The sequence below is a fragment of the Ursus maritimus genome, unplaced genomic scaffold (assembly GCF_017311325.1).
Source record: "Ursus maritimus isolate PB19 unplaced genomic scaffold, ASM1731132v1 scaffold_27, whole genome shotgun sequence".
Taxonomy (NCBI): domain Eukaryota; kingdom Metazoa; phylum Chordata; class Mammalia; order Carnivora; family Ursidae; genus Ursus; species Ursus maritimus.
In genome coordinates this window covers 7,945,942-8,014,006 of record NW_024425230.1, presented here as the reverse complement: position 1 = coordinate 8,014,006, position 68,065 = coordinate 7,945,942, and the positions used below count along the sequence as shown (strand labels likewise).

Below are 68,065 nucleotides of genomic sequence, written 5' to 3'. Positions count from 1 at the left end.
GCTGCCCGCTTCGTACCACGGCTCAGCGCTGGAGATGTTCATTTGTAGAGATCCAGATGCATCTTCCTGCGTCTCAGGCTGATTCCGTGGATGTTCAGGATGGTCTGGTACCTATCCAGCTCGACTCAGGGGACCGGCTGAAAAAGGGGTCCCCTACTCCTCCGCCATCTTAACTCCTTCCAATGGGATTATTTTCTTAATTTCTCTTTTCGCTACTTCATTATTAGTGTATAAAAATGCAACTGATTTCTGTATATTAATTTTGTATCCTGCAACCTTACTGAGTCATTTATCAGTTCTAGTAGTTTTTTTTTGGTGGAGTCCAGGGTTTTCTATATATGGTATCATGTCATCTGCAAATAGTGGAAGTTTTACTTCTCTCTTACCAATTTGGATGCCTTTTATTTCTTTTCCTGTCTGATTGCTGCAGCTAGGACTTCCAGTACTATGTTGAATAAAAGTGGTGAGAGTGGACCTGTCTTGTTCCTGACCTTAGAGGAAAAGCTCAGCTTTTCCCCATTAAGGATGATATTAGCTGTGGGTTTTTCATATATTGCCTTTATTATGTTCAGGTATGTTCCCTCTAAACCTACTTTGTTGAGAGTTTTTATCATGAATGGATGTTGTACTTTGTCAAATGCTTTTTCTGCATTCATTGAGATGATCATATGGTTTTTATCCTTTCTATTATCAATGTGATGTATCATATTGATTGATTTTTGACTATTGAACAACTTGTAGGAGTGCTGACAATGCTGATTCTGTCTTCAGCCCTCCATCTTGTTCATACCCACACAATGACCTCCCTTGGGGCTATGTCCTCCAGGTCCCTTAAAGATTAATGTATGCCCTGACCAAAAGGAGGGAAGGCTTGTTCTGATCTTGCTTAAAGTAGCACACAGAAGGCGCCACCTTAGATCACTACCCTTTGACCTCACCACCATGATCCCCTCCCTCTATAAAACTGGTGGATAAGGGTCCAGATGGGGGTGGAGCATAGCTATGTAGCATCTGGAACATCATCTACCAGGTCACCCCCTGTCAATGGGTTACCCTGAATAAAATTCTGTGCGAACAGTGTGGAGTGATTTACTTCAGTCTGCAGTATCAGAGGGTTCTCAGTCTTAAGGATCCTTTACTGTCCCCCCTCTACCTTCTAATAATTAGTGAGCTGGCAGACCAAAAATGAACCAAACATGGGTAAAGGGACTGGGCAGGAGGAGAAAGCTCAGCATCCATGAGAGAAATTCCAGGGTGGCCAACCACCTCTATGTGGGGACCGAGGTTTTTTGAGCATTTTGGACCAGTGTGAGTACAGGGATGCCTCCAAAACGCCCATGGGATTGTTTTATATCCTATCCAACATGGCGAGGAGAAGGAAACAGAGAAGGGAAAGTGAACGAACTATTGCAGCCACAGCTTGGCCACTGATCTATGCAGTAGGAGACACTACAAAAGGGAATTCCCAGTAAGGAGAGAATTGGAACAGACCAGAGAAGCATTGGCTTTAGAAAAGGATGTATGAGCTGCATGTTCCTCTGACATGGACAGTATAATGGAGGAGAGTCGGAAGAAAGGCAGGCAGGGGCAAGGGGCCCACCATCCTAAGAGGAAACTACCCATAAAAGGAAGAAGCCCCCATCCTGCTATTCTACACCACCCTGGAAGGAGGCCTCCACCCTTTCCCATGTGAACAACTACCCGATAGGTAGATGAGTGCATGGACAAAAACCTGATTGGGTTAATTAACCCATGAAGGGTTAATCAGATTAAAACAGCCCATCAGCAATCTCATAAAAACCCCTAGACTTAGAAACTCCAAGGGCAACCTTCTCGGGTCCCCTCCCTCTTTAGGAGCTTTGTACTATTGCTCGATAAATTTTGCTTTGCTGCCCACCACTCTTCGTCTGGTCTACCTCTTCATTCTTCAAAGCAGCGTGACCAAGAACACTGGGAAAAGAAATCCTGAAACAATTATGTCCAAAAGAATCTAACAGCAGGAGGAACACTTAGGAATTGCAGCATGTAAGATGCTAAAGATGCATGGATAATGGGCACAGACCACCATGCACTAAAGTGAGAACTACTATATCTCAAGAGAATTGGGACCCTAAAGCATGGGATCTCTAGGATAATGACTCCTCTGATGAGGAGGATATTATCATAGAAGAGGAAAATGGATTTATAGGCATGACCTTCAATTCAAAGACCCAGGCCACTCATGAGCCTGGGGATGGCCGAGAAAAAATTCCCACTCATCAGGAAATGACTATGAGGGAATATTTGACCGCTGAATTAATGGCGCTAACCAGCCTCTTTAAGCAAAAGGGCCAAGAAGGGTGGCAGCTTGGGTGTTACAATTGTGGAATACTGGAGGAGATTGCATAATATTAAATGCGTTTGAAATGTCAAAAATGGCCTCCATCGCTGCTTAACCTGCCTTGCGCCAAAGATATATGCTGCAGGCATGGGTGAGAATCGCAGGCACTTAGCTAATTTGATGGATTGGATAAACGCTAGCATTAAGATAACCTGGCATAACAAAGGAAATGTTCTCTTCCCCCTACCCCTGCCCCTATTACACTGGACCTCTATGGGAGAACTACAAGAAATTATATGTGAACTGGGAATAAAATATGCTATTTACGCCCAGCATTTTAGAGGCCCAAATGAAGAATTATTTTCCTCTGGTATGAAAGACTGTGTCTTGGGGCACCTGGGTGGCTCAGTCGTTAAGCGTCTGCCTTTGGCTCAGGGTGTGATCCCGGTGTTCTGGGATCGAGCCCCGCATCAGGCTCCTCTGCTATGAGCCTGCTTCTTCCTCTCCCACTCCCCCTGCTTGTGTTCCCTCTCTTACTGGCTGTCTCTCTCTGTCAAATAAATAAATAAAATCTTTAAAAAAAAAGAAAGAAAGACTGTGTCTTACAGTCAGCCCTGGGGGCATGGTATGGGACTTTAGTATCTGTCCTTGCACCTGTGGTTAAATCAACCCATAGCTACCGTAGCCGCTATGGTGGCTGATTTAAAGAAATTGAAAGAATTGTTTGAAGGGAAATAGGTTGAAAAACAGAGAAAAACAAAGGATCCTGCTGATGATAGAATAGCAGAAAGGGGGTCCAACAAGGTCTCTTGTAAACAATTGTGGCAAAATCTAGTATTATCTGGGATGCCAAGAGAAAATATAGACAAACGATGCAACCGGTTCTTGCTAAGCCTATTGAAGGCGTCACCCCAAGGGCATCTCCATAGTCCCACAACTCGTCATGGGATGGTAGACTGGAAAAATGGATATTGCCAGAGGACACGATATGTTATCATTATATAGATGATGTGATGTTAACTTGTAATGATTTATCCTCCCTGCCTCAAGCAGCAGCATCATTATAGGCATTCTTCAAGTCACGAGGATGGCAGGTAAGTACCAACAAGATCCAAGGCTGGGTCAATCAGTAAAGTTCTGGGGGTGTCATCTGAGCAGGTAAGACAAAAGTGATGCCAGAGGTGGTCATTGATAAAATACAAGCCTTCCCAATCCCTAAAATGGTAAAGGAATCACAGGCGTTTTTTGGTTTATTGGGTTACTGGAGACCTTTTATTCCCCATTTGCACAGATATTAAGACTTTTACATGTCTTGGTTTAGAAGGCAAGCAGATGGGATTGGGGTGCTGACCAAAAGGAAGCTTTCTTGGAGGGAAAGATGGTAGTTAAACAAGTAGAGGCCCTGGGGGTATTGATACCAGATGTGAGTTGTGAATTAGACATAAATTCATATCCAGAACGGTTTGACTGGGACTAGTGGCAATGACAAAATGGGAAACAAATCCCATTAGGATTCTGGTCTCAATTATGGAAGGGAACAGAAACCAGGTACAGGCCCATCAAGAAACAATTAGGAGCTGTGTATCTTGCATGGCAACAGACAGAGAGACTGACTGACTTGCCCGTGATGATATGAACCTCCCCGCCAGTAGGAGGATAGAAGCAGGAGATGTTCAGCAAACCTGAGAGTACCCGTGCCCAGGGAAGCACCTTACAGAAAAGGCATGCTTACCTACAGCAGAGGAGTGCTTACAACACGAACTGCACTTATTTCTAAGGCCAGTCATTTCACATTGACCCAGCCCAGCCTCCAGAAGTTGCTGACATGATGCCTGCCCCCTCCCCAAGTAAAGGAAGGAGTAGGCTTGCCTCCAGGGGATACGTGGTACACGGATGGCAGTTACTGGGGAAACCCCCTATTTGGCATCCCTCTGCTATCAGACTGAATTCTTGTAACTGGGGCCCAAGAGTGCAAGAGCTTCTGGCTCTGGGGGTCTAACAGACCAGGTTTGGCCGCCTGCTGCTGAGAAAGTCGAAGGCAGAGAGATGGTGCGAGAAGAAAGGAAGTTATTTCAGTGAGGCCAACAGTGGGAGGACAGAGGACCAGCATCTCAAAGACTGTCTCCCAAGTACTGAAAATACTTCTAGGTTCACAGAAGGAGAATGTGGAACAAGAGTTGGTGGGTATGTGCAAGAGGGAAGTGAAGATCAGATCATTGTCTTGGGGTCAATCATGCTGGGTCTTTCTGGCATCAGGGCAGTGACTGATGTTCCCATCATGGGATACTTTGCCCACCAGGTCTTTGAGTTAAAGATAGGCTGGAAAGAACTGAATCAGTTAGAAAGTACAGACTCAGGTCAAAATGGAGGTAGTTGACCTCCTCTTTCTTTCTGATGTACTTTGGTTCAAAGAAGGAACTAAACGAAGTAGTCAGTGGGCAAGATTGAGAGCAGTATGCATTGCCTTTGTCGGTAGAAGAGCCAATCAGGATGATATTATAAAGGGATTAACGAAACTAGAGAGCAAGTACAGAATACCAACTCAAATAGTGATCATGGGACACGTTTTACTGGCTATGATGTCCAAGAATGGGCAGAGGGCTGGGATATATTATTGACTTTCCACCTGTCATACAATCCTACTGCTACAGGTCTAATCAAAAGGATGGACAGACTAATAAAAAACACATTAAAGACGTTGTCACCAGACAGCTGTCTCAAAGATGGTCTCCACGACTAACAGAGGTAATTTGACTCCTTGATGTCACACCCACAGCAGGACACACATTGGCATCTGAACACCTAGGCAACCACAGCCCCACAGCTCAGGTGCAATGGGTATAGATACTGTCATGAGGTTTGAGGCCTATCTGGTGGGAAAAGGGACTCCTCTTGTGATTGTCATAAGGCCTTCCACCTGGTAAGACTTTAACTCATTGGAAATTGACTTGGAGTAGTACCCTTCCTCCCTTAGGTGGCTCAGTGTCCTAATCCCTGAGCTCACATCCAGTACTATTCTTAACCCCTTGTTCTACATTGATCAGGATACAACACCCTTGCAATTAACTGCTTCTGAACCTCTGACCCTTGGTACTGCGGTAGGATTGTTAGTATGGGTGCCAACTGAAATACCTACATACAATATGGAAGCACCTTCTGATGATGTTAATGGGGCAAAATATATGGTATCATCCCCAAGGGAAAATACCTAAGCCAAGGGTGATATTGACTCAGGGGGACCAAACTTCTACTGTGTAGTTCCTAAATGAAATTTTGCCATATTTATTGCCTGTAAAACATTTGTCTTTTGCCCCATCCTCGCACTGCTAATGTTCCTGTTGCATCAGGAAACGTCTTCCCGTCATGGGCCATCACTTATGTTGAAGTTCACAGTCGCTCCAACTGTTGGGTCTGCAGAGAGGACCTCTTTATAGGGTTGTTGAGGAACCATAGTTTTAAGTATTTTCTTTGTCTTATAGGTATATTAATATTGCCATTTGTAGCATAGGGATGCGAGTCCCCGCCTGATATCTGGCTCTATAATTGTCATGAAAGAATGGCATGTACATCAGGGAAATTCAAATCAAAACCACACTGAGATACCACCTTACGCCAGTTAGAATGGCAAAAATAGACAAGGCAAGAAACAACAATTGTTGGAGAGGATGTGGAGAAAGGGGATCCCTTGGACATTGTTGGTGGGAATGCAAGTTGGTACAGCCACTCTGGAAAACAGTGTGGCGGTCCCTTAAAAAGTTAAAAATTGAGCTACCCTATGACCCAGCCATTGCACTACTGGGTGTTTACCCCAAAGATACAGACGTAGTGAAGAGAAGGGCCACATGCACCCCAATGTTCATAGCAGCTTTGTCCACAATAGCTAAATCATGGAAGGAGCCAAGATGTCCTTCAACAGATGACTGGATTATGAAGTTGTGGTCCATATATACAATGGAATATTACTCAGCTATCAGAAAGAACGAATTCTCAACATTTGCTGCAACATGGACGGGACTGGAGGAGATAATGCTAAGTGAAATAAGTCAAGCAGAGAAAGACAATTATCATATGGTTTCTCTCATCTATGGAACATAAGAACTAGGATGATCGGTAGGGGAAGAAAGGGATAAAGAAAGGGGGGTAATCAGAAGGGGGAATGAAACATGAGAGACTATGGACTCTGAGAAACAAACTGAGGGCCTCAGAGGGGAGGGGGGTGGGGGAATGGGATAGGCTGGTGATGGGTAGTAAGGAGGGCATGTATTGCATGGTGCACTGGGTGTTATACGCAACTAATGAATCATCGAACTTTATATCGGAAACCGGGGATGTACTGTATGGTGACTAACATAATATAATAAAAATCATTTAAAAAGAAAAAAAAGAAATTTTTAAAAAGAAAAGAAAAGAAAAGAAAAGAAAGAATGGCATGTAAAGTTTTACAAGCCATAAAGATGGCGGGGGTAGAGTGCAGGAGTGCTAACAACACTAACTCCGTCTTTGGCCCTTCATCTTGTTCATGGCCACACAATAACCTCCCTTGGGGAACATGTTCCAGGCCCTGTGAAGGTTAATGTATGCCCTGACCAGAATGTGAGGAGGCTTGTTCTGATCGTCCCTAAGGTGGTACACTGAAGATATCACTTTAGATTAACTACCCTTTGATCTCAGCACCATAATCTCCCCACCCTATAAAAGCTGTGGTTAGGGTTGAGATGGAGCTGGCAGAGAATAGCTGTGTAGCCCCTGGACTGTCACCCACCTGATTCCCTGTATCAGTAAGTTACCCTGAATAAAATTCTGTGTAAATGGTATGAAGTGACTTATTTGGTTTTTCTGTCTCAAAGTACCTTCTTGGTCTGGTGGATATTTTACTGTCCCTCCCCCACTTAACAACAATCCTGGCATCCCTAGAATAAATCCCACTTGATTGTGGTGAATGATTTTTTAATGTATTGTTGGATTCTGTTTATTAATATTCGAGGATTTTTACGTGTATGTTCATAGACCTATGAACTATAGACCTATAGTTCTCTTTTTCTGTGGTGTCTTTATCTGGTTTTGGTATCAGGGTAATGCTGACCTCATAGAGTGAATTTGGAAGCTTTCCTTCCTATTCTATGTTTTAGAATAGTTTGAGAAGAATAGGTATTGACTCTTCTTTAAATGTTTGGTAGAATCCCCCTGGTCCTGGACTTTTGTTTGTTGAGAGTTCTTTGATCACGGATTCCATCTCATTGTGAGTAGTAGTCTGTTCAAATTTTCTATTTCCTCCTGATTCAGTTTTGGAAGATTGTATGTTTCTAGGAGCTTAGCCATTTCTTCTAGGTTATCCAATTTACTGGCATATAATTTTTCATAATATTCTTATAATCCCTTGTATTCCTGTGGTGTCGGTATCATTTCTCCTTCATTTCTGATTCTATCTATTTAGGTCTTCTTTTTTTCTTGATGAATCTGAAGGTTTATCAATTTTGTTTATCTTTTCAAAGAACCAACTCCTGGTTTCATTGATCTGTTCTATTGTTTTTTAGTCTCTATTTTATTTATTTCTGCTCTAAAATTTGTTTTTGCCTTCCTTCTACTAGCTTTGGGATTTGTTTTGTCTTCTTTTTCTAGCTCCTTTAAGTGTAAGGTTAGGCATTTTGAGATTTTTCTTGTTTCTTGAGAGAGGACTGTATTGCTATAAACTTCCATCTCAGAACAGCTTTTGCTGCATTCCAAAGATTTTGTATCATTGTGTTTTCATTAGTCTCCATCTATTTTTTTAATTTCTCCTTTGATTTCTTTCTTTTTTTAAAAGATTTTATTTATTTATTTGACAGAGAGAGAGACAGCCAGCAAGAGAGGGAACACAAGCAGGGGGAGTGGGAGAGGAAGAAACAGGCTTCCCAGCAGAGCAGGGAGCCCGATGCGGGGCTCCATCCCAGGACCCTTATATCACACCCTGAAGCGAAGACAGATGCTTAACGACTGAGCCACCCAGGTGCCCCTCTCCTTTGATTTCTTGACTGACTCATTCATTGTTTAGTAGCATGTTATTTAGCCTCCGTGTATTTGTGTTCTTTCCAGACTTTTTCTTGTGATTGATTTCTAATTCCATACTGTTGTGGCTGATTTCAAACTTTTTGAATTTGAGACTTGTCTTGTTGCCTAACATGTGATCTATCCTGCAGGGTGTTCCATATGCATTCGGAAAGAATGCGTATTCTGTTTTGGGACAGAATGTTCTGTAAGCATGTGTTAGGTCCATCTGGTCTAATGTGTCATTCAAAGCCACTGTTTCCTTATTAATTTACTGTCTGGATAGTCTATCCATTGATTTAATTGTGGTGTACAAGTCCCCTACTACTGATGTACTGCTGTCCATTTCTTCCTTTATGTCTGTTGATAGTTGTGTCACGTATTTAAAATGTTAAATGCCATCTTAGGTGCACAGATATTTACAACTGTTAGATTCTCTTGCTTGATTAGTCCCTTTATTATTATGTGATGTCCTTCTTTGCCTCTTGTCACTGTCTTTGCTTTAAAGTCTATTTTGTCCAATAAAAGTATTGCTACCTCAGCTTTCTTTTCACTTGCATTTGCATGGTAAATATTTTTCCATCCCTTCACTTTCAAGCTGCATGTGTCTTTAGGTTTAAGGTGAGTCTCTTGTAGATGGGTCATGCTTTTTAATCTATTTGGTGTATTTTGATTCAAGCATTTAGTTCATTTACATTTAAGGTAATTATTGATAGGTATGTACTTATTGCCATTTTGTTACTTGTTTTACAGATGTTTTTGTAGTTCTTTTTTCCTTTCTTATCTTGTTCTCTTCCCTTCTGGTTCAATGGCTCTCTTTAGTGTTATGCTTGGATTCTTTTTTCTTCATTTGTCGTGTATTATAGGTTTTGATTTATGGTTACCATTGGGCTCCTATATAACATCTTACGTGTAGAGCATCTATATTAAGTTGATGGTTGCTTAAGTTTGAACCCATTCTAAAAGCACTAAGTTTGGGGGCACCTGGGTAGCTCAGTTAAGCATCTGCCTTTGGCTCAGGTCATGATCCTGGGGTCCTGGCTCAGGTCATGATCAGGGACTCTGCTTCCCTCTCCCTTTGCCCTCCCCCCACCTCGCTCATGCTCTGTCTCTCTCTCAAATAAATAAATAAATAAAAATAAAAAAATAAAAGCACTAAATTTTGACTCCCCCCCAAGTTTTATGTATATGATGTCATACTTTACACCTTTTTATTTGTGAATCCCTTGACTGATTTTTGTAGATATCATTGACTCTACTACTTTTGTGGTTTAACCTCCATACTGGTTTTATAAATGATTCATCTCTTTTTATTATATGTTTGCATTTGCCTGTAAAATGCTTCCCTTTCATAATTTTCTTCCTCCTAATTATGCCCTTTTCTTCCCAAAGAATTCCTTTTAACATTTCTCATAAGGCTGGTTTATTGGTGATGAAATCTTTTACCCTTTGTCTGGGAAACTCTATTTCTCCTTCTATTCTGAATAGAACCTGGCTGGATAGGATATTCTTGATTGCAGGTTTCTTTTTCCTTTCATCACTTCGAATGTATCATGCCACTATCTTCCGGCCTGCAAAGTTTCTGCTGACAAAAATCAGTCTTATGGGGTTTCCCTTGTATGTAACTGTTTTCTTCCCTCTTGCTGCTTTTCAAAAATCTTTACCACTACTTTTTGTGCCTTTTTTTTTTTTTTTTTTTTTTAGTTTTTGCCGTTTTACTTACATTGTTTCTTGGTGTGAACCTCCTTGGGTTAATTGTGTTGGGGACTCTCTATGCTTCCTGGATCTGGATGCGTTTCCTTCTCCCACATTAGGGAAGTTTTTGGCTAATATTCCTTCAAATAAATTTTCTGCTCCCTTTTCTCTCTGTTTTCCTTTGAGATCCTTATTATGCAAATGTTATCATGCTGATGATGTTACTGAATTCCCTTAACCTATTCTCATTTTTAATTCTTTTTTCTTTTTGTGTTTCAACTTGGTTGCTTTCCTTTTATTTTTTTTTTTAAGATTTTATTTTTTTATTTGACAGAAAGAGAGATAGCCAGCAAGAGAGGGAACACAAGCAGGGGAAGCATGAGAGGAAGAAGCAGGCTCCCAGCAGAGGAGCCTGATGTGGGGCTTGATCCCAGGACCCTGGGATCACGCCCTGAGCCGAAGGCAGATGCTGAACGACTGAGCCAGCCAGGCACCCCATCAACTTGGTTGCTTTTCATTACTCTGTCTTCCAGATCGCTGATCCATTCTTCTGCACCCTCTAATCTGCTATTGATGCCCTCCAGTGTATTTTTTATTTTAGTTATTGAGTTCATCTCTGATTTGTTCTTTTTAAGATTTTCTGTCTCAGTTGACAATTCACTGATACCCTCCACTCTTTTCTCAAGCCCAGTGAGTATCTTGGTGAGCATTACTTTGAATTCTTTATTAGGCATATTGCTTATCCCCATTTCATTTAGCTCTTTTCCTATTGTTTTGTCTTGTTCTTTCACTTGGGACATAGTCCTCTGCCTCATTTTATCTGACTTTCTGTGTGTGTTTCTATGTATTAGAAAGGTCAACTGTGTCTCCTGATCTTGGAAGTAGTTGCCTATGAAGAAGAGGTTCTGTGGTGCCCTGTAGCACACTGCCCCTCTCTGGGGCTGTCACAGGCTTGTAGTCAGACTAGGTGCCTGCCCTCAGTCCATCTGTTATGGCTGAGGTCACAGCAACTGCAGGGCACTCTCCCTGGGCTGCCCACAGAGGTTTTTAATGGTGGGCAGAGCCAGCAGTCAGACCAGATGCCTACACCCCCACACTAGTCTGTCTATTGGAACTGCAGTCACACAGATCAGGGTGTTCTCCCTGTGCTGTCCGCAGATAGATATTTGTTATAGACAGGGATGGTAGTCAGACCAGATGTCTGTCCCCAGTCCATCTGCCAGGGCTGCAGTACTGATGGGCAGGGCACCTCTCTGTGCTGTTGGTCCCTTATGGGGTTGCTCGTAGGGTGTTTTGGGGCAAGAACTGCTTTGGAGGAATGCCTGTCAAGTGGGGCAGGCTGTATGGGATGGATCCACCCATACAAGAGTGGGGGCAGAGTGCACGGTGCTAGCAAGATAGGTGCAGTTTTCTGAGTGGTTCCTGTAATTGTCCAGCTGTCTAGACCTGGGGAGGTTAGAGGGAGAGAAATGGCACTCACTCTAGCACTTTTGTTCTTGAAGAAGTCCTGTAGATCCCTGCCCCTTCACTGCACATTCTGAGATTAGTAAATAAGTCTCCCATATGTATATCACAGGTACTTTTCAAGCTGCTGCTTCTATGCTGTCTCAACTGGGTTATTTATTATGCTGGCTCTTTAAGGGTGGGGACTCTCTGAGCTAGACCTGCTGATTTTTAAAGTGTCCAGAGTTAAGCACCCCTGATTGTGAAAACTCACAAAGTTAAGCCCTACTAGATTTCAAAGCCAAATGTTACGGGGATTCAACTTTCCAGTGTGGGTACCCCATGCCTGGGGTACCTGGTATAGGATCTAATCTTCTCACTTCTCCATGCTTCTGGTATCCCTCTGTCTGTGATTAATCTTGCCAGGGGTCTGGCTCTCAGCTGCATTTCTGCCCCCCTACCCTTTTTGTTGTGGCCTCCCCTCTACAATTAACTGTGGAAAGTCTGTTCTGCTAGTCTTCCAGGTCATTTTCAGAGTTATTTGTACATATATAGCTATTATCTCAGGGTATCCATGGGATGGAGATATATATTTATCTCCATATATATATATCTCATATATGTAAAATCTTCCATGTCTCTACCTAACTTTTTCAATATATAAAATACAGTTATAATAACCATTTTAATGTTCTTCCCTGTTAGTCCTAACATCTCTGTCAATTATGGGTCAGTTTCAACGGTTTTTTCCTCATTATGGGTCATGTTTCCCTGTCTCTTCGCATGCCTGGTAATCTTTGGATGACAGAGATCTGAAATTTGCCTCATTGGGTATTGAATATTTTTGTATTCCTGTAAATCTTTAGTTTTGGCCTGGGAAGCAGTTAAGTGCCTTGGAAGCAATTTGATCCTTTTGGGTCTTGCTTTTATGGTTTGTTAGGCAGGTCTAGGGCAGTGCTCAGCCCAGACTAATTATTTTCTGTCACTGAGGCAAGACTTTCCTGAGTACTTTATCCAATGTCCTATTAATTATTACATTTTCCACTCTGGCTGGTAGGAACAGGCGCTTTTCCTGGCCTTCTGTTAATATTTGAGGGGGATCCTTTGCAGATTTTAAGAGTTCTGTCTATAGTAATCTTTTTTCTGGTACTCTGTCTTGCAAACTCCAGTCACCTGCCCCCCCCCCCCAACGTCAGTTCAGTCTATTCAACTCTGGGAGTCACCTCGGTCCCACTTGGCTCACTGTTCTTTTTTTTCTTTTAAAGATTCTATTTTAAGTAATCTCTTCACCCAATGCGAAGCTCAAACTTACAACCCCGAGATCAAAAGTTGCACGATCTGCTGACTGAGCTAGCCGGGTACCTCTTGGGCTTGCTCTTCTATATTGTATCTCAGAAACTCTCTGAACGCAGTAGCTGGAGCAGCCATATGATCGTTTGCATGATCTCATGTATCTAGGATCACTGTCTTTCATTACCTGATGACTAGTCTGTTGACACTATTATCTATTTGATTTGGTTGTTTCAGGTGAGTGGGTAAAAGTAGACACTGCTATCCCATCTGGACTGGAAGTAGAAATCCAAAAAGAGAGAACTTAATATAAAGAATTGTACACTGGGCACAAAGTTGTTAACTTGTTAACCAAAGGGTGAGGGCAAACACTAAGATATCGTGGAAGTGGCAGCTATGGAAGCAGCTACTATTCCTAGGACCGAGGGAACAATGGGAAGAGGTTGGGATTCTTAAGACTTAGAATCTTAGCGGTGGGGCCTCACAGAGCTGAAACGCAGACAAAACTCAGGGAAAACTGAATCCCATGAGCTGCTGCTATAGGAAGGAACTGCCTCTGTTGGAATGAAGAAGCATGGCTGGGGTAATGCTCATAGGAGAAAGAGGCAGGTAGGAGAGAAAAATCCCTTCGCACACACCCCCACTGCCACTTCAGCCTTGCATCCTCCTTCTAGCACCCCCCCCGCCGCCATCGGCAGTGACTGACAAGGAGCTGCTGGGTAAGCAGAGATGTGTTTTGCCAAGTCCCGATCCACATATCACAACCACCACCCACAGCAGAGTGGGACTAAAGCTAAAAGAGAATTAATAACCAGCAAGCCAACCAAGGCAATAGTGAACAGACCTCTCAATTAGGTGGAGAACGCCAACGCTTCTGCATACTTGTTTGTTTCCAGAGTATGAATCAGCCCTTAATGTTAACAAACGGCACTGCAGGCATTATCAGAATATGTAATCAAATTATCCACAAGCCATGGCTGGCAAAAGCTTGGCTAGATTTACTGCAAAGATATATCACGGCCTGATTATAACTGTAAGAAGTTGGCAACAACCTAGATATCCAATAATAGGGAAATGGTTAAATTATGGTATAGACAAACAATGGGATACTGTAATATTATTTTGTAGGATATATTATGTGGTGATGTTTTTACAGTCATGTAAAAACATGAATTTGCTCACATTTTACCTCTTTTGTTGTTCTTCATTCCATCCTGCTGCTTCAACTCCCAACCAGGTGTATTGAAGAACGACTCTTAGAATTTCCCTTGGTACAGGTCTGCTGATTGTAAACTTCCCCAATTTTTGTCTAAAAATGTCTTTATTTTGCCTTAATCGTTAAAAAATAGTTTTCCTGGGTAGAGAATTCTGGGATGGCATTAATTTCCTTTCAAGTCACTGTAGATATCATTCCAATGTCTCCTGGTTTCCAGTAGTTTTTCTGACAGAAGCCAGCTATCAGTCTAACTGCTCATCAAGGATAAGCTCCTATAAGGATGTCTTTTTCCTATGGCTGATTTTTAAGTTCTTTCTTTGTCTTTGGTTTTCAGTAGTTTTACATATTATGTCTACGTGTCTTCTTTGTATTGATTCTATTTGGGATCTGTTGGGTTTTTGAGTCTGTGGATTGATGTCTTTTATCAGGTCTGGAAAAAATGTCTACCATTATTCCTTCGAATAACACTTCTGATTTTTTTTCTCTCCTCTTCTACTGTGATGACAATTCCAAATATGTTAGATCTTCTCTCTATATCTACTATGTATCAACTACAATCTTTACCTTGTTTTCTGTATTATTCGGCAATTTTATTTCTCTTTGCTTCATTCCAGATTGTTTATTTTGACCTATCTTTCAAATAATTCTTTTAGTTTTGACTAATTAGCTATAAACCTGTCCATGAACTATTATTTTCAGCTACCAACTTGTTTTCACCCTAAAATTTACTTCTTTTATTTATTTATTTTTTATTTTAATCCTATGTCATTTTACTTCCTTGGCAAACATTTCAATCTTGCTTTTTTTTTTTTTATCTCCTTGTACAAGAGAAACATCTCTGTTTACGACATGTTTCATGGTTGTTACACTGGGAGTTTTAATGTCTTGGGTCCCTGAGAGTCCAATGCTCGTTGTTTTTCCAGTTCTCCCTTATATGGTCTTGTCCCCTCATGTGTCTAATTATCTTTGATTATGTGCTGGAAAGTACTTAAAAAATTATGTGTGGAAATAATTTGAAGTGTAGGATGGGCTTACCCTCCCTCAAAGAAGATTGTGATTGTTTCTGTCAGGCATCTGGGAACAGTTACAGTCCACAACTCCCTTCATTCTGGTGCCAGGCTGAGATTTCTCTGAGCCACCAAGATGACAGGAAGCCAGGTTGCAAACTCTGCTCAGGCCTTTAAGTCAGGGTAAGGGACTTCCAAGGTTCTCACCCTTGGCAGGCCCCAGATTCAGACAGTGTTTTCTAGTCTTGAGAGGCCAGAAAAGAATGCAGCTCAACCTCTCAGATATCTCTTATAGGCTGACAAATGGCCCAGGACAAAAATGGGTATCATTCTCTTGGTACACCTTTCTGTGTTACCACACCTTATGCCCAGATCTTGGCCTAATAATTGCATGATTAAAAAAAAAAGTTAAACTTATCTTGTACAGTTTTTTTTTTTAATTTCTTTTAGAAGGAAGCTTGGCCCGAATCATCCAGTCTACCATTGCAAGAATACATTTGAGAAAAGGGAGAGGGTGCCATTGGAAGGGGCTAGTTGAAGCTCTCTATTCTCTACTTGAGGGTCACAGTAGCCAATGCCAATTGTAAGGCATGTACAATGTAATTTTTTTTTTTTAATTCAAGTGGCTCTGCCACTTATTAGCAAGTCACTTTGCTTTTCTGAGTCTCAGTTTCTTCATGGATCAAATGATAGGAATAATCTATATAGCACAGGGTTAGAGCAAACGATGGATGTGAAATGGCTTTGTGACAAAGCAAATATTATCATTATTATTTCGGCATTTTCCAAATGTAATTTTGCTTTTTACTAATAAGAGTCAAGCTCTAGAAGTTTGTAAGTGGCTGAAATATATTTTTCAAATAAATAAAATGATTACTGATAATAGTCAAGCTCTTGAAGTTTGCGAATGGGTTAGAACTATGTTTAAAATAGTTTGGGATTCTTGGCTATTTGGATGTGATCAGCTTCTAAACATTTATTGAGCCGTACATCCACAGTGTGCATCTTTATGTATATGATTTCATATTTCAATAAAATGTTTAAAAACCAAAAATTTATATCGTATTTGAATGAGTAATGTATGCATATGGGATAACATTTAAAAGGTAGAAAGGGCTAAAAATAGTTTTTCTTTTTATCCTGACCTGCAGCCTTTCAGTTTCAGTCCTCAGCAGCCACCACTGTTGGTTTCTTCTGTATTGTTCCAGGGATTACACGATGCATGTCAAAGCACAGGTGTGTATACAGGTGTGTGTACCTACGTGATCTGCCTTTTTATACTCAATGTCAGCATCCTCTACATGTTGTTCTGCAACCCACTTTTTTCACTTAATATAAATCATTCCTCAGCCCTACTTACAGACCCATTTACAGTTACAGCTACTTAGTATTCTGTTGTATGGATGTTCCATAATTTGTGTACTAATATTAGATACACCACTCTTTTGTACTATGTACCCAAGAACATTATTTACACACTGTTTGTGTGAATGTATTTTAGGGCACATTTCTAGAAGAGGAAATGCTGATTTAAAGAGTATGTCCAGGGGTGCCTGGGTGGCTCAGTTGGTGAAGCGTCCAACTCCTGATATTGGCTCAGGTCATGATCTCATGGGTTATAAGATTGAGTCCTGTGTGGGGCTCCGTGCTCAGTGGGGAGTCTGCTTGAGATTCTCTCCCTCTGCCCCTCCCCCCACTTGTGCTCTCTCATTCACTCTCTCTCTAAAATAAAAAAATCTTTAAAAAAAATAGTGTGTCCATTTAAAATTCTGATATATCCAGATTGCTTTCTGTAGAGGTTGTACTGAAATACACCCCCATCAGCAATGTATGAGATTTGAGAGTGTCTGGTTCCCCATAGCCTTGCCAATATATATAAAGCTTCTTTAAGTTATTTTCTTTCCATTTGCCAGTTTGATAGGAGGAAAAAAAGGAAAACAAAGATATCTCCTTGTATTCCTTTTATATGGGTGACATCTTTTCATATGTTTAGAAACAATTCTAATTTTCTATGAAGCTTACCATTTGTGTTCTTAGTGCATTTTTCTATTGATCTGTTAGCTTTCTTTTTATTGGTTTGTGGTTTGCAAATATTCTTTGCTAATTTGTCCTTTCACTTTGTGGTTGTTTTAGTCACAGAAATGTTTTATTCTTATGTGGCCATATTTAGTAATGTCGCCCTTAGACATGAAGATTTTATAGTATAAAGATGTTGATTTTCACAAAATTACTTTAAAAAGATGAATACAAACCCAATAAAAATACCAGTGAGTCTTTCTTCTTCCTTCCTCCTTTCTTCTTTCCTCCTTCCTTCTTTTGCTTTCTTTCTCTTTTCTTTTCTTCCTCCCTCCCTCCCTTCCTTCCTTCCTTTGAAAGTAGACAAGCTGTTTCTAAAATTTGCATGGAAAAACTAAAAACACCTAAATAATCGGAAAAAAACTCCAAAAAGATTAATGAGGGGTGACTGTGCCCATTACACATTTTAAACTATTACAAAGCTACATTAATTAAATCTGTAATAAAGTACCCCAAACTGGGTGACTTAAAACAAGAGAAATTTATTCTCTCTCGGTTCTAGAGGCAAGAAGTCTGAAATCAAGGTGTCAGCAGGCCATGCTCCCTCTGAGACTCTGGACTGAATCCTTTCTTGTCTCCTCCCACCTTCTGGTGGTGGCTGTCAATCATTGGTGTTCCTTAGCCTGTAGCTACATGGTTCCAAACTCCACCCCTGTCATCACGTGGCACTCTATCTGTGTGTCTGTGTGTGTATCCAAATTTCCCTCTTATGAAGACACCTGTCTATTGGGTTAGGGACCCACCCTACTCCAGTATGATCTCATCTTAACCAATTACATCCGCAATGATCCTATGTAAAAATAAGGTCATATTCTGAAGTACTGGGGGTTATAACTCTAACATATCTTTTGGTGCAGTGGAAGGAAATGGACACAATTCAACCTATAATTTGAATGTATAGATGTCCACAGAACAGAATGGAGACCAAAATAAACCTAAAGACATTTGGGGATTTGGTATATTATAAAAATGAAGGGAAGGTGGAACAACTGTAGAGCAATTTGGAAGAAAGAAAAGTTGGATCGCATTCTTCCTCTTTATACCAAAGTAAATTCCAAATAACAAACCTTTGATCAAAGGTTTAAAAGAAGTGCTGGTAGAATGAGGGAATCTTAGAGTAGAAAAAGCCTTTCTAAACATGACCTAAAACCCAGAATCTGCAAATTTACTTGTAAAAATAGAAATTAAAATCGGTATATTGTCCCTACTGTGAAAGCTCTTCCACTCACTACTGGTTTCTGGGGTGAGTGGTGAAGGCATACAGTTACGGCTGCTCTGTCGGGGACTCTGGGTGACCCTGGGCATGCTCATGGGTGCTGCAGGTGAGCAATGCTGAGGTGAAGGCAGTGGAAGACTGACAATCTCAGATACAAAAGGAGAAGCTCTCCATCACTCGGCTGGGTACTGTAGATTCCGAGACTGAATTTGACCAGTGGCCCATATCGACTTAGGCCGAGGCTGGCAGATTTCCTCTGCTCATACCTCCATTCTCCGCTCCCCTGCCTGTGGGAGGGTCTAATCCATCACAGGCCTCTGAGCCAGGTGCTTCTCAACACAAAAAACTCCGGGTAGCTACCACCTAGCAACAACAGATGAAGCCTACTGGCCATCCTGGGATTGACCTATTATAAATACTGCCCGCACTGAATTATGCATTAATGTGATACCCTTAACTTTTCCTGTTTGTCCTTATAAGAAAGACCAGCATTCCTGGTTTGTTTTTGAAAATCACATTTGAATTTACTATACACCTGTCCTTAGGCACATTTATTATGTCTTCTAGCATTTGTTTCTCTTCTGTTAAAGTCCTTTGTCCGAAATTTGTCTCACACTTTAGTGCCAGGATAAACTCTCTCTCCGCAAATGTCTGGCATCTTTCTTTTTTCTAATAATGAGAAGCAAACAACTTGTAGTTCCCTGTTTGCCTTGGCTACTGAGCAACCCAGAACAAGTTTAAATGCTCAATAACAGGAACTATATGAGGTCTTTTTCCTTCTTTCTTTGTCCTCATTTTATAAGGCTCTTTTACCAGCCTCACTGTCCACAGTACCCTTTACTGTAAACCACCTTGGAGCCAGAGCATTTGCAGCACATAGTACAGGCGTCACCATCTGGGTCCCCTGCCAAGGCATCATGGGGCAGCCCCTTACCCCTATGCAAGGCTCCAGCTCTCTACTCTCCCTTGCTGCCTCAAGCCTGGTGGTGTCAATGACCTCTGGAGTGTTGCCAGCCCTGGGCCACCAAACCTTCCCTTCTTCATCTCCCTAAACCCTGCCCATGCTTTTGTATGCAGTCCCTTTATTAGGGTCTTCTTGATTACCCAGTTCATGCAGGCCATCTGTTTCTAGCCAAGACCCTGTCTGCTACCTACAGTGAATGTCCTGGGAGTGGGTCTGAGAAACAGACCCTCAAAATGGGACTGGGGACAATGCTGCATTGCTCACATATTTAAGGAGTGAGCAATGGGACACTGGTAAGCCATGGCATATAGTGGCACCTCAGGCATTCAAGGTGTCACTGGTGAGGTCATAGGAGAGGAGAGCAAAGCAATAGGAGATCCAAGGGCTGAGAAAGAGTCCCTGTGGCAAAAAAAGGGACTGGAAAGACAGTGAGGTCACCTGGCCACTTTTTTTTTTTTTTAAGATTTTATTTATTTATTTAACAGAGAAAGAGACAGCCAGTGAGAGAGGGAACACAAGCAGGGGGAGTGGGAGAGGAAGAAGCAGGCTCCCAGTGGAGCATGGAGCCGGATGTGGGGCTCGATCCCAGGACCCCGGGATCACACCCTGAGCCGAAGGCAGACGCTTGATGACTGAGCCACCCAGGTGCCCCCTGGCCACTTCTGATGGCCCCTGAGTATATAGGGAGGACAGGGAGAAGGACAAACTAAAGGTAGCTATTTATGGTCAATGCAGAACCCAAGTGGGAAATCAGAAAGCCCTGATGGAATTCCTGCATTGTCTGTGGTTGCGGGAGAGATTGGCTGGGGCCTGACTGCAAGGGTTGCAGAGCTGCATTGCCAGTTAAATGCTCAGCCCTGTCTGGTCTCTCACACTAAGGGCACTGATGGGAAAGAGTGCACCCTGAGCTATGTGTTGACACAGAGGAGACTGAAAACTTTGACCTCTAAATCCCTTTGCCTCAGCCCCAGCCAGTCTCCCCCTACAGGAACATCTTTCCATGAACACACCTGGGGCAGCTGCCTCTCCTGCTAATGCTGATTACAACCTCAGGACTCACCCCTTCCCCTCCTTAGGGCCTCCAGGCCACAGGAAAAGTTTGATCCCAGCATATCCCAGATGGAAGTTACCAGGCCTGCCATGGGAGGGCAGAGCTATACACTGAAATGCGTGGCAGGACCTCATCCATCTGTCCTGGCAGGAGTCTGGGAAGAATCAAAATAATGGACTCCAACGGTGTCAGACAATGAATTATAAAAGGATCGCTGGAGCCAAACTTCTCAAAATGGAATCCAGGGTTTAATGTGTTGGCTGGAGCCCTCTGGAATGGTGTTCAAATCTGCTAGACTCCTTACCTGATGCCTGTGGTCAAAGTGGCTTAGATTCAGCACCCCCAGATGCTGGCCTGAATGGACTGTTTAAGGATCCCTGCAGCTCATACAGGTCAGCCTCTTCCGGCAAGAAGGGTGGAGAGTGGGTATGGAGAGGTAAACAGAAATTACCCAGCACTCTCACGATCGCTATCCTTGTTAGTGATAAACACTGATGCCTCCTCATGACCGCCATCTTTAATGTGTTGATGAAGGGGTGTCCGCAGGGCCACTCCTAGAGGGCATCATTGAGGAGTGTGCTGTAGGCCACTGTACTAGCTTCCTTTGACTGCCATAACAAATTGCCACTAACTGGGTTTTCTTCTCTTACAGTTCTAAAGGGTAGAGTCTAAAACTGAAGTGTTGGCATGGCCATGCTCTCTCCAAAGCCCCTAGGGGAGGATCCTTCCTTGTCCTTTAAAGGCATTCCTTGGCTTGGGGCTGTTTCACTCCAACCTCTGCCTCTATCTTCACATGGTTGTCTTCTGTGTGTCCTTTCTTCTTCTAAGGACATCAATTGTTATGAGCTGAATTGTGTTCCCCAGAAGTCACATGTTGGAGCCTTAACCTCCAGTACCTCAGAATGTGACGGCATTTGGTCTTTATTTTTTTTTTATTTTTTTTTAAAGATTTTATTTATTTATCCATTTGACAGAGATAGAGACAGCCAGCGAGAGAGGGAACACAAGCAGGGGGAGTGGGAGAGGAAGAAGCAGGCTCCCAGCAGAGGAGCCTGATGTGGGGCTCGATCCCATAACACCGGGATCATGCCCTGAGCTGAAGGCAGACACTTAACACGCTGTGCCAACCCAGGCGCCCCGGCATTTGGTCTTTAAAGACATAAGGTCTTTAAAGACATAATTACATTAAAATGAGGCCTTAGGGTGGGCCCTAATCCAACCCGACTGGTCTCTTTAAAAGAGGAGATTGTGACACACAAAGGAGCACATCCACAGAGAAAAGACCATGTGAAGAGGCAAGAGGGTGGCCATCTCTGAGACAGGAGCAGAGCAAACCTGCAGACAGCTTTGACTTCCAGCCTCCAGATCAGAATCGTGAGAAGAGATTTCTGTTAAGCCACCCAGTCTCTGGTGCTGTTATGGCAGCCCTAGCAGCTGGTACACAATCACATTGGATTAGGGCCCACCCTAATTCAGTAGGACCTTGAATGATCTCGTTTTAACTTTTTTCTTTTTTTTTTTTTTAAAGATTTTATTTATTTATTTAACAGAGATAGAGACAGCCAGCGAGAGAGGGAACACAAGCAGGGGGAGTGGGAGAGGAAGAAGCAGGCTCATAGCGGAGGAGCCTGATGTGGGGCTCGATCCCATAATGCCGGGCTCACGCCCTGAGCCAAAGGCAGACGCTTAACCGCTGTGCCACCCAGGCGCCCCGTTTTAACTTTTTTCTAAAAAAGATTTTATTTACTTGAGAGAGAGAGCACGCAAGAGAGAACATGAGTTGGGGGAGAGGCAGATGGAGAGAGAGGCAGGCTCCCCACTGAGCAGGGAGCCGGATGCGGGGCTAGATCCCAGGACTCCAGGATCATGACCTGAGTCGAAAGCAGACGTTTAACTGACTGAACCACCCAGATGCCCCACACCTCATTTTAACTTGATCACATCTGCAAAGACCCTATTTCCAAATGAGGCCACATTCATAGGTCCCAGGGGTTAGGATTTCCAACATATCTTTTGGAGGACATATTTCAACCCATTAACAGCCACTAGGGGATCAGCTGATTAGCTGATATGTTGTCCCCAGGAACCCCAGCTTTCAGCCAAGTTCAGCCACTGAGAGACACTGGCATAAACCTGTTGGTGGGAAAGGGGGGGGGGTCAGAGTACTTATTCTCGTTCCTTCTCACTGGGAAGTGAGAGTCGGCTCTCTCTCCTGCAGGCCTGTCTCTCTCAGGCGGCTTTCGCCATACAGGCCCTCTCTCCCTCTGCAGGTTCCGGTAGTTGTTTTTTGTGCAATCTACAGGCTTGGGGGGCGGGGGAGAGGGCAGAGGGGAAGAGGACATCAACGGCTCCCCAGTGTTGTCAGCTGTCCCCAGTACTGTACCCTCCCTCCCTGATTTCCCTAAACCCCATCCACACCTCTGCAGTTAGCTCCTTCACGGACTACTCCTCCATCAACTGGACTGAGCGAGCCATGTCTCCTATTGGGCCCTGCCGATTACCAGGCCATTTTCTAGGCTCCTTTGGGGATTAGGGCGTGGTGTATTTATCAGAGCAGTATTCTTCCCCTTTGCTAGGCAATTCTCCTGACTATAAATCTTGGGGATGGTCCTTAAGGATCAAGTGAGGGCAGCCTTGATCCAGACTGGGGATTTCATAGGCTGAAAGATGGATATTACAAGATCCAAGAGGATTTACAGTATTTCCACTGCAAATGGCCAGCTTCCTTCCCTTCTCTGCATCTTATACATGGTTTTTGCTTCTTTCATTGAGAAGCAGTCTTTCTCCACCCTTTGCATCGGGCCTGGACTTAGGAATTGCTTTGGCTGATGGGATGGTAGCCAATGTGAAGCAAACAAACTTGGAAAGGTTAAGCACACTATTCTTAGAACAGAACCACCATGTGAACAAGCCCAGCTGGGCTGCCAGAGATTGAGAAACACATGGCCCAGTCACCTGCTGCCCAGCTGAGAGCCAGCCAACCAGTGAGTAAGGTGTTTGTACATTTGTGGTTGCCACAACACCACTGATACTGGTTACCTTCTGGCCTTTTCTAACTTCCTCGAACTCCAGTGTTTAGCGGTCAGAAGGTGAGAAAAAAAAGCGCTGAGGAGTGGCCGGAAAAGTAGGAGATAACCAGTCACGTGCAGTGGAGTCCTAGAAGTCAAGAGAGCAGTGTTTCTCAAGGAGTGCTCAATTATCGCAAATGATGCTTGCTTAAGGTGAGTATCGAGAATGATCCATCAGACTTAATACCACAGGCAACCTTAAGAAGAGCTTTGGTGAGGAAGAGGAACAGGAAAGAGAATACAGAAAACTTTTCCAGGGCGGGAACTGACAAAGGGAGCAGTGTAGGCAGTCTCCAGAGTAAAACCCAGTGTGTGGTGCTATGCAGACAAGAAAGGGAGGGCTGCAAGGAGGAGTCAAGTGCTACCAGACCAAATAAGGTGTGACCAAGAGTTCCACCAGTTTGAAATCTGATGACACAGCCTGGTCAGTGTGAAGCAGAGGGTAGGGCAGGATGGAAGAGGACAGGTGGAGACAACTAAAAGCTTGCGCTACAGGGAAGGGCACCACAAGGAGCCAGGGCTTTGTTTATACAATATGGCCTTGATCTTGTTTGAATGCAAAGCATGTGAATATTTGGTGAAGAGTAGTAGAGATGGCAGAGGGGAAGGGAGAGGAAGGAGAGGCAAGAGTGGAGTCCATGAGGAGGGGATGGGATCCAAATGGCTGTCTTTCTCCCCATGTACAGAAGCAGGTGCACTGGCCAAAGACAGAACTCTAGCTACTGGTTTCAACTGATGATTCACGTGTATTTTGCCCACGAATCTACTAACATTGCTCCAGGATCAGGAAGGACTGGGTCACACATTCATCACTGAAAACTTATACCTCCCAAGTGTCTATCATACCAGTTCCAAGCTGCCATCCCAGCTGCAGCCCCTCTGCCGAGGCATGAGGCAGTGTCCTGGCCAGTTCGACATAGCTCCAACATGGCTCTGACATGGCTCTCCCGGCCCTAGCCCACTCCCTTCTTCCCCAAAGGCCTCAGGTTCTGGCCCTACTTCCTCATCCTTTCAAGAGGAGAGCAAGACCCACTTTCCCTGGCTACCTCCGTCCACCCTTCTGGATGCTTTCTGCCCTAGGATTGTAGCACACAATTTTCAACCATTAATAATATTAATTAATAACCAAATATTAACTATAAATATTAATAATGGTACTTTCCCACATAACTGGTTCATTAGCCAGATAGCTCTCCACCCTGGTTATCCATAGCCCCTGGCTATTAGGAACACAAGGGTAAAGTCAACCATGGTGATCAAGGCTCAGAATTCAAGCATCGTTTCTTCCCATGTGCTCATGACTCACTAATTTCTAGATTTATGGAAAAAATGAGGCTTGAGGGAAATGAGTCACATCTCAGAGTATACTAAAACATGCCCTTCTACTTCTAAAATGAAACACAGAGAGCAACTTAACACACGTTTTTCAGCTACAGAATATACATGAAGGAAAGAATTATTAAAAAGTTCCTTTAGAGCCCACAAGGGACTCTCTCAATGTAAACAACAAATCTGGATGAAATACTTTAATCCAAGTCTGAAACTTCCCATGCTGTAAATCTTCTATGCTGGTTAAAAGCCAATCTAGTTAAAAACTGGAAACTGGGATCTCCTAAACCTCACAAGCCCCACCCTTGTTTTCACTGACCCTCTCTTCTGTCTGGAACCCCCACTGTTCCCACCCAAAATTAAACTCAAATGTCTCCGGACTCAAATTCTTAGTCTGGACTATTCCAACCTATTTGTAAATACACTGATCTTCATGTGTCCTGTTTTTGTTCTCCCCAACCCTCCACAAGAGACTGTAAATTCCACAGGACCAGACTATATTTTTTCCTTTATATATATCAAGAAGACAACCTCAGAATACTTCACACACACCAGATACTCAACAGATGTTGACTAATTTATATACGAGACCACTCTAGAATACTTTTCTGGCTAATTACCACTATTCTGCAGGTTAATTTTGTTTCTTCTTATGATCTTGACTTGACAGCAGGATCAGTAAACTACAGTATGTAGGCCAAATCCAGCCCATGAGCTAAGAATCTTTTGTTTTGTTTTCCACATTCCTTAAAAAAGTGTGCAAACCCTGGGTGATGGACATTAAGGAGGGTACATGATATGATGAGCCCTGGGTATAAGACTGATGAATCACTTACCTCTACCTCTGAAACTAATAATACATTTTATGTTAATTAACTGAATTTAAATTTAAATTAAAACAATTTTTTTAAAGAGTACACAAACCCAACACTATTCTCCTGCACAGCCTGAAGTATTTACTCTCTGGCTCTGTGTAGTGTACTCCTGAAAGGGCCTCTAGATAAGAATATAACAAATGAGTCATGGTGCAAACGCAATGACCAACAGGGCGCTCAGAAACCTGGCTGGCCCTCGAGACACCTCGACAAGATGTTTGTTTATCCTATTAATTTAGCAACTCACCTCCGAGCACCCGATTCAGTGGACAAACCGCGAGGGATCTGCTGACTCTGGTAATCACTGTGGCTGACTGTCACTCACCTTGCTCACCACAGGTGAGAAACAGTGAGTAGGGAAAATAAGTAATAATAGGAGGTTGTGGAATGATAAAAAGCTGTTTAACATTTGGTAGACAAATTCAAGTTCACAAAGAACTTTCCTTGAATTTAATAAAGATGCGAAAAATGTTTTTTGCATTTTTTAATATTTACAGTTCCTTTTTTTTTTTTTTTTTACAAAGTTCTGTACATAAAAATAAATATACAGAAACAACCCCATCAACTGTGCATCAGTAATCCTCGCTGGTGGGCTCACCATTTACAAGGAAGACATCATTCAACGCAACCTGTCACAGAGACTGTCCTACCAGCAAGGACTTCTAACGTGAAGAGCCATCAGTAGGTCTCTTTTATCAAGATTGTTAATCACCTGGAGGGCTTTATCTACCAACTAGCAATTACCCATGAAATCAATGAATGCAGTCACCGGCTTTAGTGAAGTGTGACCAACTGTCAGTACTGCTAGTGGTGATGTCTCTATCCTATGCTGACTTCAACTGTTAAAGATGCAGTGTAGTTAAGAACAGAAATAAACCCACTCCCCTTGGCTAGTCGCTGTGAAAAGTGTGCGTAAGGCAATTGAATTGAGGGTTACGGATTCATCTTGCTAATGTCACAAGCGACACTAACAAGATTCTTAGCCTCATCCACCAGATGAGGGGCCTCTGCGTCCAGGCCTCCAGGAGCAGGCTCCACCTCCTTCACCAGACAATGGGTTGTAACCTGGGACAAGAGAAAGGAAGCAAAACAGTTCTGGGAACATTCTGTGTAAAACAGAAAATTGTGAACCTGACATGAAATATTCTCACAGACCTTTACATAAAACTTTTAGCTACCATGTAAAAAAAATACTCATTCTGTGATTGTACCTTGAATTGACTGTCTGGTGGGAACAAAAGAAGCCATCTAGCTTCTTGGCCTTAACTCCTCAGAAACGTAAAAACTCCCCAAAACACACAAGAAATTTGCCCAAAAAACGTCTCAAGATGGCTGGATTTAAGTATATAAAGGCTTCTGCTACAGTGCTTAATAAAATGTATACATTCAAATAAGGACTGTGCAAGCTACAGAAAATCAATTTAAAAAAAAATCAAAACAGAATGGAACTTGCCCCTTCTACCAGTCAGACCTGGGTCATGTAGGTGCCCTTGCCCTCACTCCTAACCCTGCCCACTCATTAGCTTCCCAAAGTTAATGGACATTTGGTGACCAGGTTGAGTGCTCAGGCTTTAGGCCAGTGAGACCTTAACTGAAGTGGTTTTGCTTCTGCTGTGGGTCTTGGGCAATAACTCCCCATGCCTCAGTTCCCTCAATCTGTGAAACCAAGCTAGTCAGAGAGCATGTAGCTCAGGATCGTTGGCAACACTCAAAGAGACCACACACAGAAGCAAGTCATAAGTTACATTCTCTACAACGTCCACTCCTCTCCTATATACCACCACTGTTTGCTCTAAAAAATATCCTTCCAGCAAATTTTTTTTAACAGATTTATTTTAGAGAGAAAGTCAGAGAAAACATACATGTATGGGGGGGGGTGCGGGGCAAAGGGTGAGGATGAGAGAATCTCAAGCAGACTACTCACTGAGCAAGGAGGTGGATGCGGGGCTTGATCCCACGACCTGAGCCGAAATCAAGAGTCGGACGCCTAACCAATTGCACCCAGGGGCCCCGAGAGAAAGTTTTAAAATAGCATTTGCTTTTCAGACATATCGCTCCTCCAGCAGGCCAGCTCTGGGTTCCTGACACAAAGGGGATGGCACCCAGCCCTTAAGGGTGGCCCAGCTTGTGTCTGTGCTGCCTTAGCGCCCATATTCCAGTCTCCCTGTGGTCCTCTCAAGACGCCAGCCACGCTTCCACCCCTCTGCCTCCACAGCACCTCTGCACAGAAAGCCTCTCCTCCAACGGAGAACAAGGCATTCAGCCCAGAACTGGTTCCTCCACAATGTGTTCTGGCCCCCTGCCCCCTCCTCCCTCAGGATTCCTGTGGAACTGCTAGCAGATCACAAACATGACTTGTTTTCATTTGTGTGTGTCACGTCTTCCCAAGAGGATGTGAAAGACCTCAAGAATGGGATGGAGACAGACAGCAACCATATAACCTGGAGTGCAGGGGGTGGGGGTTGCGCACAGAAAAAATGAACATCTGTCTGTGTCTCCTTGAGAAAGTTATTTGCAAGAAACAAGGTGGCCCTGGCTAGGAAGACAAAAACCACTGTGTTCTGGCCTGTGACACTGATCTGCAAGATGGGCAAACTATCCCTCGCTCTGCTTACCTCTCCCCTTCCAGGGCTGTGGGACTAGAGTGAGATGCTTATATCCGAGGGCCGTCGTGCCAGTTACTCACTGGGGCTGTGACTAACCTCCCTTTTCAATTTCTTAGTCAATGTTTACTTTTTTTTTTCCCTTACTGATTAGACACTGAAGCCAAGGAGGTCACAGGCCTCCTGGAAGCAGGACCTACATCCACATCCTTGCCCCGGGACACTGGGCAACAGGTGCATTGGGCTCACCAGGTTGGTGACCGCCAGCCACTAAGGGGTGCTTCGCATGCGTTTCTTAATCTTCACAATCCCAACCTTAGCAATTAGCTTCAATTTATAGATAATAAAGGAAGAAACAGAATCTTGTTTTTAAAAGGTACACCTACCCTGGAATTGCTTGGAATACGTTAGTGTCTGGTACTCACCACCTCCCCGCAGAGGCTTCCTGTCAGATTTCCGTTTCGGCAGGACCGATGAAGTAGAAGGCCCAGGACCGTCTTCTTCCGGAGGCTTTCTTACATTTCCTTTGTAACTTTTCCCTTCTTGCATGCTGTCCCACATTTCAATCTTCTGTCTCCTTTTTTGTTCTTCAAGCTGAGAAAGAATTGCACATGTTACAGAATGAATTCATAAGCTGCCATCTTTCTCAAAGAAAATGCTAATTTTGGTGATTTCTTCATTTAAAAGTCCTTTAAACCAAACCTTCACCTGCATTTTCTTTAGTTAATAATACTGCTGTCATCAATGGTATGAGTTTAATTCACAGAAACTTTTTTTTTTTTAAAGATTTTATTTATTTGAGAGAGATAGAGAGAGAGTGAACATGAGCAGGGGGAGGGGGAGCGGGAGCAGCAGACTCCCCACTAAGCAGGGAGCCAGACTTGGGGCTTGTTTTTATAAACTATTAAAGAAAGCAAAAAGTGTCACGGAAAAAAGACTACCAATTCAGTTCTTATGAAATGTGCCCAGAGGAGGACATCGTCGTGACACGAAGAACTCTGACTTGGAATGGGGGAGCGTGGCTGGCAGGCCTGCTCTGCTGCACCTGGCTGAGTTACCTCAGGAAAGCCATGTAAGCCCTCTGCTTTGCAGGCTGTGAGGATCCAACGAGAGCAGATATGAAAGTGCTTTGAAAGTCAAGTACTACTGGAAACATAAAGGAAAATTAATCTCAGTAGAAAACTGTGCACAACAATGAGCACTTGAGAAAGCTTATAAGCACACAGCGAGCAGGCTCCCAAGGCGGGAGGGAAATCCAGCACACTGGACCTCTGCCTCTGCCTCCCACTCCTTGAAGAGCAACACGCCGGCCGGCAGCCAGCTACACATCTCACATGTGCACACGTACGTGCACTACATTTCTCATCCCCCGGGGAAGCCAGACCCCCACTGCTGCTCGCTCTGGTTCCAGGTAACTGTGATGTCACAGGGATATGTGAGGAGATGCCTTAGGAAGCACATTTCAAGAAAATTTCTCCCCGGCTTTCAGCATCCGCTGCTGCTAACCCCCAATACCTGGCACCTCGTGCTTCCATTGTCTGCAAGGATAAGAGGCCAAGGAGGAGACCATCTCTTGACCTGAAGGCTAGTCTACACTCCTAGCTGACACGCAGAACACCGGGATGGAACATGGTGGACAAATCCGGGACCGCCAACAGGACAGCTGATTCAGCTGTGGGTCGCGCAGACTCAAATCAGTTTGCTATTACTACTCTGCTTGCAAGTACAGGAGACAGAACCCCATGTGCTATAACAATCTTAAAACCGAACACAGGCTTTTGTCCCTTTCCCAATTTTGGGGGGCTCACACTACAATTATTTATTTATTTATCTGACAGAGAGCTAGAGAGAGAGCGAGAGCGAGTGAGCACAGGAGGGGGAGCAGAGGGAGAGAAAGAAGCAGGCTCGCCCCAAGCAGAGAGCCCTATGTGGGGTTCGATCCCAGGACCCTGGGATCATGACCTGAGCTGAAGGCAGCTGCTTAACGACTGAGCCACCCAGGTGCCCTTCACACTACAATTTTAAAAAAACGATCTTTTCAGAAGATTATTTTCAGCTACGTCAGCGAACTGCGTAAATGATCAAGCATTTTACTAACACACACAAAAAACTCAGACAAACTGAGGGCTTCAGAGGGGAGGAGGGTGGGGGAATGGGATAGGCTGGTGATGGGTAGTAAGGAGGGCACGTATTGCATGGTGCACTGGGTGTTATACGCAACTAATGAATCGTCGAACTTTACATCAAAAACCAGGGATGTACTGTATGGTGACTAACATAATAATAAAACATTTAAAAAAAAATCAAAGTGAAAAACAACAACAACAAAAAAAACCAAAAAAAACCCCAAAACAAAACAAAACAAAACAAAACTCAGACCCTGAAGTCATCAGTTCTGATATGGAGAAGGAACTCAACTTACTCTATGGCTCTCAGAACGAAACAATAATAATTAAATGGTTGAAGATCAGCAAAGAAAAAAACTAAAACAGAACAGCTCAAAAATGGCATCTATGTATACTACGATGCCATTTCAATGAAAAATTTCCATGCGTGTTTATATACAGATAAATATTTCTAGAAAAATACCTAAAAATCTAATATGGAATGCTTGGGCAGCAGCAGATGGAAGAACAAGGAGATCAAAGACTTAATTTTCATGGTACAGATTTTTATAAAATGATGAATTTTTTTTTTTTACTTTGTATAAACAATGTGCTAGTACATTCTAGGTTAGTGACTGTATTTAAGTTGGAAAAAATGCAACTGAACAGTGAAGAAGGCTGCTAGGACAGGGTGACCGAGGAGGATGAATGGAGTAGGTGTGGTCTTGTTCTGTCCTTTCCTCCTGGGCTCCGGACAAGCTGGGGAGACCAGCCATGTACTGGATGACCACGCAGAAATCACAAGAGCCACTAATGGTGGCAGAAAGGCACAGGACCCTGGAGACACCACAGACACAGGCAAAAATCAACAGGAAGACCAATTTCTCTGCTGCCTTAGAGCATGCAGAGGCTTTCTTCTGAGACAATGAAGAAGGGCCCAGAAACATCTGGACCGAAACTTCTCAGAATGCAGAGTCTACAACTTGGTTGTTTCAGTTATACAGACTGGGTCACATCTGGTGGGTGGTCTTGCTCCTGCGAAGGGCAGCACAACCCACCGGACTGCTCAGGTCACTTCCAACAATTGTCCTTGGTTCTTCCTTCCCCCGCCCCCCTATCGCTCCCCAACCAAACCACGTGCCTTTAAAAAATCGTTCAAAACTCCATCTCCTGCTCCCCATCTCAACCCTGGGTTTAGCCCACTGCCGCCCTCCCCCTGGCTCTCCTTCGATCCACTGAAGAATGGCCCCACCTAGCTAGATTGTGTGAAATACGTGGCTTGAAACAGACAATGGAACAAGAAGCTGAATGTGCACTCGGTGTGTTCAGGGGCGTGGCACTGGGACACACAGTTTTGGGTGAGAACGCTGTGTGAAGAAACCACTGAAAAGCAAAAAGGTAAATAAAAGAACACTTTTTTTAAAGAGTATTTTCCCCAGTTAAGATATTGCACAAGGAAAGTGTGCTGACCAACACTGAACTAAGTGGAATCGATTCTGCCATAATTGTTTCCAGTACCTGCCCTAATGAGCTGGGGTGGGGAGGACATACAGGCAAGCATGCTTACACACACACACACACACACACACTCTTTTACACACAAAGCAGCAAAAAATTTCTTAAGACCATGTCTTCAAACTAAAACCAGCTCATACCTGTCTTAGTTTTTCCTTATGCTTTTCAACTTGTGCATTTAATTCTTCTTGCATTTTCAAACGAGCAGCTGCTAAAGCCTCCTGCCGTTTAACAACAACATCGGGTTCTAAAATGTCAGGAAAAATTTTGAGAAAAAAAGAAACTCTTGAGGGTCCATATTATTAGAAGGACACAGAAGTACCGAAGTCAGGCAACGCAAAAACATGTACTTTACATGAAAATTTTCCTGTTGTGCATAAATTTTACTGCTTATGGGGGCAGAAGAGTATGCTATTGCCATAGTTCTTAGCTCTAGTTAAAGATCCAGGGCACCAGAAATGCCTGAAAGAAACACATATTTTGGGACTCTCTCAGCAATTCCAATTCAGAGAGTCTGGCACAGCCCCGTGACTGAAATCTAAGTGGTCTGAGGGGCACCCTCAGATTCCATTCCACAACCTGGACATCTAACATCCAGTCTCTAGGATGACCAGAATTCGAGAAGACAAGGGAAGATAAAGTTTTCTGACCATTATCCATCACTTATAGAGCCCAGATCCATACCACAAAGAGGTAAAGATCCTTAGGCATTTTACACCTTGTTTCTATAGAAAAGAAAAATCCTTCCAGTTAGCATTAATGGAAATGAGCTCCCCAGCTTTATCTACGTTTATCTGCTTTGTAAAACAAAGCAGAATTATATAAATATACTGTCAAGTTCTCTATCTGCTCATCTGTTCAGACCACCATGTTAAGAATGACCACAGGGCAACTACACAGTACTGTGGCTAATTTTTAAAGAAGAAAATAAAGTAGAACTACACGTTCACATCAGCACTACCCAGAAGTATAAGCAACCATCACTACCTACACAGTGATGGAAAAAGAGCACTTAACCGAATCCACATAAAATGGGCCAAAGTGTTGTGGTCCAGGTAGTTACGGTGCGTGTGTAGTGGGAGGAATGACTGGAACTCTATCTTTAAAAACAAAACAAAATTATAGTTCTACTTCACAGAAATGTAAGTTTTGGTAACATTTGTAACTATCAGGTCATTCTTAGAATCAAGTGTGGATTTTTTCAACCAAATATTTCCTACAAATTGTACAACAGCACCACATAACACTTTGACTGCATGTTTACTTTTCGCAGTGCTTCATGAAAACAACTAAGCCTCTTTAAAAATGCCCAGCGCATCATCATCTTATAAACCTACTCCTCAGTTGTAAGAGCGGGTCTCACGCTGCCAGCGCTTCACTCGTAGAGATGGTTTCACCAAGGTGACTAACGCGGTTTCCTAACACCATGGCCACCCTCTTGAAATCCTGCATCTTATGCAAGACGTGCAATTTGTAGTTTGTTGTCAGATGTACAGCCAACAATCAAAAAGACTGAAGGAATGGCAGGCCCACAGAGTTTCATGGGAGAGAGGACAGGTCTGTTTGGGTAAAGGACATTCCTAGGTCTTTGCACTGGTGATTCCTTTTGTGTTACGACGTTTGCTTTTCTCCTCGAACTAAGTAACTGTGCTGAGTCAGAAGAAGGATTTGTATTTAATTGAGCTGCCATTCTCAAAACGCTTGACATTTCTTTTAGATACGTCCTCAGAAACTAGCTTCTACCTAGCGAAAAGGCTACTGTTTCAGAGGGACTATGTTTTTGAAACAGCCAAGCGTAATTTGAAATCAGATCTGATGAGGAAGTTGTGAAAATCAAAATGTGGAGGATATAAAGAACCAAGGCTGAGTTTCTTGTCGCTCGCAATGGTTCTAAAGATTAAACAGGCAGACCCACAAGTATGGAGAAGCTGTGAAGTTTTCACTTCAATCTATCCTATAAATGAAAAACCATTTAACAAGATATGCAGTGAATGCGCTACACACCATCAAGCAGGTTTTCCATCTCGTTAAAATCTCTGAAACTAAAAAAAAAAAAAAGCTATTGCACATTCCCCAAAATCAATTACAGAAGCATAAAATGGCTTTCCTTTCATGGTGATCAGAATCATGAGCTGCTTACTCTTCCTAACACACGAACTTCTAAATAATAAAAGAAATAGGCATAAAGCCACTGCCTTCCTTTCTCTTATCAGGCACTAACCCACAGCAGCCGCCGCTCGGTCCAGCTGCCTCTGCCTCAAGGCCCTCAGCCGGGTGGAAAGCTTCTGAAACACCACGTAGAGAAGGATGCAGCTGAAGACGATGTACCAGCCATAGGTGGCTAGCAGGGAGCCCACTGAAAAGAAAAACACAGTTTTCAAGAAACTGAAAGTCATACCACTACTAGACTTTTCCATAAAATTCAACTAAGACAAAGGTGCTCCTGCCCTCAAAACCCTCCGGGTCTAGCCGAGGAAATGGCCTCCCAAGTAGGCAGTTAAAATAGAAGCGAGCACAATTCAGGGGTCACCGAGGAGGAACTTCTCAACCATCCGGGGAGTTGAGGGGCAAGTCCGGAGGATGGAGGGCACCGCAAAGCGGGTTTTGATGGGTGAAGGGAAGTCTATCCGACTCAGGAGGGCAAAGCCCTTCAGACCTCAGGAACTTATAGAAAGGGGTGGCCGTGGGGGCCGATACGGCGCCGGGTATGGGTTGGGGGTGGGGTGACGCGAGGCCTGGAGGAAAATGCCCAGGGCCGAGTGGTCCCAGTCACCGCAACCTGGAAGGGCTTGCTTCGCATAAAGGATTCGACAAAAAGAGGCCCGACGGCGCCGCCCAGAGAAGTGCCACTCCCGGACAGCCACCGCGCGCGTTCCAGGCCCTTCCCGGACCTGCGTGCGGCGCCACCCGGATGCCGGCCAGGCCTCCCCAGGCCTCCCCAGGCCCCGCCGGGCGCGCAGCAGAGGACGACCCACCGAACATGGCGGCGCCCGGGTGAGCTGGCGGTACGAGCCCGTGGCCCGCGGCGACTCACCCGTGACGTGCAGGTAGCGCAACCCCTCTGTCTCCAGGGCCGGCCGCGCGGACAGCTGTTGCCCGTCCCACTCCATGTCCACCGCAAGGCAGCGACGCCCGGCCGCGTCAGCTGGAGTCTTCGCCTTCCGGCCCGCCCCTACGTACACGTGGCGTGCTCCCGGGACCAGCGTCCCGGAGTCCCGGCCAATCGTGGCGCGACCCGGCCCTGAAGCTCGGCCAATCACAGCGAGGGCGTGGCCAAATGGGCGGGGCCGGGAGAGCCGGGCGGGGAGGTGCCAGACAGCCCCAGGCCTACAGCGCATCTTGGAGGCGGCTGGCGTCACTGTTCGCGGGAGAGAAGCCGCCTGACGGATCTCCGGGCCGACTCCGTCTGGCAGGTTTACTTCAGTACTGATTGCACACCGAGGTCACGGGGGGTTAGGGGCCGCTTGGAAACAGGATTTGCGCCCACATCCTTGCCCCTGACTCATTGGGCAATAGAACTCGGCAGGCAGGCTCCTGGCAGATGAGGGTTTGCTGCCAAGGCCCGCCCTCAAGGCGTGCAGATAGATAAAACCCTGGCAGCCTTCTCCTCCAGCTGCCCCGGTTACATTTCAGGCTAAGAAGTCCCGCCGACCCTCACGGTCCTCCTCCGCTCCAGAGCCAAAACCTCTTGGGAAAGAATTAAATTGGTGGCTCCGACCCACATCGGCGCCTATTAGGTGTCACAAGGCAGTAATAGTTGTTTATAATAGTTTTCCGGCTGTTTCCTCGCCTGCAAAGCCCTCCTCCACCGCCTTCCACTCCTCTCCCGTCACTACTGCTCGGAGGCCTACTTGAAATTTGAGCTTGAGTGTTTTTGGAGAAGGCTTCGAAGTCAACACGCCTAGCTGTGTCTCCAAAGGAGCGTTGAGAATCGGGAATACAGTCGTGAAAAGACGGCGAACGGGATGACGTCAAAGCTCTTCCTCACCTTGAAAATGAGCTCTTGAAATGGGGAAATTGAGGACTCTGGATTTTGTTAATTAAGGCTGTGAAGACAGCCAGATCTGATTAATTTAGGAGGGAGAAATTTTATTCCCTCCTTGATGTTTTCCTCTCACTTGTAAAAGGTGATGGACCATCACTCTTTTTTAGTGGTTTCCCACTCAATCTGGCATCTTGCAAGAGCTGGATGTGCTAAAACTGAACTATATTTGGGATCAGCTTTAAATATACCTTGTGTATAAACAGTGATAAACTAGTCAGGAGATGGGGGTTGTCCAACTTGTTTGGTTACACTCTGGACACTAGGTACACTATACCATAGGAGTCACTTCACGGAAGTAGTTGGTGAGGCCCTCTTTCCTCTCAAAGGGTTAATATCCTGAAAAGGGATCTGGCACAAGTTTCGATTAAAGCTTGGTTAAGTTCATTTTTTTATAGTAACTTAGTGGTTAAGATTGCTGGTGACTTGGGTTGGCTAAGAAGGTTTTTAACAGACAGTTCCCTACCCTGCCAAAAGGTGTTAGTTTAAGATGTGAAAGCTTCAAGAATGTGCAGTGAACATCATTTTAGAGCTCACAGTGTAGCTCAGGAATTAAAACAGCTGGAGTAGCTGTGAAGGAAGATCCTACCTCACAGAGATCCTACTTTACCATTGCCAGCTTTCCAACCAAGTCAATGAATTAAGTTAACCTGCATATCATAAAAATGTCAAAATGTTGCATCTGGCTCAATGAGGGAGAAGAGTTTGCCTTATTTGCCTTGTTCACCCACCAACCTGCAGTGTCTACAGGTATGAAGAGGGAATAAATTTAACATTTAGTTTCTATCATTTAAACAAAAATACTGAGTAATTCCTGTCACTCAGGACTTTCTGATATAAAATAGAAACCAGCACAATAATGAAAATAATGCACATTTTTAAACACCAAGAATAAAGTACCTTTGCATACTATTATAAACTAGTGTCTCTTACATATATTCACAGTATGATGAATAGTATATTCAACTAAAATCTAACTGATCTTGAATTACTAGGATGCAAGGGTAAAGGGGTTTTGCTTCAGTTCCTAGCACAATGCTGTACTTAAATTCCCGCTGATAGAAGTTATTCTTCCTAGCCAGGCTTATGAGTTACCTTTGTCCCTTTAATCAGGGTGTATCATTTCACCTAGCATATCTAGAACCATAAAGTTATTTCAGCACACCCTTTGTTCAATACAATTGCTCAGTGGTTATTTGCAAAAACAGGACAAAGATCTCCTAACCAGTCACAGACCATGGTAGATTAAATGATTGGCCCTAATTCAGCATTCCTTCTTACATCCATATCCTTGTAATAGCCTCAAAGTGGAAGGAGTAATATTTGCCCATCCTTTGACTTTGGACTTGGCCAGGTGGCTTGCTTAATGACAAGTGGGCAGATGTACAGTGAGTCAGTTTTGAGTGCAAGTCTTAAGAAGCCTCTAGTGTTTCCTCCTTGTGCTATTGCCCAGTTAGCTGACTTGCCCAAGAATGAGATATGCAAAGCTGAGCCACCCTATTTAAGCTTCAGACCAGCAATGAAAAGCAGAGCCAGCTGTGAGAATAAATGGTGGTTGTCACTTAAAGCCTGAGTTTTGGAGTGGTTTGTTACGCAGCATTATTGTGGCAATAGCTAACTGGTGAATTGTCCAACCTCACCCCTTCACAAAAGTGTATGGACAGGATTAAAGGAGTTGGTGGCTGTTTCTCACACTTGAATGATCCTTTCAGTGACATTCTTGTAGATTCCTACTGTGGCATTTAAAGATTTATTCACTTATTTTTTGAAGATTTTACTTGTCAGAGAGAGAAAGAGAAAGACAGCACAAGTAAGCACAAGCAGGCAGAAGGAGAAGCAGGCTCCCCACTGAACATGAAGCCTGACATGGGGCTTGATCCCAGGACCCCGGGATCATGACCAGAGCTGAAGGAAGACGCTTAACCTACTGAGCCTACTCAGTCACCCACCAATGTGGCATTTAAATTATGTTAAATACCTACATATATAAAACTATATATATATGTAGATATAACTACATACATTTCCTAAATTTATAGTTCTTAGAACCTCAAAACCTACTAATTACAAATGCTGTTACAGGATTTCCTTCTTCGGTGCCCCGGTTCTTGGTCACGCCACTCCAAAGAATGAAGAGGTAGACAAGATCAAGAGTGGCCGGCAACAAAGCAAAGTTTATTGAGTGATAAAGTGATGGCACAAAGCTCCCGAAGACAGAGGGGATCCCAGAGGGTTGCCATCCGCGTTTCCAAGTCTAAGGGTTTTTATAGACTTTTGTTGGAGGGCTGTTTTAATCTGATTAACCCTCCCTACGCCTGTCATCCAATCAGGTTTTTGTCATCTATCTATCATGGGGGGGAAGGGTGGAGGGCTCCTTCCACGACCGTGTAAAATACTTCTAAGGGTGGTTTCCTCTTAGGCGGTGGTGGGGGCGGGGTCCCAGCCTGCCTTTCTTCCAACTACCCTTCATCAATACTACAAAACTAATATTCAAATCAACATCTTAATGTAGCTGCACAGAAATAAAGTTCTTTTAAGTGTTGCCACAACTATGGCACTGGTACAAATTTCTACTATAACATGATAGACGTTACCTTTGATTGAACCTCATGTTCTGCAAAATTGCACATTGAAACCATAAGGCTTCCGGGAAAAACTGGGTTTTTCTGGTCCTGAGACACACAGATATTGGTGGAGCTCTGAGCAAAGGAGCCCTCATATTCATCTTGTCAATATTTGCAAAATCCTCACTTGGGACAATAGCATAAACACTGTAACAAGATCTCCTTTTGTTTTTTCTAAGCAGCTTCAAATCATTAACTATGAGTCATTAAACTCTTTGGTGCCAAAGTAATCCTGTTTAGTCCAGATCCACTTAGGCAATGGCACCAAAGTCTCGTATTATTGCTAAGGACTGCCCACAGTCAAAGCCAGGACCCGAAGAGGTAAGGAATGTGACTGGAAGGAAATGAAATGCAACCAGTTGGTTATTACTGAGGGTAGTGACCAGAGGCTCATTCGGGGTCCCCTTAATAGGTGGCTCACAAATGATGGCAGCAGGGAGCCTCCTGCCTAGGATGGCAATAGCTTTCCTGGATCTTAAGCGTGGAGAAGAAAACTGGACTCATTCTAGTTGTCCTGTCAGAAGCAGACGTGTCGGGTTAATGTGCATTAACAGACAGGCTCTGTGGAAGCAGAAAGGCAGCCTCATGGCTTCCGTCATTAAAGATGTTGAAGCTAAATTCTAAGCCAGCCCAGGAAGATATCTAAGACCACCCCCAAACCCACCCCCAAGGCCTTCTGTTCTGATCCCCTGTACATTTAGTAACGTTCTATACCCAGAGGGCACCTTGGTGAGGGCAACAGCAGAGCATCAATTGCAGTTATCTTCCTCTCAAATTCAATTAATTTCTAGTTTATAAATCCATCTATTGTCTACTTGGGTTAGTTCCTGGGTGCCTACATGCCTCAGGAAGACATTAAAAAACATCAACCTCCCAATCTGTCAAGGGGAGGGTAAAATATTAGAACAGAACAAGGCACTCCGGTTCGGGTCACCAGTAAATGGGTCACAGGAAACTGTTCCTGAAGGAGTTGAAAGATGTCAGGAAGACATTAAGGAAGTGGTGAGAGGGAAGGCTGGAAATCCTCTGGGGAGCCTTGTCCTCTGATGGACAGCACCTGGGAACCTACTGGAAGTGCAGACCAGCCCCCACAGGATCTTGCATTTGAACAAGGTGCCCTGGAAGTTCACTGTCCAGTGCGGTTGGAAAGCACTGGTTTAGGGTCATACTGAGGAAATCTGCAGGCCAAGTTCTCCTGATACCCAAGTTCCATCTCCTTTCTGAACGCTCTGCCCTCTTTTCTACGGAATGGAGGTTTAGGCCCACTGTTGCCCAAGGGTCCGTCTTCCCAGCTAGGCTGTCAGCTCCTTGAAGGTTGAGTTCCTTCATGGCTTATGCGTCCTATGCACGCTTTACAAGAACGAGAAATCAGCCCAGCAGCAATCACCCACACTCTTCAGGGGTCTACTGACAAGAGTGTTTCTCACATTTTGAATATCCCAGGGAGCTTAAAAAAGAACAAAACCAAAAACCCAACCCAACACCAGCAGATGAAAAGATGGATGGTGAAGGGGCTCACTTCTACCACCTTGTTTTTATGATTAACCTAAACTGGCCATTAACAGGGTGTGAGAAATGTAATGAAGCATCCAACAGCTATGAGGAAATTGCCGTAGCCTGCTCACTGGGCCAAGACTCACCCCCACTCCCCAACCATGTCCTAAACGCTGGAACGTGCTGCCCCTCTGCTCAGACTCCAGTAAGCAGAAGCTGCATTCCCCTACAATTTTTCAAATCAGTAATTAAAGCCTGGCTGCCTTTAATGAAGCTGTTGTTATTCTTTGTATGGGGGGGAAATGCACCAGAGATCACAAAGTCTTACTGATAACCACTGGCAGCACACAGATAATCTTGAGTTTTATTAAGAATTTAAAAATCTAAACATTTTATAGAGGCCCGGGAAGCCTATCTAGAAACACTGCCCTTGGGCATTCCCCCCCCCCCCCCCCCCCCGCCCCATGACAGACAACTTGGCAGCACAGTGAATATCGTTGTGTTTTTACTATTTGTAGAAAACTGGCATTTAGATTTCAAAATTAGTAATATTACAAAATTACCAGCAGCAGTCTTAAGCATTTCAACAATGCTTATGAACTTCACTTTGCTGACCCAAACAAGGCTATTATTCCAAGTTCAAGAAGCAGGACTTGTCCCAAGGAGGCACATTATACATCCTGCAAGGACTCAGGCCACATTGCTCAGGACCCATTTGGGACTGTGTCTTCTTCCATCTCCTCTTCACCATCATCAGTGGGGCCTAAAGAAAAACACAATGCCAGATGTCATGTTGATTTCAGAGCACGTGCTGGTTCCGGATGTGAGGGGCCATTCTGTGAAGCCACTGCATGCTAACTCCTGGACTAGGGACAAAACCCCAACCACAGCACCTGCCCTCAAGGAGCTTAGTGTCCAGAGACCACCTGTCTTTGGCAGGTATGGGAAGGGACGGTCATTCCTAGGGAAAGGGTCACAAAGGTGTTTTACAAAAGTCAAACTCACTGACATTCTAATGACCCATTTTGGTTGAGAGGCTAATTCAGTTTTTGGGAAGGTAAAAAGCTTATACTTTGTGGTTCGTTCTTACCACTACCATAGGCAAAGAAAATGGGAATCCTCAAAAAACATTTGGATAGCTACTACATGCCAGTTAATGAGAATATTCAGTGACTTTTTGTCTCTCAATTAGAACAAGGATGGCCATAACCCAGTCTTACATTTGTTCATCAATTTATGACAGATACTGGGGTCAAGGTATTCTGGAAAAGGAAATGTTTTAACTGTATGAGTGTTTGGGAAAATTATTCTTGTTTAAGCCTACTGCTTCTACAGTTAGCCCCAACATCAGATTTCTAGATACAAAACTACCAGGATAAGAATGGCAGTCGAGTTTGAGTGTACTCAGAAGCCTGGGCCCACTGAAATCTATGGAGTACCCTGAACCATGTCTCCCTTCCTCTTCCCAGTGAACCTGCAGGTGACAGCGAAAATCCCAAGAGATCCTAAGGCCCAAGTAAAACATTTTAGGGGACACAAGTCAGCTCAGTAATTTTGTCATAGGACAGTCACAATAAGCCACTGTGAACTGCCTCGTCCCCCACCTATTACCACTGAGCCTTGAAAATCCCTGAGACTTCTAATGCTCTCAGGACGTAAGGCCGCACCCATCACAGTCTACAGGGCCCTTGCGCGGCCTACTGCATGCGTCCCCTGTTGGCTCACCTCACCACACTCTCCCTGGGCCTTGAACTTCACTCCCACTGGCCTCTTTCAGTTCAAGTAGGCAAGGCTCCTGTGTGCCACAGGTGCTTTACCCATGCAGTCCCCCCCGCCCCCGTGCCCCCAAAATGTCACTTTGCCTTTATTTAGTTCAGCAATTCGCAAACACTTTAGTTTTAGGACCCAGAGAGCTTTTGTTTACGTATAGTTATCAATACCATATTAAATTCATCAACACTGTATTAGAAATTAAGATCAAATATTTAAATAGTAATTCATTAAAAAAAGTCTCCATTACATGTTAATGTTTGTTTTATTAAAAAAATAACATTTTCCAAAACAAAAATATTTAGTGAGAAGCTTGGCATAATTTCTATTTTCGCCTCTCTGTCATGTCTGAGAAAGAGCCAAAAGCTGGACCCTGGTATTGGCTTCATCAGCCCACCTGCTGCAACATGTTTTTTTCACTGAAGGAGATAAAGAAAATCAGCCTCACACAGACGTGCAGCTAGGAAACGAAGGTGTATTCTAACAGTCTCTGTAGACAGTTGTGGGTTTTCCTGTTTGATACTATGCTAAAACTTGACAGAAGTGGTAGTTTCTTAAGAATTAGTTGCAGTATGGAGTCTGAAACCTTATGTATGAACTTTTCATACTCTCTTACTTGAAAAATCCATAGATCTATCCTGCTTTCCTTGAAGTGACAAATTCACTTCATGTTCGAGAAGATACCTGCCTCTCAACTGGAACAAATGCTAAAATGCATGGAGACAACCATCCCACTCAGGCATGCATTCACGCACACCGCCCCCATCCCGTCACCCAGGATATCAAAAGTCGTGCACTTAAAAGGTGATATTTAATAACATTAATCTCTTTGCTTCGTGAAGGATGTTCTTAAGTGAAACCAGTGTACATTTTACTAAGAGAGCGCACAGCAGTTTAGAATGAGGACTACTGACATCCTTTAGGCCACTGCCTTGACCTGTGCCAAGGCCCCAGCAGTTTTACCTGCCATTACTCCTGCGTCATCAGTGCAAATGTTAATAATGTTGGGAAAAGCAAGTAACACTTTAGTGTTATACAAAGTTTTGACCTCACAGATGCCCACGGGCTCAAGGGCTACGCAGTGAGAACCGCCGGTCTAATTAATGTCTTACTCATTTTTAGCTTCTGTTCAAACATAATTTGCCCAAGGGAACTTTCCCTGATTTGCCAAGTCTAGGTAGAAGCCCCCGGTTACCTTCATATCAAAACTTGTAATACGCATTATTTTGAGTAGTTTTTTCTTTACACCTCCAGTACCCAACAGCCTGCCTGACACAAAGTTGGCAATCACACATTAGAATAGCCAACATTTACCAAAAATGTATGCTCATGTCAGACCCTGTGCTAAGTGCTACCTATGAACTATCCTACTTATCCTCCCAAACACCTTTTGAGGTTGGTACTATATATTACCTCAAATTTAATGGTGAGGAAACGGACTTAAGATTAAGTGAAGATGAAGAAATTCACCCAAAGACAGAGCTGGTGAGGCTAAGATCTGAGCTTCATGCTGTTTGGCCCTGAGGCTTGTGTTTCCAACCAACTACTAAGGTATCTATCCTACACACACACACACACACACACACACACACACACACACGGGTCAAAGTCCACACGGTTCCCTCTAGTGTTCGGTTTCACTGCATGGCTAGGGAATAATGTATGCTTCAACTTTTACAAAAAAAAACACTCAAGAGTTCTATGCCAGAATATTCTACATCAAATAACTTATCCTCAAAGAGCACACAAAGAGATTTCATGTACATCAGATGCTAACATCCTTGGGTCATGGCATCTGAACTGTTCTGGAATCACTTCAAGCAGAACATTAATTTGGCAGTCCACAGACAGACCGTTATGTCCTGACCTGATCTGCGTTCCCGGCCAGGTATCTGACCAGACTGTAGCAAGCCCTTCAGCCGCTCCACTTCAGCCAGGGTGGACGCATTTGCTATAGCATTCTGGAGGACAGAAAACAATGGAGATGGACCATTAATTGCATCTAAGGATCAATCACCCAGAAAACCCCATAGAAGTCCACGGCAACTTTGTGAATCGGAATATTAAATACTTCTGTTGGGGCAAGAATTTTACTATCACGTTGAAATCAACCCAAAACTGAATCATAAATTCCCAAAACTGGTAAACATATGTGGACCCTCTCACATGAGAGCAAATAATCACTGCACATGTACTAAAATTTTAGTAAATTAAAGCATCGATCTGGAACTCTGTTACTGGATAATTTAGGAAGCAGTATTATGAAATTAGCATTTCCCACTGATCGTCAAGCAGATCTTTCAGACAGCAAATCTTTGAAAATAAAAACTAAGGCAAACACTGAAACAGCACAGTAAGGTAACTAACTTAAAAAAAAAAACAACATATCCTGGGAAAATGAGAAAGAACTGGAGCTGCCTCTGCTTTGCCTGGCTCATATAGGGAATTCAAGTCAAAGTCAAGTAATAACGTTATGCTAGTTCCTTCCTTACACACAATGTAGCAGGAATCTAAAGGGGGGCGGCGGGCGGGGGGGGAACAACTGTAATGTTTAGAACTTGGTCTATTACATATTTCATGTCCTAAACCCATGGCAACTCTCTCCAGTCCAAGAGTCTTAACACATTACCTTGATTGCTTCTACATCCCCCGGAGACGGCCCACCTTTCTTTTTGTCGGTTGGCAAACCAGCACCTGGGTTGAAACTTGGGAGGGGGAGGGAAGAACGCAACTGTTAAATCCACACCAATGGAAATTGCTTCTCTTTTACTTTCAAAAAGCTTTTGAAAGTAATTCAACCAGTGTAGTATCTTATCTTTGTTAACAAACTGATACAAGAAACTCTCTCCTTCAGAAACACCACCCGGTTCTCATCTTCCTCTAGAGAAACAGCAGGAAGTATACAATGTTGCATTAAGACTGAACAGGGAAGGCTTTGCTAACCTGGTAGAAATCTCATGGGATGCGTGAACCACTGATATCAGGTCACGGGCTATCATCACACAAACTCAATACTGTATTAGTCACAGGTGTTTTGTTTAATTCTGTAGGAGGCAAAAAGCCAGACAGATAGTGTTTCTGAAGGTGAAGTGGAGTGAAGTTGGATATCCGTATCTTACGTTTTGCTTCTCCTGGCAATATCCTTTGCAAGTTGTGCACCCCGTTTGCCCTTGAACATTTTCTCTGCTTCCTGACGCTCCTACAGCAACACCACACACAGAGTTAATGGAAATAGGAATACCACATGCATTTAGATGCATTCCTCAGAAAACACGGAAGAAAACTCTCCTGAAATACTCTGGGCTGGTAAAAATATCAAAAAGCCAATTTCAAAATAAAAGGAGACACACGGCCTTGCCTTCTCTGGTGAGGCTCCCTGAAGACAGTTCCCCCTCCTAGTTTCAAGGAGGAGCTCTGGACGAACTAAGAAGGTTTAAAAAGAAAAGAAAAAAAAAAAAAAACAAAAAAAACAACCAAAAACACTCCCAGTAAAGGGAAAAATCACTCTAACAATTAAAGCTGCTGAAAAAATGGATTATATTAAGCTCCCCACAGGGGACTGTATCTAACAGAGTCTATTGCTGACGGTGCTCACAGTGGCTCTGATACTGTGCTGCCTCTGAACCGGCAACACTACACAAGACATCGTTAACCCCAAGTCCTACTATAAACTCTGCTATGAAAAATAAATGATTTGACATTTTCTTTCCCACGTTTTTATTACAAACAAAAGCAAAACTCATTACGCAACTGAAAAAAATCAATAACAAAAACATAGAACAAAACACATGAATCTCTAGTGACTTACAACCAACAGAATACTACTTACTTTTAGTTTCACCTTCTGGAAATCCAGTACTCTGACTTGCGGAACTTTATAAATTACATACAGTCTGTAATGCTTCTTATTTGTTACAGGATTTCTTAGAATACTATAAGAAAAGGAATAACACAATGCCAACCTTATTCATAACGCAGCATTCAAGAGGTCCATTTTAATAGAATCAAATGAGTCCATAAACTAAGAAAAAGTTCACATTTCAGTGTTATTAAGTTAACATTAGGGAAGTTTTAATAGAGCACTGGACCTAAAGAAAATATTTTCACTCCTTGTTTTTAAAAGGTCCTTCTTACTAACTGAGTGTTTTAAGATCAAGGCTAGTAATGGTGTTATGATAAAGGACTTCACTGACACCACCACAAATCATTTCCATACCTTAGGTAAGTCAGTGATTTGAGAGATGCCAAAGGGTCCAGATCACCCTGTAAAAGAAATGGCCGTACGTAAGAACACGAAAACCATAGGCTATTTTGAGACTCTGAAACAGAAGATGCCTTTGGAGCAAGGGCTCCTCTTCTCTTCTATTTTTCACTGCCCTAGCACCTAGCACAATACTAGCACAGCACAGATGCATAATAAATCACTGCTGACTAAACTGGTAAGCAGATGTGAGCTTCTTCAACTTACAATCTTAGCCATAACAGTTTCTGTCTCGACAGCAGAAGAGACAAAAAAATCTTACTTCCTGTAGCAACCTCCAAAGGGCTAGAATTTAAACCAATGATTCAGAAAAGAAAGACATGTCAAAGTTTATGTAACTTCAGAGCAAGTTATTCATGCAGAGAACCTCAAACTGGAACTCGGGGTAAGGTGGTTTTTCCCACTAGTACCTGTACACGCCTGGCAGTGACACTGGTGTCCTATCATCATTGGGGGCGGGCACCTTTATTCAAGGCTCCCTCAAATCACTTCAGGTAAGTATTCAAGGACAAGGAGTATAGTGGAAGGAAGGAAGGAACAAGGAAGGAAGGAAGGAAGGAAGGAAGGAAAGAAAGAAAGAAAGAAAGAAAGAAAGAAAGAAAGAAAGAAAGAAAGAAAGAAAGAGAAAGAAAGAGAAAGGAGCCAATTATGGGACAAGGGCAGGTTAGTTTTTGAATCTTCCCAAATTACCCCATAAAATATAGTACAACAAGGATAGCAAAAGCCTATGGTCAACAGCTACAACTAACTGAGATGAAAAGGCATTCTGGCAAGAACGCTATAACAGGAACAGGTAGGGACAAGCCACCGTGAGAGCTGCAAGACTTGCACAGGGCCAGATCTGCACAGGAAGCAGCAGAGGGCAAGCAAAGAGGCATCTGAGAAACCAGAGTACTCCGAAATGACCAACAGCTCAGTCCGTCTGAGAGCGGCCACCAGCAGATCTGAACATCCCCATCAGGAGTACAGCAAGTCTGGGACGCCGCCTGGAGGGGCTGGGCCATTTGGGCCCTCACTCTTAATACTAACCGCAAATGGTATCCTTTCCAGGACAAAGCCCTACAGTGAGGAGCAACTGCTAGGACCAGACTGAAATTGAGCTGGACAGGGGCAAGAGGGACAATGAGAAAAAAGTACAGATAAAAGCAAGAGGGGAACAGCGCCAGTTCAGAAAAGCTGCTGCCATTTTTAAATGCTTCACAACCAACCATCAGGGGGAGCTCTAGAGCATGCTACCAGCGATCACCACTAAAAGAAAATATACAGGATGACCTAAAAAGGGACAAAGACAAACATCCCATGATCTCACTTGTATGTGGAATCTTAAAAAAAAAAAAAGACCAACTTACAGCAACAGTGTTGAATGGTGGTTACCAGAGGCTGAGGGTGAGGGAAAAGGGGAAATGAACTATTGATAAGAGTACAAACTTTCAGTTGTAAGATGAATAAGTTCTGGAGATCTAATGTATAACATGGTGACTATAGTTAATAATAATGTACCACTGTATACTTGAAATTTGCTGAGAATAGATCTCAAGTATTCTTACCATACAAACAAAAAAGTAAATATGTGAGGTGATGGATATGTTAGTTTGGTAACAGTAATCACTTCATAATGTATACATCTATCAAAAATCACATTGTATACCTTAAATACATACAATTTTTATTTTATCACTCATACTTCAATAAAGCTGCAAAAAAAAAAAAAGGAAGGACAAATGGCAACTTTTGTTACACTCACACACAGACATACACAAACTGTAAAACATGATGATGTCTTGATGGGTTTCTTAAAGGCAGAATAAATAAATAATATGTTGGGGGTATGAAATGTTTAAGGTCACTGTATTAAGAAACTAAATGTACTAGTTACCTTGAAACTTTAGTATGTATTTTTAATTCCTAGAATACTAAGAATAGAAATAAGTAATTCCTACACTATTAGCAGGAAAGGAAGAATGACAGAGAGAGAATGAACACAGTAAAGGAGAGAAAAAGAAATGCAGAGCGGGTGGGTCAAATAATAACCTCCAGAAATGAGAGAAGACAAACTCAAATATACCAGTAATAAATTAAGTGTAAACAGACCAAATACTTCATTTAAAAGAAAGACTTCACACTGTATTTAACAAACAGTCTTATCACATGCTCTTTTCAAGAGACAAATCTAAAATACAAGGTATAGAAAAGTTGGAAGTAAATTTTGGATGGAAAAAAATGATCATACAAATACTAAGTAAAAGAAAGCTTGTTTTGGCACATTATAGCAGATAGACAACAAGGTAAAATAGCACTAAAAGAGATAAAGAGGGGCACGACACAATAAAAAGGTTAGTCCACCAGGAAGGTATTAGCAATTTAAAATCTGTGTATATCAATTAAGAGAATTTCAAAATATATAAAACTTAAATGGACAGAACTCTAGGGAAACTGTCAAATCCACTATCATGTGTGATTTTAACATACCTACTTCAGTAACTGATAGCACAAACTCAGCCTTCATCTTTACAAACAACTTTAAATATAATTACAACATACACAAAAACACAAAGAGCTCTGGGCCCTGCGTGGCTCAGGCCATGATCCCAGGGTCCTGGATTTGAACCCCATGTCCGGCTCCCTGTTCAGTGGAGAGCCTGCTTCTCCCTTTCCCCCTTGCACGTGCTCTCTTCTCACTGTCTCTCTCTCAAATAAATAAATAAAATCTTAAACAAACAAACAGCCTCTATCATGCCACAGATTTCCTATGAACGTGCACTTTGGGTTGAATACCTCATACTAATTTTAGAAAAGACAGGGCCTCAGTCCAGTGCTTTCTTACTTTTGGAGTCAAGTACTCCTCTGAGAATCTGAAGGAAGCTCTGGACCCAGTCCACAAGGAAAGAAACAGTCATGGAAACAGGGAAGGGAGGTAAGGTCATAATAACACAAAATCAAGTTATATTATACAGACTTACACATCCAATGTTTAAGTGAAAAATTAAGGTTACAAAACAATGTATACTATGAGCTCAATTTTGTTAAAAATTATACATACAGAGCAGAAACTTAAAATGCATGAAAAGAAATAGGTCACCATAATTACACCCAAACAGAGAAAATAAAACTTGCCCTTAGCTCACAGGAAAACCAATTCCAAGTGGATCACTGATCTCAATGTGAAGAGTAAAACAACAGTTTCTAGAATGTAACTGTCCAACAAAATTTAACATGTTACATATGTAACTGAATGTTTTCTAGTAGCCAATTAAAAGAAAAAGTGTAACTTATTTTATAGTATGTTTTTTAACCTATTATCCAAAATATTACCATTTCAATATCGATTTAAAAAATTGATAGCTTACATTTTTTTGGGGTACTAAGTCTTTGAAACCTGCTATATATTTTACTCTTAGTATGTAGCTATTCAGAGTGGCTGCTTGTGGCTAGTGGCTACCATATTAGACACTGCAATTCTAGAAAAGAACTTACGTTTACAGAAAACAACTCTTTCTGTAGTGGAAGCTTGACAGACCATCACCAGTACTAGCAACAACAACAGCAAAAGACTAATAAATTGGACTACGCTTAAATTAGGAACTTTTCTATCCAGACACCCTAAGACTGTCAAAAGATGAGCTACAGAGTAGAAAAGGCTATTTAACTGAAAGAGGCCCAGATCCTGAATTACGAAAAAGGACAAAGGATGAGGAGCTAATTCTCTGGATTTTCTAAACTGTCTCTAAGAGGCATGTGGCACCTTTAATTCCTCCCCCCAAATGCATTCCCCCCCCCCATTCGACTTACCAGTTCCACAAGACTGTTGTTGGTGAGAATGAGTTCTGTCAGACAGGGTAAAGCCTGATCAAGTCCCTCACCTATACGGCTAAAATGGAGGGGAAAAAAAGACTCTTCGTAAAAGTGAAAAATAGGTAAGCTAACAATTTTATCTAAGTCCTTGTACAGAAGATTTCAGACTCCAAAGGTGGAAGAACTTAAGAGATCTTTCTCCCAACACCCTAACTGACAGAGGGAAAATGAAGCACAAAGCAGCAGCCTTATCTAGGGTCACAGGGTTAGTGAGTGGAAGAAGTGGGATGATTTTAGAACCCATGCCTCCTGAGGGTTGCCTGGGGTTCTTTCCGTTACCATTTTGTCTAGTGAAAGCTAAGAGAAGAAGAAACCCCCGAGCAGAACAAACTGCTTAGCTTACTTCATGACTTCTGTGCAGGCGGCGCAGAAATACGAGCTGCATTCACAGCTCAGGGACAGGACAAACGACAACTACACCCTAAGGGAATGTAAGCTCATGAGAAATATGCCTATTTTAAAAAAGCAAGTCACTGGGTTGCCTGGGTGGCTAGTTGAGCATTTGACTCCTGATTTTGGGTCAGGTTGTGATCTCAGGGTCCTGGGATGGAGCGCTGAGTCAGGCTCCATGCTCATCAGGGAGCCTGCTCAGGATTCACTCTCCCTCTGCCCTCCCCCCACTTGCACCTGAGTGCACGCTCTCTCTCTCTCTCAAATATATAAACATATCTTTTTAAGATAAAAATTAAAAAAAAAAACACAAAAAAGCAAGTCACTACCTAGTACTTCTTAAAGACATTGTCTATAGACCTTCAATAATGTTTCTGATAAAATTCACTCAGAGGTGATGAAAGAGGGTCAAAAAAACCCCTCAATTACAGCAAGTAATATTCTAAAAATCAGTTATAAAGAAAAACAAATGGCAGAGGATATGAGGTAGAGATGCTCAGTCAAAAATATAATTGTTGGGGTTGCCTGGGTGGCTCAGTCAGTTAAGTGTCTGACTCTTTTTTTTTTTTAAAGATTTTATTTATTTATTTGACAGATATAGAGACAGCCAGCGAGAGAGGGAACACAAGCAGGGGGAGGAAGAAACAGGCTCATAGTGGAGGAGCCTGATGTGGGGCTCGATCCCATAACGCCAGGATCACGCCCTGAGCTGAAGGCAGACGCTTAAACCGCTGTGCCACCCAGGCGCCCCAAGTGTCTGACTCTTGATTTTGGCTCAGGTCATGATCTCAGGGTCCTGGAATAAAGCCCTGCATGCCTGCATGGAGCTTCACACTCAGTGGGGAGTATGCTTGACGATTTCTCTTCCTCTCCCCTTGCCCCTCCGCCTGCTCTCATGCGCAGGCACGCGCGCACTCGCCCTCGCTCTCTCTCTAAAATAAATAAATAAGTCTTCAAATACACACACACATATATATAATTGTTGAAATTTACATATCTTTTTAATATAAGTCTTCTGATAATTACAATTATTGTTTTAGAAGCCAAAATATGTACAAAACAGCATGTCTGTAATTTAAATATCTATTATCATGAATGTATAAGTACTTCTGAATAGATGCAAATAAACCAAGACCAATACCAAGTTAATCTCTGGACCTGTATGGGAAAAGTGCAGCTTATTTCTCATTTTAAGAAACATGTAGGCTCAACTGGCAGTAAGTACTATGGCTTCTTCAGGGAACACTGCAACATTTACTCTTGGGGGAAAAAATTACTTTCCACTAGCAGACACTTACCATATTCTATTGTTGTTCACTAATAATGTTTTCAGTCTTCTCAACAAAGGAAAACCATCCAGTTTCCTGATTTCATTGTCAGAAAAATCAATAGCATCAAACTGGTCTAAGGTAGCACCTAGATTTTCAATGACAGGAATTTTATACCCTGTAAAATGGAAGACAAAAAAATACACAAGTATTAATATGGTTAAAAGGTATATTAAAACCGAAGCCGTACTTCATGGTAATTTGACTCAAAGCTTCCATTTATTCAGAAAGTGTTTACCTAGCACCTACGTTGTGCCAAACATTGTGCAAATAACTGGTACATAAAATGAGGAACAAGAGTCACACGTCCTAGCTGCCAAGAAGCTTACAGTCTAGGGAGTGGACATGAACAGAGTCATGACAAGGCCAAGGGCTATGATAATGAGGACACTGATCAATAGCAATATTGGTAGCTAACATTTGCAAGAGTATTTACACAGTGCTTCACACTGTTCTCACCAATGCCCCAGAAGTAGTTAAATGGCATAATGAGAATTTACATCTTAAGCTGCTTGTAGTCAAGTGTCCAAGTCTTGTTCATACATTGTGGACAACAGTTCTTAACCTCTTTTGCAATCCCACAGGCCATAGAACTTATCAGGATATCCTCCTGATATCATGACAGTTCCCCCTTACTCTACACCTTCCCCAGCTCCAATTCAGAGTTCAAGGTCAACAGTTTACAGGCAATAATAAACCACCCTGTGAACAATTCACTCAAATACTCACGGATTTGTCTAAAATGGCAAAACTACTGTACTAGCTGGCAGAAGAAAGAAAAGAACCCCAGCCTCCGTTAAAGTACATAATTCAGAGCTGCAAGGGTTACAGCAAAGTAAGTGCTACACCAAAGCAGTATCCTCAACACTGGAGAGACGGCAAAGATCAATCTGCACCGAGAGCGAAAGTGGTCAGTTACTTTTGAATGTAACTCGTTAAACTGAATTTCAACAAAATAAAAGCACTGGGCTTTGTCAGCAAGGAATCCAAACCGAAAGCGGAGCCCGAGGCAGGGCACCTCAGCCAGTGTTGTCCCCGTGGAGCCAAATCTCAGGCCCAAACTGTACTACTGTATTATCTTATTCCCAGAGAAACTGCTCTTCACATCCTTCCTAAAGTCATTTCCTTTAAATGCTGATTAGACCGCAGCACTCCCAATTTCTTAACAAGCCTTACTAAGGTTGAAATGGCTGCATGAATTTGAATAGTTCAAAGCTTCCACCACCTTACACAAGGCACTCGTAGTACAAGCCTCTTTAGAAAAAAAATTTAAGGATTTTATTTATTTGAGAGATAGACGAAGAGCACAAGCAGGGGGAGCGGCACGCAGAGCGAGAGAGGGAGAAGCAGACTCCCCGCTGAGAAGGGAGCCCAACTAGGGGCTCAATCCCTGGCCCCGGGGATCACGACCCAAGCCGAAGGCAGACGCTTAAGCGAAGAACCACCCAGGTGCCCCTACAATGTTTTGGTAAAAGGGAAATGTAAGACAATTGAAGCTAGTAAAAAAGAAATCTTGCGGATCCAATCGCTTTTGTTCTCAAAATTCATTTCCTCCCTCGCAAATTATGGGTAATTAACACGTAGCCTATCTATACTACCACAGTAACAGTTCAACGTATTTACTGAGAAGCAACGAGCCGCTGAGCACTAGGATTACAACTACCAACATTTTCCCAGCTCTCTAACAGTTCAGACTGCGAAATACGCCAAGCAAGGCCTAGTTGAGGCCCACGCGTGTGGATCAGAACGCGATCAATCAATCGGCTGGACGTGTGAGTAGGAGCGGGGATAACTGAAGCCTCAGGAGGGCCTAGGGATGGTTTTTGGGTAGCAACGGCAACACTCAACCCCGGGCGGTGCTTGGCGCCCATAATGCAGGCCTGCTGGCCAAGCGCCGGCTCTCCGCGCACGCGGCGGGGTGGGAACCACTGGGCTGCGCGCGGAGGCCCGCCCACTTCCCTAGACGTACCCCGGAGGTCCAGCTCGCGGTCCCGCACGGCGTTGGTGTACTGAGCCGCCTGCTCGATCAACTCCGCCGTCAGTTTCACCATCCTGCCGCCTCCCGCTGCTGGTGCGACGGCCCGCCGGCTATTCCCGCCGCCTCCCGCCCGCCAGACTTCCCGGCGTCCTCCGCGCCCCGCCGCAAGGCAACACCAATCGCAGCCGGCGCATGCGCGCGCAGCTCGACGTCCAGGCAGAAGCAATCGAAGAGCGACGTCCCCGATCTCGTTCTCTTTGGAAGCCCAGGCGAGCGCTGAGCTTGTGGCCGGCTCTGGGTTCTTCTTTGAAGCGTATCTGGAGGAGGGCCCCTGATTCCAGATGTCTGTGTCCGCAAGTAAGCAAAATGTGAAAGCCCTCTAGTGGAACTTTCTTATGCATCCATGCACCTCGAGGTGGGAGGAGACTCTCTCTGTCCTCACTCCACCCAGGAGGGACGGGCACCCGTGGGATCCAGTGAAGGGGGCCAGGAACTTCAGGTTCCCATTCCGGTCCCATGCTTTGGCCCCCAGGCTGCCACGTGAGAACCAGGGCAAGGTCAATCATAGGGCCACTTCGTTGGGATCATCCTACCGCCCGGTGAGCCCGACCCATCTCCGCACACCCTTCAGTTTTCTGTTAGGCCTGTGATCTCCAGACATTTAAATATTTAATGGAAGCATGATATACAGAAAAGTGCGCAAACCGGGAATTTGCAACGTGACGAATAGCCACAGAGTGAGAACACCTGCGTTGCTGCCTCCCAGTCCAGAAAAAGAACACTTTTCTGAAAGCCTCCTTCCCTTCCCAAGGCAACCAGGAATCGAACACCATAGATTAGTTTTGCTTGCTTTTTTCCTTTTCTTTTTTTCTTTTTAAGATTTTACTTATGTATTTGAGAAAGAGAGAAAGCACAAGGGGTGGGTAGGGGGCAGAGGGAGGAGAACCAAACTTCCCCTGAGCAGGGAACCCAACATCCCCTGCGTCCCAGGACCCTGGAATCATGACCCGAGTGGAAGGCAGACCCTTAACCAAATGAGCCACCTAGGCTCCCCAAGTTTTGCTTGCTTTTGATACAAATAGAATCATGCAGCGTGCTTTCCTGCCTGGTTTCTTTGGCTTTGTACTATGACTGGAATCCACCCAGGTTGCGGAGCAATGGCTTGTTTACTTTCGTTGCTGTATAGAATTCCATTGTGTATCTTATACCATAACTTAGTCATTCTGCTGTTGATGGACATTAGGGTTGTTTCCTTTGGGGGCTATTCTGAATAATGCTGCTATGCATATGCTTGTACATGGATCCAACGCACACGAGCCAGAGTTTCTCCAGAAGTAGAACTTCTGGGACATAGGGTATGGTATCGTCAATAGGTAATGCCTAACAGGACAGGAGGCTGAAATAATACACATACTGTAGCTGTGTGTAAGGGTTTCCATGCTTTCAACCTCAGCCTCATTAGTACTGCCAATATAATTGTGATTCAGGGGAGCCTGGATGGCTCAGTCAGTTAAGCATGGAACTCCTGATTTCGGCTCAGGTCACAGGCTCTGCATGGAGCCTGCTTGGAATTATCTCTCTCCCTCTGCTCCTCCATGTGCGAATACTCTCTCTCTCTCTCAAATAATTGAGGGAATTCTGGTTACTGTGTAGTGGTATTGCACTATTGTTTTGATTAGCTTTTCTCTAATGAGTTTGAGGACCTTCTCATGTATGTTTATTCGGATATCTTTTGTGAAGTGCTCCTTCAAGTCTCTGGTCCATTTTTTTTCCTACTGGATTGTCTACCTTTTTCATATTGACTTATGGGATTTCCTTATATATTCTGGATGTGAGCACGCTCTGTGGCTTGCCTTTGCCCTTTTTTTTTTTTTTTTTTGGTTAAAACTGCTTAAATGCTTAAATACTAAAGAATTCACAGAGACCAGAAATATTGTCCTCGTACAAGTCACCAATGCTGCAAAACACAAATTGTAATCCATTTTGTTCTGTTTAAGATAACATCCTATCCCCCAGATCACCAAGTCATAATCTAGGCCGCAATTCAAATCAGAAGGCTACGAAAGTGGCCTCCTCACTCATTTTGCAATGGGAACAAGCTTTCAGATGGTCCAATTCAAGAGGAGTCACCAGAGGAAGAACTTAGCTCTGGAAGCCCTACCCATTGACTGCCTTTTGTCCTCTTTTGTCGGCGGATGGTCTTGGACAGGAAACACTTTTCTGCTTATTGGCCTTTTCACTCTTAATGGTATCGTTTGATGACTAGAAGTTTCTAATTTTTATGTAATTCAATTCATCTTTTCCTTTCTGGTTAGAGGGTTGTGTGTCTGTACATGTGCCCCCAAATATTTTGTTATTTTCTACTGGCGGCTTGTTTTTCCTTTCACATGTAGCTCTACAATCCCCCTGGAATTGATTCTTTTTGAACTTTTTATTGAATTACAATATACTCACAGCAGAATGCAAACCACACACACCCAAGTAACTGGCATCCGGATCAAGAACAGGACATTGCCACATTCTAGAAGCTCCCTTCTTGTCCTTTCAGTCACATGCTTGCCCCAATGGTAACCACATCTTGCATAGATTGGTTTTGCTGAATTTTATATTTATGCAAATAAAATCGTACCTTATGTATCTCTTGCTTAACATTGCATTTGTGTGTAGATGTAGTTAATCTATGATCATTGTTATATAGTATTTCATTGGAATATTCCAGTTTATCCATTCTGTTGATGAACATTTGGGTAATTTCCAGTTTGAGCTATTGTAAGTGGCGCACCTATTAACATTAAAATACATGTCTTTAAATGAACACATGTGCTAATGTATACATGGAAATGGGATTGCTGGGTAAACTTACATTCAGCTCAAATAGGTTCTACTAGTTTTCCAAAGTGGTTGTTCCAATTTACACTCCTTATTAAGATTTGTACTGTCTGTCTTTTTAATTTTAGCCATTCTGGTGGGTCAGTAGTGGTATTGCACTGTGGTTTTAATTATATTTTCCTAAGTACTAACACAGTTGAGAACTTTAAAAAATATATTGTCCATTTGGATCATTGCTTTTGTGAAGTTGTCTGTTTTTCTATTGGGCTGTTCTTTTTTACTGATTGGTAGATTTTTATATTTTTTCGATATGAGTTCTTGTGAGATATAATATAGTGAATATGTTCCCTCTCTGTGTGGATTGCCTTTTCATCCTCTTAACGGTGTCTTTTGATGAACAGTTCTTAATTTTAATATAGTGTAATTTATGAACTTTTCCCTATGTGATTAATGGTCTTTAAGTCCTCTTTAAGAAATTTGCCCACCCCCAAATCATGAATATTGTCTTCGAAAAGTTTTGTTATTTCACCTTTCACATTTAGATTTGCAATCTTTCTGGAATAGATTTTTGTGTGTGGTCTGAGGTAGGGATCCAGATACATTTCTCCCCATATGGATATTCATTTGACCCAGTATCATTTATGGAAAAGACCATCCTTTCCCCCACTGCTCTGCAGTGCCACCTTTCTCATAAATTAAGTGTCCAAATATGTGAAGGTCTGTTTCTGAACTGCCTATTCTGTTCCATGGGTTTAGTTGCCTGTTCTTGCATAATATCATACTGTCATTTAAAAACTTGATATTTGCCTTTAAAAAGGGCTCACACTTTTTATTTTCAAGATTGTCTTGGTTATTCTTGTCCTTTGCATTTAGTATAAATTTTAGGTCCACTTTGCATCTAAGAAAGAACACATGCTTTGATTTATATTGTATTGGATTTGTAGATAAGTTTGGAAAATGCATGTCTTTACAATACTGAGTATTCCAATCCATGAACGTGGTGTAACCTTACATTTATTTAGATTTTATTTAATTTGTTTTTGTGTTTTATAGTTTTTTGTGTAGAGGTCTTATACATCTTTCACTAGGCCTATTCTAGGTATATAATAGTTTTTGCTACTGTTATAAACATCAAGATCTAAAAAAGCATCAGAAGCTAAAAAAATCCCATATTCTAATTATTAGTTTATGTTACATTGAAATATAGTTGAAATACAATTTCAGCAATTTCTAGTTGAAATACAATTAATACAATTAAGCATTGTATCCAGCAGTCTTGCTAAAAAGTCCATAACCATTCTTTTGGGTTTTCTACGTACACAACCATGCTATCTGAGAATAATGATAGTTTTATTTCTTTCTTTCCAATTCTTATACTAGTTCTTTATTTTTTTAAAGATTTTATTTATTTATTTGACAGAGATAGAGACAGCCAGTGAGAGAGGGAACACAAGCAGGGGGAGTGGGAGAGGAAGAAGCAGGCTCCCAGTGGAAGAGCCTGACGTGGGGCTCGATCCCAGAACGCCGGGATCACGCCCTGAGCCGAAGGCAGATGCTTAACGACTGAGCCACACAGGCATCCCACTAGTTCTTTATTTTTTTTGCCTTGTTTCACTGGCTGGGATCTTCAGCATGATGTTGTGCACAATGCTAAAAGCAGACATCCTTTAGCAGGTAGGGGGGTGGGGGAAGAACCCTAATCAAGTGGTCAGTGCTAATATCACCAATAACGGAACAAATCAAAATCCTGATTCGCGTACTAGAATGCAGTTAGAAGGACACAACATCACTTCTGTGAGACCCCTGTCCAAGATGCATGACCTGAATGGAAATGTGAGGAAACCTCGGATAAATACAAACTGAGGGACAGCCTACAAATAACTGGACTGTAGCCTTTAAAGGTTCAAGGTCATGAAAGTCAGGGAACTGATCAATTGTTCTAGATTGAAGACTAAGAACACATAATGACTAAATTCAAAGAGTGACCTAAAATGGATCCCTTTGCTAAGGGCATTGTTGGGACAATTCAGGAAACTTGAAAGCAGTCAGAGGGTTGGGTGGCTGTGTAGGAGAAGGCCCTTGCTTATAGGAAAAGACTCCAAAGTACTTTGGAGGTAATAGGGTATCATATCAGGAACTTACTCTCAAATTGTTCAGGAAAATATTTCTTTGTACTCTATTTGCAACTTTTCTGTAGTTTTACTTCGAGATTGTCTCAAAATAAAAAAGTTAAAACGAAATAATACGGAACACTTAGTTCCAGAGAGGACCACCAGGTGGGGCCCTTAGACCAGAGAGCTAGTTTTACTTGGCCCTTCTCTTTCTGGATTAAAAGAAGGGGTTTCTTTACTTCGAAAAAGGAAAGTTGTATGGATTGTATGGATGTCCCTTGCTTCCGTACATGAACAGAGACATAAATCAAACCATAGGTGGTTTTATTCATTGTACGATATCCCTATGAAGTTGAGATTACCTTTTTTGTTAATTTCATTTCTTTTGGGTACGGTTTCTCAATCTCAGCACTGTTGACATTTTGGGGCTAGATAATTCCTTATTGTGGGGCTGTCCTGTGCATTGCAGAATGTTTAATAGTATCCCTGGCTTCTGCTAACTAGATGTCGGTACATACCTCCAGCTGTGACAACCAAAAACATCTCCAGACATTGACAAATATCCCCTAGGAGACAGAAATCACCAACAGGTTGAGAACCGCTGTTTTTGGTAACAGATGTCTATGTTCTGAGCGCTTTGGTTCCTCTTTGCTCAACAGGGAGCCTAAGAGTTTTCTGATCACTCCTAGTGTGGCTGCTATATTGTGTGTGTGTGTGTGTGTGTGTGTGTGTGTGTGTGTGTGTGTGTGTGAGGGAGGAGGGAAGCTTTGGGTGGTGGGAACTAAACCCCGGGACCCAGGGTTCTGGTGGGTGTTTGGTGCTGTATCACCTAGGGGTGCTGTTCCGTGCACAGACAAACCACAGAGGCTGGGGTGTCAGGAAAGGCCTTGGGCAACCAGCCAGGAAGGATAAGTCCTGGGTTCAAGGAAAGAAAGCAGCAGAGAAGGCTGGGGTAGGACACAAACTCCTTTCCCACAGCAGCAAGGACCCAGATGCCTCCCAGCTGAATGGGCAGAAACTTAAGATGCTAGAGAATGGCCTTGGTTTCCATTATCCCTGTTTGTTCTTATTGAAAGTCCTTTCTGCCTCACTTCTCTACCTCCTTCCCTTTCCATCTTCTAATCTGGACCTCCACCACTCACCTGCTCCCAGGGGCCCCACCATACCTCAAGCATTCAAGTGTACAGCCCTCTTCAGCCATATTATGGTGATTCAAATGCAGTGGAGGGCAGTCTCCCCAAATTCAAATGCACTCTACGGCTGGCCACATTTACACCATGTTGCCCTTCCTTCTGGTTTCTTTAAAGTTCAATTCCCCTCCCTTTCCATTATAGGTATATCATCTGTAGAAAGTGTAGCTTCCCCCAACCCTTTCAAGGGCTACAAAGTATCAAGTCAGCAGTGGCCTGGGAGCAATGGAGATGAGCATGTGGGGACCATTGTGAGGTGCCAAAGAATTTGGGGACTAGGTCAGAAGACTGTCATCTCCTGGCAGTAAAGCTAGGTTAAAACAAATGCATCATGGCTGGATTTGGCCAACTGCGGAATGAACGCCCCCTCCTGCAGAGAGCCAGCCTCCCTCCCTAGAGACAGAAAGGGAGCCACCTTGCCAGCGTGTGGCCCAACGCAAGTCACTTTACCTCTAGGAGCCCCAGTCTACGCAACAACAGATTTAGAGGAGATGATCTGATCTGGACAAATCATATGATTTGTCATATGAAACAAAATCAATGAACATGTCCCACCCATACTGAGTCCAAATATCCTTAAGGTTGGGCCATGGGTGAACAGGCACTTTCTGTGGTCGGTCCTTTTTAACCAGGTGGTGTTTTGTCCTTAGGACTCTGTGAACAGCTTCTCAGCTTGCCAGCACCCTCGGCAGCCCCAGGACTGGCCGGCCCAGCCACTGCCATGAGGGTACGTGCGCTCTGAGGCTGCCTGTTGGCTTCTCGTAGTTGGCGTCCTTTGGGAATAAAAGGAATTTATTTCAGCTTCAGTCCCAAACATGTTAGACCATAGCTCTCGGTGGGTAAAGAGCTCCAGGGGGCTAAAGTGGTGCCTTGCACCAGAGCCGCTGAGCAGTTGCTGCTTTGGATTCAATGGCAGTCTCGGGGGGAAGGTGAACCCCCCCCGATATTCTGCCCAGTCCTGGCTACTGTCCCCCGAACACACTCCCTCGTTCCTTCGTTGCCTCACATTGACAGCTCCAGTCGATTCTTGCTCATGGGGGGCAGCTGCTGGGCTGTGTGGCCTACCCCCGCCTTCTGAGAGCTGCACGGTGCTCCCCTCCTCTGGCTCTGAGCTTGCTGGAAAGCTCCCTGCCGCCGTGTTCCTCTGTACAAACTGTCCCCGTGGCCACAGCTGATGGGGCTGGATGAACGCTGACACAAAGCAGGGTAACCAGGGCGAAGAAGCAGATTCAGAAAGCTCACTTAGGGAGTTTGATTGGTACCAGTTTCTCTTGGGAGATGTCAGGGGTCCTGTCATTTGTTCTATCAACTGGAGAGGCGAGGAGGACAGGCTACAATGCAATGAGGGTCCAGGTCACATTGAATGCTGGCCCCAGGGGTCCCAAGGCCCAGCTGCACCCTTCCTGAAATTCCGAGTCAACCCTGGATTCCTAAAACAGGACCCCTTACCCACTTTTGTTTTTCCCTAAGTCAGTTCTAGGTGGTGCATTTCCTTTATTTGCAGCCTTTACCAAAAATTTGCTGCAATCCAAGCAAATAGAACCTTCTGAGCTCAAAGAGCAGCCATGGTAAAAATCCCATGCAGCACAAAACCTGTGGGTTCAGGGATTTCAGTCACTGTGCAAAAGACAAGCTGTGACCTAATTAAGTCCCTCTTGGCTGCTATAGGTGAAAAGGCACGTGGTCCAGGCTGCGGAGGGCGCCCCCTTGACTGATGGCAGGTATCCCTATATCCAGCCCCTCCACCCAACCAGGCTTCTGTGGCCCGAAGAAAGTCGGTTACCAAAGGACATCCTGGGGCCTGGAACTCTGGGATGTCCCCCATGACTTCATTACACGAACATTCACTAAAGGCTGAAAACCTTCCACTTAATGACATCAAAGAGATCCAGAACCATAGATAAAGCCATTTCACACATTGGTCAACCCCCACGTTTCATCGTTTCATCGTTTCATCGTTGTGCCTTGGAAAGAAATACCGGCTTCTTTGTCATGGGATGTTAACTCTTTTATTAACTTAGGGTTAACATTGTATTTGCTTTGTGGATTTCTCTTTTGAAGTTGTGGATTCAATAAACAACAGCTGGCTTCCCCCAGCTCCTAGGGGCAAGGCAAATGCATTACAGTCAAAGAGGGGAGCAGGACAAAATGGAGAACGAGCTCGAAAAAATTTAAGGCAAATGTCACTCCCATATTAAAGGGAATTGATCAAGCAGGTCTGCATTTCAATGAAAATATATGAAATATTTGTCAAAATAATTAACATCAGTAAAAATTAGAACATGTAGCTTATAAAATGCCTACACAGGTTTGGCAGAAATAAATCCAACCGTGTCATTAGGCTCGTAGTACACACAGACACAGGAGCATCCACCTTAAGAACAAGTCTCCTGGCAAGCAGAGGCCAAGTGTATTTCAAAAGCAATTCCACGAAATGGGCAGTGATGAGATTAATGACTCATGGGCTGGGTTTCCATTTTGGTAAGAGGAATTGCTTAAGTCACTGGGGCTCCCTGGGGCTGGCCCCCAGGATACCTCCGGGGGACCCTCCTCAGAAGGCTGTGCGTCGGGTAGAGGTGATCATTTGGACCAGGAGCCTCCTGGAGACACGACAGAACGTGGTGACAAGGGGCGCTCGGCTCACCTACAGAACAGTGCGGTGGAGAAAGGAAGGGTCTTCCCATCCAGATTTGGAATCGGACATTCTAAGACATCGCTGCAGTTCCAGAAGTAGCCGACTATGGAGAAGTAGACGCGCCATCCCCAGTGGTCATATATTTTACACTCCCAAGTCTATTTTATTTACAGTCTGACCAAACCGTCCCCAGACCGCTCTGTGGCAGGCGGGGGAGCAGTGCGCACCCGGCCGCGCATCCCACGTGGGGAGACGGCCTGGGCCTGGCGGGTGAGATTCATGGAGGCTGCACAAAAGCACAGGGAGGAGAGGGATGTGTGAGGCCAAGCATCTTGCCTTTCTGCTTTGGTCTTGAAGATTCAGTAAACGTATGGTCCCAGAAGCTGCTCCCAAGTCGGAGCTGTGGGTTCCCGGAATTCCTGCTGTTCCCGTTGCGGGTCTGCCAGAGGAACGGAGCCAGCAAGCAGAGTTCGAGAGGCTATCACTGTTTGAGGAACACCTCCTTGAGGCCCACCACCCATCTGGGCCGGGTGCTCAGAGATGCCGCAGAAGGACCTTGCTCCCGGGGAGATAAAGCTGTCAGATGCGGGGCACCCCTGCGAAGGCTCTGGCTGACAGTCTGGAGAAAAGGCAGAGGGACGGACGGACAGGAGAGGCCCCGCCCTCTGCAGTCAGCCCGGTGCCCCTACCCAGCCAGGAGGCACGTGCGGCAGCAAAACTGAATGAACAGCTTCCGTTCACAGAGCCGGTTGGACTTCACCATCTCACAGAACGTTTCGTCAGCTGGGGTCCCAGCAGGAAAGAGAAAGGAGAGACATGTCAGACATTGGGGCCTGTTAAGATTGTTCCAACCATCCCCTTTCACTGGGCCCTCATGATGGGTTGGGGGAGAGGGGGGGTCACAGAGGAAATGGGGGCAGCAGCCAGGGTGGCCCTCACCGTCCTCCCCTGACATGCGAAGCCTGGTGTGGCAGAGGGGGCACCTAGCATGCAGGGGCTCACGCGGGTATAGATAACGGGGAACTCGAGGTATGGAGGGTGAAGGGGGCTGCACCAGCCGGGCCTCAGGGCTCCCGTGCATGTCTTTCCAGGTAACTATGGTGGTGGGAAACCTAGTAGGAAGACTCTGGGGTTGGGGGGGGGGTAGGGTAGGAGGGGCAGGCATGGAGGCTGCTCCTGCATCCTGGGAGCACCCCGAACCGGATGGGATGGGGCGGGGGGAGAGCTGTCAAGGCTAATGGAAAGGGGAAGGGGAAGAGGGAGGGAGGCCAGCCCATCCCAGCTGGCTGCTGGCTTGTGAAGCTGCCTGGCCACTGATGGGACCTGGGAGACCCTCTTGTGACCGCCCCACTTTCTCGGGCTGGATATATAACCTGAATAGGTGTCATTCTAAAGAGGGAGCCTTTGAAAGTACACGATTCTGCAAACCAAAGAAATGACCAACACCAAGGTGAGACCAATTTGAGATCTGCAGGGCACGCTGGGTTTGTGCCTGGCCAGAGCGGGCCGGTGACGGCTCCGTGGGATGGCCAGCTTTCCAAACTGGCAGGCCAGTTTACCGTGCCCAGAGCCGGGCTGCACTATTCCTCCCAGTGACCTGCTGAGCATGGAATCTTCCCGGCCACACCAGGCCTCCAGGCCAGCGTCCTCTGGCTGGAATCCCCACACTACTCTCTGGTCTCCCTCAGAGTTCAGGCCTTCACGGCCCTCCCTGGTCTCCAGTGGACCTCGAGGCCCAGGGCTCTCCCACAGCACAGACGCGGGGCTTCCCTCTGGGACATGGGGTCCTCGACTCTGGGCTCTGAGGCTGAGACCGTCCAGGCCTCCCGGCTTTGAGCCCCGAGGTCAGGCCTCTCCGAATGGAACTCACCACGCCCAGGCCGCGGGGGCTTCCGGCATGAGAGTGGGAATGGTAGGAGAAGAAAATCAGTTCTAAGAGTCACCCAACACATAGATCGGCCATCGCTTGGTGGCCAGGATGCCTTGCCGGTCAATGTTAGAGGCATTAAGGGACAGCAGGAGGATGAGAGGGGTCCCTGATGGTCACCCAAAGAAGTGGCCTGCACACCCATTCATGGGGGCTGCTGTTCCTGCAACTCCTTTCCCTTTCTCTTTTGACCTGAAGCTGGCGAGCTGATCTCCTCCAAGGGCAGCCCGAGGCTAACAGACCCCCGCAGCCCCCGGGCACTCACCGTTGCTGCACGTGTGGTTGGTGATGCACGTGCTCCCCAGCAGCGTGAAGCCCGTCTTACACCTGCTGCAGTTCCTGCTGGAGCCTTCGCAGCTCAGGCAGCTCTCGTCACACCTGCGGGAGGACACGGGTTCATGCTGCTGCTGGGGGAAGGGGCCCGACTGCTCCGGGCACCCCTCCCGGAGCCCCCCTACCCTCCCGCGTGGCACCCACCCTGCAACTGTCCGCCGTGATGGCGTGAAACCCCAGCCAAGCGTCTGCACATCCTTCCTCCTGTCTGACTGCACTACTGCCCTGGGGGAGTGAAGACGGTCATGGCAGGAGCCTGCCCAGGGAGGCCCAGGCCCCAGTGGCTCACAGACTCCCTGTGGCTCACCTGGACACCTTCTTGGACACTGTGGCACCCACCCCACAGCTGGCTCCTCAAAGAGCATCAGCACATGCACCCCTGGGCAGCTGCCCAGCTCTGACGGCTAGAAGGTTGGGACTCAAGGACAGGGATGTGGCAAACCCGATCCTGGAGCTGGCCTGGGGGACCAATGTGGCCCATGAGGCTGAGCAGCCTTCACAGTGATGCCAGCCTCCCCCCAGGGCAGGTGGGCAGGGTGAGGCTCTTCCAGTCCCTGCCCCAGAGATGGGACCTGGGACTCTTTCTAATGCAGAGTACGGTGACCCCCCGGGTAGGGTTGACACACTGCGGCCCGCAAGCCCCATCCAGCAGTTCTACTGGAACAGTCACTCGCTCACCTATATATCATCTGTGGCTGCTTCCGCAGTGGCAGAATTGAACAGCTGTGACGGAGACCACAAGGCCTGCCAAGCCCAGACTACTGACCACTGGGCCCTCTACAGGAAGAGCTCGCCATCCCTGCCTTAGGGCCTGCATCCACACCTCACCCCTCTGGGCCATATGCGGACCTGGGCCGCACCTGCTGCCTTTCCTGAGTCCAGCTCCTGGTGACTGGGTCTCACAGTGCTCCAGCCTGCCGCCCACCTTCTCCATGGATGCCCGCTGCCGGTGGAACCGGCCCGGGAGGCGGAGCTCAGGCAGGGTGGGCGGTGCATCTGGAGCAGAGTCCAGCTCCTGGTCTGCCCTGTTCGGGCTTTGCTGAGGACCCAGGCCACCTGCCCCGTCAGCGACTAGACGCCATCAACAAGGCTCCTGTCGGCCTCTCCCCCAAGCAGCGTTCTGCTGGGTTCTGATTTCACCTTTGTTTCTCCCTGCGTGGAGCCCCTGGGGGGGGTCACACCCTCGGACTTGATGAGAGGTGGGTTTTGTTCTGGTAAGGATGACCCCACGCTGGGGTTCAGGCCCATAGTCTGGATTCATAAATGGGTAAATCCCGCAGGCAAACTTGCCCTTCTGACGTCCTCCTCCGATAGCAAGAGCTTGGCCACCGCCCCCCAGACAACCTGGAGGGGAGGGCAGGCCTGCTGTGTGCGACCCTGTTTCTATGCTCTTTGGGGAAGCTGCTAGGGTCTGGCCCCTGTCCTGCTGCGCCTTGGAGGTGGCCCAGCCAAAGACCCCCGATGCCACAGCATAAGGGATGACTTCCCCTGGGGATCCCTGGCTTCTTTTACCGACTACCCCTGTCCTACAGTCGTCTCAAAGGCCTGGGGCCAGCACTCCCGGGCCGTGGTGGAGGGCTGCTTCCACGTAATAGTGAGTGGCGCACGCTAAGGTAGGGGGCCGCCTGCTTGTATTTGGAGAAGGTGAGCCTTCTTCCACAGGCTCGGGGTCTCCCTGCCAGCCCCAGGTGGGAATGCAGGTGTGTCAGTCTCTATGGCTGTGTAACAGACCACCACAAACCCAGCAGTTGAACTCAACACCATTCAGTATCTCCCAGTTCCACAGGCAGAGTCCTGCGCAGGCTCCGAGCAGCTCCCTGCTTGGGGTCTCACAAGGCCCAGGTCAAGGAGTCGGCTAGCCTGGGCTTGGATGTGGAGGTTCCAGGTCAAGGGAAGAATCCAGCATCATGCTGCTCCCAGGGAGGGATGATGCCCCTCCAGGTAACACCCCCACCCCCACCAACCGCCTTGAGGTCCCTGCTTCTCTGAAAGCTCCTTGGCTCTTTGCTCCTCTTGGCTCCTTTCTGCCCCTCAGGCAGTCCTTAGGCAAGGGGCTTTCAAAACACCTCTAGTTCTATGGTACCTACTTCCCCCGCAAACAGCATGGCAGCTTTGTCCTGCCAAACTCTGGAAGTGGGCCGCCCACTGTAGCCCCTGTTCCCCTCTTCCCTGCTCCATTGCAGGGGCCATGTCCTCTTCCTTCCTTTCACCTTTAGGCTGTTCCAGGTGTCGGTCAGACAGCAAGTCTTGTCACACTTCAGTCTGGGCACAGAGCAAAGCAGAAGGCAGGACTGAAGTCTCTGCTCCATTGACCGCCCGGGAGGGGAGGAGGGAGCAGAGAACAGTGGGGAGGCCTGGGGGCATGAGAGGCTAGCCACCTCTCAGGCATGAACCCCACCGAATTGCTCTCTGTCTTCAGAGAGGTCCTTGCTTGCTCTTCTGGGTCCTCTTACTAAGCCTGAAGGTGGCCAGTGCCTCTTTTGAGATCTTTATCATGGACTGTTCTCCACTTTGGGCCTCAGTTTCACGGGTCTTCTTGGCATCCTGGTTGCCAACGCAGCAGGCCTGTGTCCTGGCCAGGCTTTTCCACGGAGCTGTCCTGGGCCAGCCAGCTGGGGCTAGCCACACACCACGCAGCATCCTGGGGCCTGCAGGGGACCACACCCTAAAAGCTGCTGCTGCCTGAGTGGGGGAGGCCCTGTACAACCAAGCAGACCAAGACTAGTCTTCCTTCAGGAGGAATCCACACGGAAGGGGTCTTCGGAGCCAGGGGACTCTAAAGATAGAAGCTTCCTGAAAGGCTGGCATTTCCCCACCTCAGCACCTTGTGCGGGGCTCCTCCTGGGGTGTATCTCCAAGATCTGCTGTGTGAGCCCCAGCACTGGCCTCCCCTCTGGGGCTGAAAGCTTTCCTTCCTGTGGAGGTGAGCACCCAGGAAGCTGCTGTCCTCTGATGTCATGGAGGGGCTTGGGGGGCTGCCTACCTCCTGCCTCCTGGGCTGGGGAGGCCTTGGTTTCTGGGTGTCCTGCGGGGGGCTGGGTTCCACACTCACGGGGATACCCAGCATCCCGTGGGATCCTAGGCGTCTGACAAACCAAAGTGATTATCACCGTGGAATTGCACATTCTCCCTGGGCTGCCGTACTGAGTGTAATTACCCTTGAACCCGTGGGCTCCTTACAATGAAAGGCTTATTCAGACACCCATGCGCAGGACTCAGCAAGGCTGGGTGAAGGTGGCAAGTCTCCTATTTCAAACCAGCTCAAAAGAGGGGGCTGACCCCTGCCCAGATACATAACCCCTTGGGACCTTCTTTCGTGAGTCAAAAAACTGCAAAGACTTGGTCTCTCATTGGCTGACTATAAGGTTTTGTTTGTTTGCTTGTATTTTTGTGTTGTTGTTTTGTTTTGTTTTAAAGATTTTATTTACTTATTTGACAGAGAGAGAGAGACAGCATAAGCAGTGGCAGCGGCAGGCAGACGGAGAGGGGGACTCAGACTCCCGC

The 68,065-nt window shown here is 44.8% G+C and overlaps 3 protein-coding genes and 1 long non-coding RNA gene across 5 annotated transcripts in view; 1 reads left to right on the top strand and 3 right to left on the bottom strand.

Moving 5' to 3' along the window:
* Positions 1-7,447: 7,447 nt before the first annotated feature.
* LOC103659983 lies at positions 7,448-24,657 on the top strand. Its single transcript, XR_567643.2, has 3 exons — positions 7,448-7,559; positions 16,147-16,231; positions 23,375-24,657. It is a non-coding gene; the product is annotated as an uncharacterized LOC103659983 (long non-coding RNA).
* A 1,353-nt stretch (positions 24,658-26,010) lies between these two features.
* Positions 26,011-34,988, bottom strand: SELENOS (selenoprotein S). Its single transcript, XM_040642688.1, has 5 exons — positions 34,832-34,988; positions 34,019-34,153; positions 31,938-32,044; positions 28,603-28,771; positions 26,011-26,639 (listed from the first exon to the last, which is right to left on the bottom strand). Exons 1-5 carry the CDS (start codon positions 34,905-34,907, stop codon positions 26,560-26,562), a joined length of 567 nt encoding a protein of 188 aa, XP_040498622.1. The 5' UTR covers positions 34,908-34,988; the 3' UTR covers positions 26,011-26,559.
* A 5,457-nt stretch (positions 34,989-40,445) lies between these two features.
* On the bottom strand, positions 40,446-53,703 carry SNRPA1 (small nuclear ribonucleoprotein polypeptide A'). Its single transcript, XM_008687581.2, has 9 exons — positions 53,528-53,703; positions 51,529-51,676; positions 49,778-49,856; positions 45,944-45,990; positions 45,557-45,659; positions 44,847-44,926; positions 44,357-44,432; positions 43,595-43,688; positions 40,446-40,720 (listed from the first exon to the last, which is right to left on the bottom strand). The coding sequence occupies exons 1-9, from the start codon at positions 53,607-53,609 to the stop codon at positions 40,662-40,664; spliced, it is 768 nt and encodes a 255-aa protein (XP_008685803.1). The 5' UTR covers positions 53,610-53,703; the 3' UTR covers positions 40,446-40,661.
* Positions 53,704-61,980: 8,277 nt separating this feature from the next.
* PCSK6 (proprotein convertase subtilisin/kexin type 6) overlaps positions 61,981-68,065 on the bottom strand; it is a 179,913-nt gene continuing 173,828 nt past the window's right edge. For both annotated transcript variants that reach the window (XM_040642686.1, XM_040642687.1), the window contains 2 exons: positions 64,494-64,606; positions 61,981-63,084 (listed from right to left, as the gene is read on the bottom strand). In XM_040642686.1, the coding sequence (XP_040498620.1) occupies positions 62,987-63,084; positions 64,494-64,606 (211 nt within the window). In that variant the 3' untranslated portion in view covers positions 61,981-62,986. The remainder of the gene's footprint in view (positions 63,085-64,493; positions 64,607-68,065) is intronic.

Excerpts from the sequence above, each read along its gene's own strand:
- SELENOS (XM_040642688.1), bottom strand. The coding sequence starts at position 34,907 with ATGGAGTGGGACGGGCAACAGCTGTCCGCGCGGCCGGCCCTGGAGACA. Across the intron at positions 34,154-34,831 it reads GCGCTACCTGCACGTCACGG|TGGGCTCCCTGCTAGCCACC; the intron begins GTGAGTCGCCGC and ends TTTTCTTTTCAG. Across the intron at positions 26,640-28,602 it reads GAAGCCTCTGCGGGGAGGTG|GTTACAACCCATTGTCTGGT; the intron begins GTGAGTACCAGA and ends CTCTTGTCCCAG.
- SNRPA1 (XM_008687581.2), bottom strand. The coding sequence starts at position 53,609 with ATGGTGAAACTGACGGCGGAGTTGATCGAGCAGGCGGCTCAGTACACC. Across the intron at positions 45,991-49,777 it reads ACAACAGTCTTGTGGAACTG|GGTGATCTGGACCCTTTGGC; the intron begins GTAAGTCGAATG and ends TTTCTTTTACAG. Across the intron at positions 44,433-44,846 it reads ATTGCCAGGAGAAGCAAAAC|TTTCAACCCAGGTGCTGGTT; the intron begins GTAAGATACGGA and ends CCCCCTCCCAAG.